Genomic DNA, 72089 nt, shown 5'->3' on the forward strand with positions numbered 1-72089 from the left:
TTCTTCTGTTATGGCAACCACAACATCTCAGATTAACAAAAAGGAAAGAAGGAAAGCAACTGCATTCGTTGGTCGATAATTTATCCGGATGTGCAGCTAATTAAAAACCTACACATAAACACAGATGACTGTATACTTAAAAATTCTGGCACCAGTTATTTCTTTTCTCCAAGCATCGAATTCACCCTGATTTAGGACTGAGATTGTCATGCAAATCTCCTCGAAAATATATTCAGTGTTTATCTATTAACCTTCTTCCCACTCCATTTACTCCAAATTACCTTGACAATACAGTTTAGATAAATAAATATCCAGTGCCTATTTCACAGCTGTTTCTCATAATAAATGCAGAATCCGCAGTTTCTAAATCAGGTCATGTACAACTGTGAAGTCACAGGGAAACCAATCCGCCCTCCTCCAGCCATTTTGATTGATTAATAAGAGGCACATACTGATTAGTGGCCAAATGAGTTTTTCAGCCACGTAAAGAAAAATAGACATCTGTGTGGTGTACAGTATCAAGAGTACCCCTGTGCAACCTGAAATGAAGCCAAGCAGAGGCAGAAAAAACGAAAGCTTCCTGCTCCTAATGTGTGATGACAATCATGTAACTGAAAGAAAATACACAGCCTTATACTCCTATTTACTTTACCACTCCAATTTTCTTTACAGGGCCGTTGCAGCAAAGACCAGAGTTGTAGGCAGTCCTGTAAAGCTATGGCTCAGCGGTAGCTGTGATTTCTAAACCTCACTCCAGGGACTTGAGCACATAACCCAAGCTGAACACTTCATTGCAGCACTGACGGAATGCTGCCCTGTCGGAGGTTTGTCTCTCAAATACAATGTTAACCTTTTGATTGGCACCAAATCCAGAAACATCCACTCCCTTCATCTCCGATGCTCAGTGTGGACCATCTACAAGATGCACTGCAGCAATTCACCAAAGATCCTGAGACAGCACCTTCCAAACCCATGAGCACTTTCATCTAGAAGGACAAGGGCAGCTGATACATGGGAACACCATCACCTGCAAGTTCCCCTCCAAGCCACTCACATAAGACCATAAGAAATAGGAGCAGGAGTCGGCCACCTAGCCCCTCGAGCCTGCCCCGCCATTCAATAAGATCATGGCTGATCTGAAGTGGATCAGTTCCACTTACCCGCCTGATCCCCATAACCCCTAATTCCTTTACTGATCAGGAATCCATCTATCCGTGATTTAAACATATTCAATGAGGTAGCCTCCACCACTTCAGTGGGCAGAGAATTCCAGAGATTCACCACCCTCTGAGAGAAGAAGTTCCTCCTCAACTCTGTCCTAAACTGACCCCCCTTTATTTTGAGGCTGTGCCCTCTAGTTCTAGCTTCCTTTCTAAGTGGAAAGAATCTCTCCACCTCTACCCTATCCAGCCCCTTCATTATCTTGTAGGTCTCTATAAGATCTCCCCTCACCATCCTGACTTGGAAATATATCGCTGTTCCTTCACAGCTGCTGGGTCAAAATCCTTGAATTCCTTCCTTAATGGCCATATGGGTCAACCCACAGCACATGGACTGCAGCGATTCAAGAAGGCAGCTCGCCACCACCTTCTCAAGGGCAACTAGGGATGGGCAATAAATACTGGCCAGTCAGCGGCACCCATGTCCCATGAATGAATAAAAAAAGTGAACATGAGGCCCTGACTCTACCATTAAGTAGGGATTAAAGATTCCACAATTTTGAAGGACAACAAAGGAGTTCTACCCAGTATGATGGCCAATACTTACCCATAACCAATAGGAAATGAAAATCTGATCATATATATGATTGTTGTTTATGTTATTTGTGGAAGTTGATTGCCACAATTCCTACTGTACAATGATGACTACACCTCAGATGTATTTCATTGGCTGCAACATGCTTTTGGACATTCGAAGCAATGTGTTCTCTTCAAATTTAGTTCTTACGTATGGCCTTCTTTTTAATGCGAGTCCTATAAATTAATTTTGTTTTGTTCAGCCGTATGCATGTCCATATGCATTATTTCTGACAGAACAAGGCTCCCAGGCTGTTGCACAGCTGTCCACCCATTTGGCTTGGGGGGAACATTCATTCTGAGGTTGCAGAAGTTGCTATTTAAATGTAAGTTTTATTTTAACTTAAAGCAGAATGGCGCAGTGCTAACTGAAGAGGCTCGATACATGGGACTTGCACCTGGTTGATTGCACTATTGTTGAACCTCATGATTTTTTGAGGCTAATTTAATTAGAACATTGAGGGTGAGCTACAGGCCTCTCCTAACTGGCAGTTTGTCCATTTGGGACCAGGAAGCAGCTTATTGCCGCAGGACTTAAACACCTGCAGAATGCACACTGAAAACCAGTGTGGGAACGGAGGTTGAAGAGTTGTTAATGAAAAATGTCTGTTAGTTCTCAGGATCTTGAAAACAGCAGTAGAAATGCTGTGGGACCAAGTGAGACACAGAAGAAATGTCTTGTGTGGAACAGCATGACAAAAGCCTTCAAAGAAAGCTGCGCATGTTGAGATCTCTAGGGCTGTAAATGCTAATCCCATGACAGACCCTTCCCTCTTCTGCATGATGATTCAGAGTAACAAAGTTTAATGACTTTACCAGGTCAGACAAAGTAAGAGGATCCAGAAACACCTTTCAAGAAAGTACCGTACTAAGCAATTTATTAATCTCCTTACATTGCAAAGTGCCAGGTCTGGTTTCTATAAACACCCATGAAGAAGCTTGTTTATAATCAATGTTTTCTGTAAGCTGCTTGCACTGGGGACTGCGCAGTGACCCTGAAGTTACAGTGTTGGCCATTAACAAATAGTCCCCTTTTAGATGCTGTGTGTGAGGCCACGCAAACAAATTTAAAGGGAACGAGCAGTCCACTGAACAGGCCATGCCCAATGAAAAAATTTAGATGGGGCATTAATAAGCCTTGCCTTTATCTGGAAGTGTTCTTTCAATCACATTTATGGAGTTTGTGAAAAACATCTCTTGGTTACAGTGAAGGTCAAATTGGTGCTCGCCAAATAGACTGGCATGCACATTAAAACGCCATCTCGCTGGGATTAAGCCTCCCCCAAAATTCATTTTCCAACAGCAAGAAATCAGAACATACACATTCAGTACTGCACATAAGTGGCATGCACTTGGCGAGGTTAACATTTTTCATGATTAACAGTGATTTGTTGCTGCATTGTCCTCTTTGGAGAGCGTCTGTAAATGCCAGCCTATGCATAAGACAATTTGCGTGGGGGATGAAAACACGCTAATGTAAATGCCCTTATTCAAAAGAAAAGAGGGCAAAAAGTAGGAAACTATTGGCCAGTTAGCTTGACCTGTGTAGTGGGGAAGTTGCTGGAATCAATCATTAAGGAGGAGATGAATGAGCATTTGGAAAGGCAAAGCTCAATCCACCATTGTTAGCATGGTTTTATGAAGGGTTAGTCATGCTTGATAAACTTGCTTGAGTTCTTTGAGGACATAACCAGCAAGGTGGATAGTGAAGAACTTGTGGATGTGGTTTATCTAGACTTCTAGAAGGTGTTTGACAAGGTACCACATAAGAGACTGATCCAGAAGGTGAGATCACAGAGGATTGGGGGTAGAGCACTAGATTGCATGGAGCATTGGCTGACTGACAGAAAGCAGAGGATCAGGATAAATGGGTCCTTTTCTGGCTGGCGAAATATAACTAGTAAGGTGCTGCAGGGATCAGTCCTTGGATCTCAACTGTTTACAATCTATATAAATGATTTGCAAACAGCAACAGAGTGTAACACAGCAAAATTTGTGGATGGTAGTAAAATAGATGGGAAAGCAGGCAGTGAAGAAGATATGAAGATTTTACAGATGGACATAGATAGGCGAGGAGAATGGGCCAAAATTTGACAGATGGAGTTTACTGTAGATAAGTGTGAGTTTGTCCATTTTGGCAGTAAAAAATTGAAAGACAAATTATTACCTGAATGGAAAGCAGATTCAAAACGTGTCTGTGCAGAGGGACCTGAGTGTCTATGTTAATAAATCACAGAAAATCGGTATGCAGGTGCAGCATGTAATGAAAAAGGCAAATGGGATGTTGGCATTTATTGCAAAGGGACTGGAGTATAAAAGTAGAGAAGTGTTGTTGCAATTGTATAGGGTGATGGTGAGACCAAATCTGGAGTATTGTATCGAGTTTAGGTCTCCTTATTTGAGGAAAGATGTGATGGCATTAGAGGCAGTTCAGAGGAGATTCACCAGATTGATTCTGGGATGAAAAGGTTGACATATGAGGAGAGATTAAATAGTTTGGGCTTATACTCACTGGAGTTTAGAAGGATGAGAAGGGATCTGATCAAAGTATATAAAAGTTTTAAAGGGATTGATAAAGTAAATGTAGATCAAATGTTTCCTCTTATGGGGCAATCTAGAACAGGAGGTCACAGGTATAGGTTGAGAAGTGATAGATTTAAAACTGAGATGAGGAGGCACTACCTCAAGGAACAAAGAACAGTACAGCACAGGTAACAGGTCCTTCGGCCCTCCAAGCCTGTGCCGCTCCTTGGTCCAACTAGACCAATCGTTTGTATCCCTCCATTCCCAGGCTGCTCATGTGACTATCCAGGTAAGTCTTAAACGATGTCAGCGTGCCTGCCTCCACCACCCTACTTGGCAGCGCATTCCAGGCCCCCACCACCCTCTGTGTAAAAAACATCCCTTTGATATCTGAGTTTTACTTCGCCCCTCTCACCTTGAGCCCGTGACCCCTTGTGAACGTCACTTCTGATCTGGGAAAAAGCTTCCCACCGTTCACCCTATCTATCCCCTTCATAATCTTGTACACCTCTATTAGATCTCCCCTCATTCTCCGTCTTTCCAGGGAGAACAACCCCAGTTTACCCAATCTCTCCTCATAGCTAAGACCCTCCATACCAGGCAACATCCTGGTAAACCTTCTCTGCACTCTCTCTAACGCCTCCACGTCCTTCTGGTAGTGCGGCGACCAGAACTGGACGCAGTACTCCAAATGTGGCCTAACCAGCGTTCTATACAGCTGCATCATCAGACTCCAGCTTTTATACTCTATACCCCGTCCTATAAAGGCAAGCATACCATATGCCTTCTTCACCACCTTCCCCACCTGTGTTGCCACCTTCAAGGATTTGTGGACTTGCACACCTAGGTCCCTCTGTGTTTCTATACTCCTGATGACTCTGCCATTTATTGTATAACTCCTCCCTACATTATCTCTTCCAAAATGCATCACTTTGCATTTATCCAGATTAAACTCCATCTGCCACCTCTCCGCCCAATTTTCCAGCCTATCTATATCCTGCTGTATTGCCCGACAATGCTCTTCGCTATCCGCAAGTCCAGCCATCTTCGTGTCATCCGCAAACTTGCTGATTACACCAGTTACACCTTCTTCCAAATCATTTATATATATCACAAATAGCAGAGGTCCCAGTACAGAGCCCTGCGGAACACCACTGGTCACAGACCTCCAGCCGGAAAAAGACCCTTCGACCACTACCCGCTGTCTCCTATGGCCAAGCCAGTTCTCCACCCATCTAGCCACTTCTCCTTGTATCCCATGAGCCTTAACCTTCTTAACCAACCTGCCATGTGGGACTTTGTCAAATGCCTTACTGAAATCCATATAGACGACATCCACGGCCCTTCTTTCATCAACCGTTTTTGTCACTTCCTCAAAAAACTCCACCAAATTTGTAAGGCACGACCTCCCTCTTACAAAACCATGCTGTCTGTCACTAATGAGATTGTTCCTTTCTAAATGCACATACATCCTGTCTCTAAGAATTCTCTCCAACAACTTCCCTACCATGGACGTCAAGCTCACCGGCCTATAATTTCCTGAGTTATCCCTGCTACCCTTCTTAAACAACGGGACCACATTCGCTATCCTCCAATCCTCAGGGACCTCACCCGTGTCCAAAGAAGCGACAAAGATTTCCGTCAGAGGCCCAGCAATTTCATCTCTCGTCTCCCTGAGCAGTCGAGGATAGATGCCATCAGGCCCTGGGGCTTTGTCAGTTTTAATGTTCCCTAAAAAACCTAACACTTCCTCTCTTGTAATGGAGATTTTCTCTAACAGGTCAACACCTCCCTCCGAGACACTCCCGGTTAACACGCCCCTCTCCTTCGTGAATACCGATGCAAAGTATTCATTTAGGATCTCCCCTATTCCCTTGCGTTCTAAGCATAATTCCCCTCCTTTGTCCCTGAGAGGTCCGATTTTCTCCCTGACAACTCTTTTGTTCCTAACTGAGGGTGGTGAATTTGTGGAACTCGCTGCCCCATAGTGCGGTGGAGTCTGAATTGTTGAATGGTTTCAAGAGGGAGATAGACATATTTCTAATAGAAAAAGGGGTAAGGGCATATGGGGAACAGATGGGGAGGTGGATTTGAGACCAGGAGGAGATCAGCCACGATCTGATTAAATGGTGGAGCAGGCTGATAGGGCTGAATTTGCCTACTTCTGCTCCTAATTCCTATGTTCCTATGACCAAAGAAGGGAAGAATGTTAACCGGGAATGATGGAGCAGTAACTGGGCAGAAGTGGAAAGGATAGTACAGGCTATCTGTAGGCCTTTTAAATATGATGCCCGGACCTCCGACCCCATGACCCACAATGGTAGGGCAGCGACTTCCTGCCTGCCCCCACTGTGAGATTTGGCAAGCTGCTCATGGATGCATACACAATGAGCTCAACCGTTTTAGATTGCGCGTGGTCTGTCATCCCACTCCTTCCCTCCCCCCATGGAAATCACTCCCACTTCTGCACCCACCACTGATATTAGACAGTAGGACCGAAGGTTCCAGCCATAGTAAAAAGGCAGCTTGTTTTGCATTGCACTCAATTTTCTTTTCATTGGAAAACAATGCAAAATGCACTGCTGATTCATTATGGGCCCGTTTCACACTACTGACGTAGGCCGCTTTCACCCTCAATACTTTTTAATGCAGTGTTAAGGGAGTGTTAAATGCTGCAAAAAGAACTGTTGATCCAGATGGGCTTTATTTAACTTTTCAGAAGAGGGAATGGGCAAGTCATCTGAAACTTTGTACGTTTAAATCATCACTCGGATCTCTGGTTGCAAAGCACTGTAGTGCCACTCCCTGCAGTGGCCCACTCAGCGCTCTGCTGCTGGCCTCTCGAGCAGGAATAGGCCTTGCCCCCGATGTTCAGAGGGAATCCTGCTGGGGCACACGGCAGTGCTCAGAGTGTCAGAGATTCAATCTTAAAATACCGCTAAAAAGAAATCGGTGGTAGTTACTTCCGTTTTCATGCGAATTGGGGACGTAGAATTTTTTTGGGAGATTCCTGGCCCATGTCTTTGTGTCAGAGTTTGCAGAGATCAGCAATAGCCTGACTGGTGAAATGCAGCCTCTTCATATATTGATCTTCCAAGGTATCTAGAAAGGAAACCTATTGACCTCTCATCGTCTATATACACTACTCTTTGAGGAGGCCCCTTTATCTGGTCTCTTCTAACAAACCCAACCACAACCGCTCCTGATGCTCAGCTTACTGCTGGTGATGTTGCTATTGTTGCCCCTCTTTCTCCATCTACAAATCTCAAGAAAGTCAAATAAAAACAAAGAATATTGGAAATACTCTGCAGGACAGATCATTTTAAGCAAGAAACAAAGTTAACTTTTCAGGTCCATTTTAATTTCTAGCATTTTCTGTTTCTAATGGCACAGTGGTTAGCCCTGCTGCTTCACAGCACCAGGGATGCAGATTCGATTCCCAGCTTGGGTCACTGTCTGTGTGAAGTTTGCACGTTCTCTCCGTGTCTGCGTGTGTTTCCTCCAGGTGCTCCGGTTTCCTCCCACAGTCCAAAGATGTGTGGGTTAGGTGGATTGGCCATGCTAAATTGCCCCTTAGTGTCAGGGGAACGAGCTAGGGTAAATGCATCGGGTTATGGGGATAGGGCCTGGGTGGGATTGTGGTTGGTGCAGACTCGATGGGCCGAATGGCCTCCTTCTGCACTGTAAGATTCTATGATTCTATGATTTCCAATTTCCAGCACAGGCCATAATTTTGCAACCTTTCTGAGACTCAGGCTGCCGTTTCCTGGTTCATTCCTCATGCTAATGACTTGACCAATCAGAGTCGACTTGCCTGGTTTGAATTCAAAGGGAAGCTTGGTAGTTAACTGTTCCCTGGTGCATTATCCATGGCAATGCTTCAACCAGTTAGAGTCCACTTGCCAGTCAATCAGCACTCTCTTCTCAAGTGGTATAAGTTGTTGTTTCCTTTAAGATGTGGTATTCTTGTGATTCTGCCCTGATCAGCGCAAGACCTAAAGCTTTTTGTTGTACTTTATTTCTAATCACAAAAGCCAATTAGGTCCAATCAGAGTCCCCACATGAAGGACAAACCAGATCCAAGCTGACAAGACCAGATATACATCCCATCTTGGGCTTGATGAAATGGGATTCAAGCTGACAGGATGAGGCTTTACATCCTCTCCCAGGCTTGAACTGAGCTTCATCTTAGCCAAAAGGCCAAGATGGCTTTGAAAAATTGCATCAGGTAAAGCCTCAATTTAACCTCATTGACTACCCTGATTGCTTGCTCTACCCTCGCACAGACAAACCATGGTCGCAGGCATCAGCGCACCCCAAGTGCAATGGGCTAGCCGTGTCCCCTGCCTGAGCATGGTTTCACCCCTGCCAGGTAAGTTAAATATGACAGCATGGGTGGGATTCTTCAGCCATTCATACTATACTTGCAATTATACCCCTGGGGAAACCCCCACGGCAGGTCCATGTCTAGGTGAATCTGCTGTAAATTCTGCTGACTTGACATCACATCGGCATGGTCTGGGGCGGTGGGGGGACAATATTTGGCGAGGGAGGTGGTTAATTATATTTAAATTTATTGAAATGCATGTAATTATGGTCGTGAACTCGATGACATCACCGGCGATGGGCGGGGAAGATCCAAAATCGTGATCTCACCAAAATTGTGATCTGCGACTTCTGGATCTCGAGTCCCTGTCGGCATTTGCACAGACGGCAAGCGTGGGCCTAAGGTTGCCCCGTACGTTGTAGACAAAATGAACTGAGACAACAAGTAATCCCTGAATTCCTGACCTCCTGATTGTTAGTCTCACTAAAGCTGATAAACCGCTCCCTGTTTAGCGTAATCATGAAACTACTGGATATACGACAAGGTTTCGAATTATTCCTTCCAAAGTCATTTCAGACTGGTAACTAATGTCACAGAGAACTTGTAATAACGTGACCTTTGGGCTTAGAACATAGAACATAGAACATTACAGTGCAGTCCAGGCCCTTCAGCCCTCGATGTTGCGCCGACCTTTGAAACCAATCTAAAGCCCATCTTACCTACACTATTCCAATATCATCCATATGTTTATCCAATGACCATTTAAATGCCCTTAACGTTGGCGAGTCCACTACTGTTGCAGGCAGGGCATTCCACGCCCTTACTACTCTCTGAGTAAAGAACCTACCTCTGACATCTGTCTTATATCTATCACCCCTCAATTTAAAGCTATGTCCCCTCGTGCTAGCCATCACCATCCGAGGAAAAAGGCTCTCACTGTCCACCCTATCTAATCCTCTGATCATCTTATATGCCTCTATTAAGTCATCTCCTAACCTTCTTCTCTCTAACGAAAACAACCTCAAGTCCCTCAGCCTTTCCTCATAAGACCTTCCCACCATACCAGGCAACGTCCTGGTAAATCTCCTCTGCACCCTTTCCAATGCTTCCACATCCTTCCTATAATGCAGCGACCAGAACTGTACGCAATACTCCAAATGCGGCCGCACCAGAATTTTGTACAGCTGCAACATGACCTCATGGCTCCGAAACTCAATCCCTCTACCAATAAACGCTAACACACCGTACGCCTTCTTAACAACCCTATCAACCTGGGTGCCAACCGAGATCTCTCTGCTCATCCACACTACCAAGTATCTTACCATTAGCCCAGTACTCTGTATTCCTGTTACTCCTTCCAAAGTGAATCACCTCACACTTTTCCGTATTAAACTCCATTTGCCACCTCTCAGCCCAGCTCTGCAGCTTATCTATGTCCCTCTGTAACCTGCAACACCCTTCATATGACAATCAAACTTGGAGCTCCAAAAAGCAACCAGTATAGCTGTGTGGTCTTACTCCATGGTCTTACTCCAACAGGTAATGAATTGTCAGAGAATCATAGAATCCCGATAGTGCAGAAGGAGGCCATTCGGCCCATTAATTCTGCACTGACTCTCCAAAACAGCATTTTACCCAGGTCCTATCTCCATAACCCCACTAATCCCCCTAATTTACAGATCTTTGGACACCAAGGCACAATTTAGCATGGCCAGTCCACCCGACCAGCACATCTTTGGACTGTGGGAGGAAACTGGAGCACCCAGAGGAAATTCACACAGACATGGGGAGAATGTGTAAACAAGGCTGAAATCAAAGCTGGGTCCATGGTGTTGTGAGACAGCAATGCTAACCACTGTACCACCATGCCGCCCTCAATTGTCTCGCAATGTTTTTCTCAAAATCCCTTTTAGTATTAGCAATGAATTTACTACCTGTGCCGTGATTTAAATCATTAATAAACATAGGCCCTGAATTGCCATTGAGTTTGTTCTGAATTGCTTACCGAACCTCAGCAGCAACTCAGTGAAACTCCTGGAAAAACAGCTTAAAGGGACTGTTTTGAGCCACTTGCTTCATTTCCCAGGGGTTTTGCTAAGATTCAGCTGAAGTAGTGACAGATCATGAGAAAGCCTGTGAAAACTCGAATATCTCCTTAAAATTAAATTTCTCTCTCTGCTCTTTCACAACAGATTGGTTAATGTCTGATCTAAAGCAGCAGTTTAATAGGCATCCATTAACCTTACACTAATCTTCACTTAGTATAATATCAAAAGCTTGGGGTCAAGGAGGGTGCAACTCAGCTTTCTATCTGCATTGCACCCTAAAAACACTTTATCAGCAAGAGTTTGTATAAAACAGAAATGTCTTGCTCATTTTTTTGACCAGAACCATTGCCACACAAGTTGAAAACGAATGAAGCACACCAGCTGCTTGTTCTGGGCTGCCATGTTTTAAATCCGATAGAGTTCTCCTTGCTAACAGTGGCCCCACCAAGTATTCACAATAATAACCCATAAAAATCAAATCAGCTTCACTGATTGTCTAGAGGTATGAATAAGGGCTTCAATTAAGTCTTCAGGTGTCAGCTGCAGCACAGTGGTAGCACTCGCGCCCAGGAGTTAGAAAGTTGTGAGTTCAGGCCCTGATACATTAATACAAAGTTCAGGCTGACACATTAATACAGTACTGAGCGAGTGTTGCATTGTCAGAGGTGATGTTGTTCACATTGGATTAAACTGTGTTTGCCTTCTGAGGTCCTATGGGATTATTAGAAGAGTGGTCCACATTTATGTCTCAACCAACTCCTAAAACCAGATGGAACGGTCAGTAATTTCATTGCTGAGGCTTCTCAGAAATAGGCAGCTGCATTTCTGACATCACAACAGCTTTTCATATTCATTCTTGGGATTTGAGTGTCTCAAGCAAGGCCAGCATTTATTGCCCATCCCTAATCGCCTTCGAGTAGCTGGTGGGATGATGGATTACAAGCATTTCATTTTGAGATATCTTGAGACTGTGAAAAGTGCTATGTAAATGCAAGTTCTTTCTTTCTTGTTTACTGCGGATTCTGCTCCAACTACGTTCACAAGAGACAGAAACATGGGAGCTTCCAGCAGACACCGGATGAAACTACGTAGGATAACGTTTCTGTCTATCCAGTTGGAAATTATGCCACCATAGCTCATTCCCTCACCATCCACCACCCCCCTACACACACACACAAACACACAGACACACCCTCCTTCACAACCCTCACTTCACTGGATCCAAAGCCAGTTGTTGAAGATTTCTTAGTGGTACCACAGAAAAATAGATAGCTTGCAGCACGGAAAGAGGCCAGTCAGCCCATTGTGTCTGCATTGGAATTGCCACAGTCTGAAGCCAACCCCTGGTTGAGCGCAACTGAGAACTCAAAAGCCTCAAACTGAGGCTGCTAGTCATCTCTCATGCTTCAGATACAGGGCTTCCATTGGGAAGAGGCACAAGGATATCTAGGCAGCCACATCATCCACCATTTGGTAAGTGGGGAAAGCACCTGTGTGTCAGAAAGTAGGGTCAGAGACTCTTGGAAAATATTCACAATAAATGAGGGTGGGAACACAACACTGGTGGTGTGCCATCACCTGCCTGTTGTACATTTCATTGTAGTCAGTGGTGTGGAGAGGTGGCTGATTCATTATCATCCAGTTTCTACTCCCACTGTAAGGGAATAACAAAAGAACATAGAATCCCTACAGAGCAGAAGAGACCATTCAGCCCATCGAGTCTGCACTGACTCTCTGATAGAGAATCTTACCCAGGTCCTCGCCCCCTAAACCCACAAATTTCCCATGGCTAATCCAACTAACCTACACACCTTGGGACACTTAAGGGACAAGTTTTTATTGGCCAATCGAACTAACCTGCAGATCTTTGGACTGTAACACTCCTGATAACTTTCAGTACCGCTGTGGATGAGTGTGGGTTGAGGCATGTGTAGTCCATTCAGGAGAAGGGTTCTGTGATGAGATTCTCACAAATCACACTTCCACCTGTAGATCTGGAAATATCATTCCTCCTCCTCCTTCACTGGATCCTGGATATCTAATCTGGGAGAGTGTCTGAGTGCGTGTGTTTGTGTCTGAGTGCGTGTGTTTGTGTCTGAGTGCGTGTGTTTGGGTTGAGTACATGTGTTTGTGTCTGAGTGCCTGTGTTTGTGTCTGAGTGCGTGTGTTTGTATCTGAGTGCGTGTGTTTGTGTCTGAGTGCGTGTGTTTGGGCTGAGTGCGTGTGTTTGTGTCTGAGTGCGTGTGTTTGTGTCTGAGTGCGTGTGCTTGGGTCTGAGTGCGTGTGTTTGGGCTGAGTGCATGTGTTTGTGTCTGAGTGCGTGTGTTTGTGTCTGAGTGCGTGTGTTTGTATCTGAGTGCGTGTGTTTGTGTCTGAGTGCGTGTGTTTGGGCTGAGTGCATGTGTTTGTGTCTGAGTGCGTGTGTTTGGGCTGAGTGCATGTGTTTGAGTCTGAGTGCGTGTGTTTGGGCTGAGTGCGTGTGTTTGTGTCTGAGTGCGTGTGTTTGTGTCTGAGTGCGTGTGCTTGGGTCTGAGTGCGTGTGTTTGGGCTGAGTGCATGTGTTTGTGTCTGAGTGCGTGTGTTTGTGTCTGAGTGCGTGTGTTTGTATCTGAGTGCGTGTGTTTGTGTCTGAGTGCGTGTGTTTGGGCTGAGTGCATGTGTTTGTGTCTGAGTGCGTGTGTTTGGGCTGAGTGCATGTGTTTGAGTCTGAGTGTGTGTGTTTGTGTCTGAGTGTGTGTGTTTGTGTCTGAGTGCGTGTGTTTGTATCTGAGTGCGTGTGTTTGGGTCTGAGTGCGTGTGTTTGTGTCTGAGAGCGTGTGTTTGTGTCTGAGTGCGTGCTTTTGGGTCTGAGTGCGTGTTTTTGGGTCTGAGTGCGTGTTGTTGTGTCTGAGTGCGTGTTCTTGGGTCTGAGTGCGTGTTTTTGGGTCTGAGTGCATGTTGTTGTGTCTGAGTGCGTGTTCTTGGGTCTGAGTGCGTGTTTTTGGGTCTGAGTGCGTGTGTTTGTATCTGAATGTGTGTGTTTGTATCTGAGTGTGTGTGTTTGCATCTGTGTGCATGTGTTTGTGTCTGAGTGCGTGTTTCTGGGACTGAGTGCGTGTGTTTGTGTCTGAGTGCATGTGTTTGTGTCTGAGTGCGTGTGTTTGTGTCTGAGTGCGTGTGTTTGTGTCTGAGTGCGTGTGTTTGTATCTGAGTGCGTGTGTTTGGGTCTGAGTGCGTGTGTTTGTATCTGAGTGCGTGTGTTTGTGTCTGAGTGCGTGTGTTTGGGTCTGAGTGCGTGTGTTTGTGTCTGAGTGCGTGCTTTTGGGTCTGAGTGCGTGTTTTTGGGTCTGAGTGCGTGTTGTTGTGTCTGAGTGCGTGTTCTTGGGTCTGAGTGCGTGTTTTTGGGTCTGAGTGCGTGTTGTTGTGTCTGAGTGCGTGTTCTTGGGTCTGAGTGCGTGTTTTTGGGTCTGAGTGCGTGTGTTTGTATCTGAATGTGTGTGTTTGTATCTGAGTGCGTGTGTTTGCATCTGTGTGCATGTGTTTGTGTCTGAGTGCGTGTTTCTGGGACTGAGTGCGTGTTTTTGGGTCTGAGTGCATGTTTTTGGGTCTGAGTCTGTGTGCTGGGGTCTGAGTGTGTGTCTTTGGGTCTGAGTGCGTGTGCTTGGGTCTGAGTGCGTGTGCTTGGGTCTGAGTGCGTGTGTTTGGGACTGAGTGCGTGTGTTTGGGTCTGTGTGTGTGTGTTTGGGTCTGAGTGTTTTTGTTTGGGTCTGAGTGCGTGTGCTTGTGTCTGAGTGCGTGTTTTTGGGACTGAGTGCGTGTGTTTGGGTCTGAGTGCGTGTGTTTGGGTCTGAGTGCGTGTGCTTGGGTCTGAGTGCGTGTGTTTGGGACTGAGTGCGTGTGTTTGTATCTGAGTGCGTGTGTTTGGGTCAGAGTGCGTGTGTTTGGGTCAGAGTGCGTGTGTTTGGGTCTGAGTGCATGTGTTTGGCTCTCAGTGCGTGTGTTTGGGTTGGAGTGCGTGTGTTTGGGTCTGAGTGCGTGTGTCTGGAACTGAGTGTGCATGTTTGGGTCAGAGTGCGTGTGTTTGTATCTGAGTGTGTGTGTTTGGGTCTGAGTGTGTGTGTTTGTATCTGAGTGTGTGTGTTTGTATCTCTGTGTGTGTATGTTTCTGTCTGAGTGTGTGTGTTTGTATCTGATTGCGTGTGTTTGGGTTTGACTGTATGTGTTTGTATCTTAGTGTTTGTGTATGCGTCTGAGTCCGTGTGCTTGGGTCTGAGTGCGTGTGTTTGGGTCTGAGTGCGTGTGTTTGGGTCTGTGTGTGTGTGTTTGGGTCTGAGTGTTTTTGTTTGGGTCTGAGTGCGTGTGCTTGTGTCTGAGTGCGTGTTTTTGGGACTGAGTGCGTGCGTTTGGGTCTGAGTGCGTGTCTTTGGGTCTGAGTGCATGTCTTTGTGTCTGAGTGCGTGTGTTTGGGACTGAGTGTGTGTTTTTGGGACTGAGTGTGTGTGTTTGTATCTGAATGTGTGTGTTTGTATCTGAGTTCCTGTGTTTGGGTCTGAGTGCATGTGTTTGGTCGGAGTGTGTGTTTTTGGGACTGAGTGCGTGTGTTTGGGTCTGAGTGCATGTGTTTGTGTCAGAGTGCGTGTGTTTGGGTCTGAGTGTGTGTGCTTGGGTCTGAGTGCGTGTTTTAGGGACTGAGTGCGTGTGTTTGTATCTGAGTGCGTGTTTCTGGGACTGAGTGTGTGTGTTTGTATCTGAATGTGTGTGTTTGTATCTGAGTGCGTGTGTTTGGGTCTGAGTGCGTATGTTTGTATCTGAATGTGTGTGTTTGTATCTGAGTGCGTGTGTTTGCATCTGTGTGCATGTGTTTGTGTCTGAGTGCGTGTTTCTGGGACTGAGTGCGTGTTTTTGGGTCTGAGTGCATGTTTTTGGGTCTGAGTCTGTGTGCTGGGGTCTGAGTGTGTGTCTTTGGGTCTGAGTGCGTGTGCTTGGGTCTGAGTGCCTGTGTTTGGGACTGAGTGCGTGTGTTTGTATCTGAGTGTGTGTGTTTGTGTCAGAGTGCGTGTGCTTGGGTCAGAGTGCTTGTGTTTGGGTCTGAGTGCATGTGTTTGGGTCTGAGTGCGTATGTTTGGGTCGGAGTGCGTGTGTTTGGGTCTGAGTGCGTGTGTTTGGGTCAGAGTGCATGTGTTTGGGTCTGAGTGCGTGTGTTTGGGTCTGAGTGCGTGTGTTTGGGTCTGTGTGTGTGTGTTTGGGTCAGAGTGCGTGTGTTTGGGTCAGAGTGCATGTGTTTGGGTCAGAGTGCGTGTGTTTGGGTCTGAGTGTGTGTGTTTGGGTCTGAGTGCGTGTGTTTGTGTCAGAGTGCGTGTGTTTGTATCTGAGTGTTTGTGTTTGGGTCTGAGTGTGTGTGTTTGTATCTGAGTGTGTGTGTTTGTATCTTTGTGTGTGTCTGTTTCTGTCTGAGTGTGTGCGTTTGTATCTGAGTGTGCGTGTTTGGGTCTGCGTGTGTGCGTTTGTGTCTGAGTGTGTGTGTTTTGGTCTGAGTGTGTGTGTGTGTGTGTGTGTGTGTCTGATTGCATGTGTTTGGGTTTGACTGTATGTGTTTGTATCTGAGTGCTTGTGTATGTGTCTGAGTGCGTGTGCTTGGGTCTGAGTGCGTGTGTTTGGATCTGAGTGTGTGTGTTTGGGTCTGAGTGCGTGTGTTTGGATCTGAGTGCGTGTGTTTGGGTCAGAGTGCGTGTGTTTGGGTCTGAGTGCGTGTGTTTGGGTCTCAGTGCGTGTGTTTGGGTCTCAGTGCGTGTGTTTGGGTTGGAGTGCGTGTGTTTGGGTCTGAGTGCGTGTGTTTGGGTCTCAGTGCATGTGTTTGGGTTGGAGTGCGTGTGTTTGGGTCTGAGTGCGTGTGTCTGGAACTGAGTGTGCATGTTTGGGTCAGAGTGCGTGTGTTTGTATCTGAGTGTGTGTGTTTGGGTCTGAGTGTGTGTGTTTGTATCTGAGTGTGTGTGTTTGTATCTCTGTGTGTGTATGTTTCTGTCTGAGTGTGTGTGTTTGTATCTGATTGCGTGTGTTTGGGTTTGACTGTATGTGTTTGTATCTGAGTGTTTGTGTATGCGTCTGAGTCCGTGTGCTTGGGTCTGAGTGCGTGTGTTTGGGTCTGAGTGCGTGTGTTTGGGTCTGTGTGTGTGTGTTTGGGTCTGAGTGTTTTTGTTTGGGTCTGAGTGCGTGTGCTTGTGTCTGAGTGCGTGTTTTTGGGACTGAGTGCGTGCGTTTGGGTCTGAGTGCGTGTCTTTGGGTCTGAGTGCGTGTCTTTGTGTCTGAGTGCGTGTGTTTGGGACTGAGTGTGTGTTTTTGGGACTGAGTGTGTGTGTTTGTATCTGAATGTGTGTGTTTGTATCTGAGTTCCTGTGTTTGGGTCTGAGTGCATGTGTTTGGTCGGAGTGCGTGTTTTTGGGACTGAGTGCGTGTGTTTGGGTCTGAGTGCATGTGTTTGTGTCAGAGTGCGTGTGTTTGGGTCTGAGTGTGTGTGCTTGGGTCTGAGTGCGTGTTTTAGGGACTGAGTGCGTGCGTTTCGGTCTGAGTGCGTGTCTTTGGGTCTGAGTGCGTGTGTTTGTATCTGAGTGCGTGTTTCTGGGACTGAGTGTGTGTGTTTGTATCTGAATGTGTGTGTTTGTACCTGAGTGCGTGTGTTTGGGTCTGAGTGCGTGTGTTTGTGTCTGAGTGCGTGTGTTTGTGTCTGAGTGCGTGTGTTTGTGTCTGAGTGCGTGTGTCTGGGACTGAGTGTGTGTGTTTGTATCTGAATGTGTGTGTTTGTATCTGAGTGCGTGTGTTTGGGTCTGAGTGCGTGTGTTTGTGTCTGAGTGCGTGTGTTTGTGTCTGAGTGCGTGTGTTTGTGTCTGAGTGCGTGTGTTTGGGTCTGAGTGCGTGTGCTTGGGTCAGAGTTCGTTTGTTTGGGTCTGACTGCGTAGGCGTGGGTCTGAGTACGTGTGTTTAGGAGTGAGTGCGTGTGTTAGAGTCTGAGTGTTTGTGTTTGGGTCTGAGTGCGTGTGTTTGGGTCAGAGTGCGTGTGTTCGGGACTGAGTGTTTTTGGGTCTGAGTGCGTGTGTTTGGGTCTGAGTGCGTGTTGTTGTGTCTGAGTGCGTGTTCTTGGGTCTGAGTGCGTGTTTTTGGGTCTGAGTGCGTGTGTTTGTATCTGAATGTGTGTGTTTGTATCTGAGTGCGTGTGTTTGCATCTGTGTGCATGTGTTTGTGTCTGAGTGCGTGTTTCTGGGACTGAGTGCGTGTGTTTGTGTCTGAGTGCGTGTGTTTGTGTCTGAGTGCGTGTTGTTGTGTCTGAGTGCGTGTTGTTGTGTCTGAGTGCGTGTTCTTGGGTCTGAGTGCGTGTTTTTGGGTCTGAGTGCATGTTTTTGGGTCTGAGTGTGTGTGCTTGGGTCTGAGTGCGTGTCTTTGGGTCTGAGTGCATGTGCTTGGGTCTGAGTGCGTGTTTTTGGTTCTGAGTGCATGTGCTTGGGTCTGAGTGCATGTGTTTGTGTCTGAGTGTGTGTGTCTATATCTGAGTGTGTGTGTTTGGGTCTGAGTCTGTGTGTTAGTGGCTGAATCCTTGTATTTGAATCTGAGTGCGTGTGTTTGTATCTGTGTGTGTGTGTGTTTGGGTCTGAGACCGTATGCTTGTATCTGAGTGCGTGTGTTTTTATCTGAGTGTGTGTTTGGGTCTGAGTCCTTCTGTTTGTGTCTGAGTGTATGTTTTTGGTCTGAGTGTGTGTGTTTGGGTCAGGGTGCGTGTGTTTGGGTCAGAGTGCGTGTGTTTTGTTCTGAGTGTGTGTGTTTGAGTTTGTGTGTTTGGGTCTGAGTGTGTGTGTTTGGGTCTGAGTGTGTGTTTAGGTCTGAGTGTGTGTGTTTGTGTCTGAGTGTGTGTGTTTGTATCTGAGTGCATATGTTTTTATCTGAGTGTGTGTGTTTGGGTCTGAGTCCTTCTGTTTGTGTCTGAGTGTATGTTTTTGGTCTGAGTGCATGTGTTCTGTTCTGAGTGTGTGCGTCTATATCTGAGTGTGTGTGTTTGGGTCGGAGTGCGTGTGTTTGGGTCTGAATGTGTGTGTCTATATCTGAGTGTGTGTGTTTGGGTCTGAGTGTGTGTGTTTGGGTCTGAGTGTGTGTGTTTGGGTCTGAGTGTGTGTGTTTGTGTCTGAGTCTGTGTGTTGGTATCTGAGTCCATGTATTTGAATCTGAGTGCGTGTGTTTGTACCTGTGTGTGTGTGTTTGGGTCTGAGAGCGTGTGTGTTTTTATCTGAGTGTGTATGTTTGGGTCTGAGTCCTTCTGTTTATGTCTGAGTGTATGTTTTTGGTCTGAGTGCGTGTGTTTGGGTCTGAGTGCGTGTGTTTGGGTCTGAGTGCGTGTGTTTGGGTCTGAGTGTGTGTGTTTGAGTCTGAGTGTGTGTTTAGGTCTGAGTGTGTGTGTTTGAGTCTGAGTGTGTGTGTTTGTATCTGAGTGTGTGTGTTTGGGTCTGAGTGTGTGTGTTTGTGTCTGAGTGTGTGTGTTTGGGTCTGAGTGAGTGTATTTGGATCTGAATGCATGTGTTTGTATCTGAGTGTGTGTGTTTGGGTCTAAGTGCGTCTGTGTGTGTCTGAGTGTGTGTGTTTGTATCTGAATGCGTGTGTTTTTGGCTGAGTGCGTGTGTTTGTGTCTGAGTGCGTGTGTTTGGGTCTGAGTGTGTGTTTTGGTCTGAGTGTGTGTGTTTGTGTCTGAGTGCGTGTGTTTTTGGCTGAGTGCGTGTGTTTGTGTCTGAATGCGTGTGTTTCAATCTCAGTGCATGTGTTTGAGTCTGTCCATTTGTTTGGGTCTGTGTGTGTGTGATTGGGCCTGAGTGCGTGCCTTTGGGTCTGAGTGCATGCGTTTATGTCTGAGTGCGTGCGTTTGTGTCTGAGTCTGTGCATTTGTGTCTGAGTGCGTGCGTTTGGGTCTGAGTGCATGTGTTTGGGTCTGAGTGCGTGCGTTTCTATCTGAGTGCATGTGTTTGATTCTGAGAGTGTGTGTTTGAGTCTCTGCTTGTGTGTTTTGGTCTGATTGCGTGTCTTTGGGTCTGAGTGCGTGTGTTTGGGTCTGAGTGCATGTGTTTGTGTCTGAGTGCTTGTTTTTGGGACTGAGTGCGTGTGTTTGTGTCTGAGTGTGTGTGTGTTTGTGTGGTGTTGCGGTGAGGAAAGGCCTGGTAAGCTATTCTGTTCTTCACCCCCAACAAAGCACTGGGCAAAGCTCCAGAATTTAAATTGGCCTTTATTTCAAGCTTTAGCGGGGGGAAACCTGTTAGCATGCGTGTGAAATACAGGCACCCTGAACAAAACAATACAACGGCAATTATACCTCTTGTCCATTCGACATCCATGTCAATGAAAAGGAGACTGAGGAAATTTGGTCCGTCGTGTTTTAATACCCTTTGCTGTGCGGTAAAAAATGAATCAAAGAATCAGTGGTACAGGATTCAGTGATAAAAGATAACTAATTCAACAATGTTTCATGGGTTAACTTTGTGGTAATTCTGGTAATTCTAAGTTCTATATTCTGTCCAGTCTGAAAGTAAAGCCAAAAATACATTGCAGTGGATAATTAAACAATCACTGCAGGGGGAGGTTCCATAAATATCCCCAATCTCGGTGGTGGGGGAGCCAAGCACACCATTGCAAAAGATAAGGCACTTGCAACAATTTTCAGCGAGAATTGCCGAGTGGAAGATCCACCTCAGCCTCCTCTGGAGGTCCCCAGCATCACAGATGCCAATCTTCAGTCAATTTGATGCACTGCTTGTGACATCAAGGAACATCTGAAGGCATTGGATTCTGCAAAGGCTATGGACCGTGACAATTTTCCTGCCACAATGCTAAAGCTCTGGAACTTGCCATGCCTCTAGCCAAGCTGTTCCGGTTTGTCTCCCATACTGGCATCTACCCAGCAATGTGGAAAATTGCCCAGGTGTGTCCTGCACATGATAAAGAGGACAAATCCAAGCTGGCCAATTACTGCCCCAGCTTCATCTCAATAAACATAGAAACATAGAAAAACTACAGCACAAAACAGGCCAAAGTGATAAATAAAGTGATGGAAGGATTCATCAACAGTGCTATCAAGCGGCACTTGCTTCACAATAACCTGCCCACTGGGGCACGGTAGCACAAGGGGCGGCATGGTAGCACAGTGGTTAGCACTGCTGCTTCACAGCTCCAGGGTCCCGGGTTTGATTCCCGGCTTGGGTCACTGTCTGTGTGGAGTTTGCACATTCTCCTCGTGTCTGCGTGGGTTTCCTCCGGGTGCTCCGGTTTCCTCCCACAGTCCAAAGATGTGCGGGTTAGGTTGATTGGCCAGGTTAAAAATTGCCCCTTAGAGTCCTGGGATGTGTAGGTTAGAGGGATTAGCGGGTAAAAATGTGTGGGGGTAGGGCCTGGGTGGGATTGTGGTCGGTGCGGACTCGATGGGCCGAATGGCCTCCTTCTGCACTGTAGGGTTTCTATGATTTCTATGATGCTCAGTTTGTGTTAGAATCACAGAATCCCTGCCGTGCAAAAGGAGGCCATTCAGCCCATCGAGCCTGCACCGACAACAATCCCATCCAGGCCTAATCCCCGTAACCTCACATATTTACAAAGACATGCAATCAGACCAAAACACACAAGGGCAATTTAGCATGGCAAACCAACGTAACCTGCACATCTTTGGACTGCGAGGGTCAGTCAGATCCTGACCTCATTACTGCCTTGGTTCAAATATGAACAAACGGGCTGAATTCCCCAGGTGAGGTGAGTGTCACTTGAAATTTGACCAAGTGTGGCATCAAGGAGACCTAATAAAACTGGAGTCAATGGGAATCAGAGGGAAACCTCCACTGGTGGAGTCATACCTAGCACAAAGAAAGATGGTTGTGGTTGTGGGAGCACAACCATCTCAGTTTCAGGACATTACTGAAGGGGTTGCTCAGAGTTGTGCCTGAGGGCCAACTATCTTCAGTTGCTTCATCAATGACATTCTTTCCAACATAATGTCAAAAGTGGAGATTTTCGCTGATGATTGCACAATGTGCAGCACTATTTGCTACTCCTCAGATCATGAAGCAGTCTATGTCCAAATGCAGCAAGACCTGGACAATATCCAGGCTTGGGCTGACATGCGATAAGTGACATTTTCACCACCCAAATGCCAGACCATGACCGGCACGGTGGCACAGTGGTTCACACTGCTGCCTCGCAGCATCAGGGACCCGGGTTCGATTCCCGGCTTAGGTCACTGTCTGTGTGGAGTTTGCACATTCTCCCCGTGTCTGCGTGGGTTTCCTCCGGGTGCTCCGGTTTCCTCCCACAGTCTGAAAGACATGCTGGTTAGGTGAATTGGCCATGCTAAATTCTCCCTCAGTGTACCCGAACAGGCGCCTGAGTGTGGCGACTAGGGGATTTTCACAGTAACTTCATTGAAGTGTTAATGTAAGCCTACTTGTGATACTAATGAATTAACTTCAAACTTCTTTCCAACCAGAGAAAATCTAACCATTGTTCATTGACATTTAATAGCATTGCTATCACTGAACCTCCCACTATCAATGCCCTGGGGAGTTACCATTGACCAGAAACTGAACAGGACTAGCTATATAAATACTGCGGCTACAAGAATGGGTCAGAGGCTAGGAATCCTGTGGCGAGTATGCTTAGCCATGTTAATAATGAATGGTGGAGCAGGCTCGAAGAGACGAATGGCCTACACCTGCTTCTAGTTTCTATGTTTCTATGAGCAACTCACCTCCTGACTTCCCAAACTCTTTCCACCATCTACAAGGCACAAGTCAGGAGTATGATGGAATACTTTCCACTTGCCCGGATGGGTACAGCTCCAATAACACTCAAGACACTTGACATCTTCCATGAGAAAGCAGCCCACATGATTGGCACCCCATCCACAAATATTCACTCCCTCCATCACCGTTGAACAGTGGCAGCAGTGTGTATTATCGATAAGATGCACTACAGGAACTCACCAAAGTTCCTGAGGCAGCACCCTCCAAACGCCCAAGAGCAGATGCTTGGGAACACCGCCAACTGGAAATGCCCCCCTAAGTCACTCGCCATCCTAACTTGGAAATATACCACTGTTCCTTCACTGTTGCTGGGCCAAGATCCTGGAACTCACTCTCTAACAGCACTGTGGGTGTACCTACACTCAATGGACTGCAGCGGTTCAAGAAGGTAACTTCCCACCAAGTCACTTGAAATATAGTTGACATAAACATTGGTGGACTTACACTTTTGAGGGCCCCGCAAAGAGGGAGAGTGTGCCCCCCCCCCCCTCAAGGTGTCATGCCCCACCCTCTAGTGGCGTGTGTGGTGAACCATTGTTGGTTCCCACCAGGTATTGCTGAGCCATGGTCTGGCCAGTACTATGAGTCTGTAGATATGTTACTGTTGGGGTTAAGGTTGGGCTGTTCTACCTGTTAATATAGTCCTATGGTACACCCCAGTTGGCTCCGCCTCCTGGGAGAGGTATAAAGGTCACTGCTCTGCCTGGTGACCCTTTAGTCTGGGATCGTATACTGTATATAGTAGCTCTGTTATTGTTGGCAATAAAAGCCTTTATTTCCCGAGTACATCCAGCCTCTCGTGTGTTATATCGTGCATCAATTTTATTGCCAACAAGTAAATTCTTTTTTTTTGAAAAAAAAACGACAAAAGAAAACATGGAGCAAATGCTTAAACCCGAACGGCTTACGTTGGACCCACGTGCGGCGGGAGCATCGAACACTTTCGACCACTGGTTGAAGTGTTTCCAAGATTACCTCGACGCCTCCACAGCGGTCACTGACGACGCCAACAGACTCCGGGTCCTCCACGCACGGGTAAGCGACGCTGTATACCTAGCGATCCGTGGGGCCACCGACTACAAAGGGGCCCTCGAGCTTCTCAAGAAGTGATACAACAAACCGCCGAATGAGATGCATGCTCGATACCTTCTAGCCACTCGACGGCGGCAGCCCGGTGAAACGATGGAACAGTACGCGTGCGAGCTTCAACAGCTAGCCAGAGCCTGCAACTGCAAGGCAGTGTCGGCAGACCAGTACATGAACGACCTAGCTCGAGATGCGTTCGTGGTGGGAATCGGCTCGTCGTACATCCGCCTTCGGCTGTTGGAGCAAGGTAACCTCGATCTCACTAAATCCATAGAGTTAGCTGACGCTCTAGAAACGGCCTCCAAAAGTCTGGCGATGTACCCCGACGACCACGTGGAGACAGCGTGGCAGGGGCAGTCACAGACCCCACTTCATTCAGCGGGACTGAAAAACTGCGCGATTGCGTTCCCAGCCTCGGACCTGACGACGGCAGCAGCTCCAGGTGGCCCGCGGTGTTACTTCTGTGGGGTGGTGAAACACCCTCGGCAGCGATGTCCAGCTAAAGCGGTGTTGTGCTCAGCCTGCGGCAAGAAGGGGCACTATTCCAAGGTATGCCGGTCCAAACTTCCATCCAAGAACAGCAGTGCGGCGTGTGACTCCCCGGAGCCGGCCTCCTTGTCTTCTGCATCTTCAAGGTCTTCTGCCACGTGCGATTCCAGGACGTCGCCATTCCGAACGACGGAGTCGCAAGACACGTGCGACCTGCAGGGGCCACAGGTTTTGGCGCCATGGTCCACGTGCAACCTATGGGGGCAGCCATTTTGGTTGGCACCGACCGCGAATGACCAGCAGGGGTCGGCATCAACCATCTCAGCTGCCTGCAGTTGCGCCCATGAACCAACGGTGGCGTCGATCATCCTGGACCAGGCAAAGCCTCACAGACTCGACAAGTCCATGATGGGCATACAGGTAAACAAACGCCAGATTTATTGTTTGTTTGACAGCGGGAGCACGGAGAGCTTCATTCACCCAGACACCGTGAAGCGGTGTGGTCTACAGATTCGGACTGTCAAGCAGACAATTTCGATGGCGTCAAGGTCCCGGTCTGTCACCGTGCTAGGGAGTTGCGTGGTCAATCTGACGGTGCAGGGCACGGTTTACGAGAACTTCAAGCTCCTTGTGTTACCGCACCTTTGCTCGCCGATACTCCTAGGACTCGATTTTATGGTCCACTTGAAGAGTGTAACCCTGCAGTATGATGGGCCACTCCCTCCGCTTTCAGTGGGAGACCCACAGCCTCTAAATTGCCCAACGCGCTCCACATGTAGTCTCTCAACACTTAGGATTACCACACCCTCCCTATTCCAGAATCTCGTGCCAGGCTGCAAGCCCATCACAACAAAGAGCAGGCGTTACAGCGCTGAGGATCGGATCTTCATTCGATCTGAAGTTCAGCGGCTCCTCAAGGAAGGGATCATCCAACCTAGCGCTAGTCCTTGGAGAGCGCAAGTCGTGGTGGTTAAGAATGGGAACAAACCCCGGATGGTCATAGACTATAGTCAGACGATTAACAGAGACACGCAGCTGGATGCGTATCCCCTCCCGTGCATATCTGACATGGTCAATCAGATTGCGCAGTACCGGGTGTTCTCCACCATCGACTTAAAATCTGCTTACCACCAGCTCCCCATTCGCCCAGAGGACCGACAATACACGGCCTTTGAGGCGGATGGTCGCCTGTACCATTTTTTAAGGGTTCCTTTTGGTGTCACGAATGGGGTCTCGGTCTTCCAGCGTGCTATGGACCGAATGGTGGACCAGAACGGACTGCGGGTTACCTTCCCGTACCTGGATAACGTCACCATCTGCGGCCATGACCAGCAGGACCACGATGCCAACCTTCTTAGATTCTTACGCACTGCAACGCGCCTGAATCTGACCTACAACAGGGAGAAGTGTGTATTTCGCACGCGCCGCCTACCTATCCTCGGATACGTGGTGGAAAACGGGGTCCTTGGCCCTGATCCAGACCGTATGCGTCCTCTCCTCAAACTTCCCCTGCCCACTAGCGTCAAAGCACTGAGAAGATGCTTAGGCTTCTTCTCATACTACGCACAGTGGGTTCCCAATTACACGGACAAAGCCCGTCCGCTCATCAAGTCTACCTCTTTTCCCCTAGCAACAGAGGCTCGCTTAGCCTTTGCAAGAATAAAAGCCGACATCGCGAAAGCCACGATGCACGCTATCAATGAGTCCATCCCCTTCCAGGTGGAGAGTGATGCATCTGATTTCGCCCTGGCCACCAAACTTAACCAGGCGGGCAGGCCCGTTGCCTTTTTTTCTCGCACCCTCCAAGCCCCTGAAATTCGACATTCCGTGGTGGAAAAGGAGGCCCAGGCCATTGTGGAGGCCGTCCGGCGTTGGCGCCATTACTTGGCGGGAAAACGGTTCACTCTGCTCACGGACCAGCGGTCCGTGGCGTTCATGTTCAACAACACGTTACGGGGTAAGATCAAGAATGATAAGATCTTGAGGTGGAGAATCGAACTCTCCACCTACAATTATGATATCATGTATCGTCCAGGGAAGCTCAACGAGCCCTCGGATGCCCTGTTGTGTGGAACATGCGCTAGTATGCAGGAGAATCGATTGCAGGCTCTCCACAATGACCTCTGCCATCCGGGGGTCACTCGGCTCTTCCACTTCATAAAAGCCCGGAATCTACCCTACTCGGTGGAGGATGTCAGGTCCATAACCAGAAGCTGCCGGGTATGCGCGGAATGCAAACCGCACTTCTACCGACCTGACAGGGCACAACTCGTTAAGGCCACTCGTCCATTCGAAAGACTGAGTGTGGACTTTAAGGGCCCCCTTCCCTCGACAGATCGGAACGTGTACTTCCTCAATGTGGTTGATGAGTACTCGCGATTCCCCTTTGTCATTCCCTGTTCTGATATGACCGCTGCCACGGTTATTAAAGCATTTCGTGATCTTTTCACCCTGTTTGGTTACCCCTGTTATATCCACAGCGATAGGGGCTCGTCGTTCATGAGCGATGACTTGAGGCAATACCTGCTCTCATATGGGATTGCCTCTAGTAGAACCACGAGCTACAACCCAAGGGGTAACGGACAGGTCGAACGAGAGAATGCTACAGTCTGGAAGGCTGTCTTACTGGCGTTGAGGTCTAAAGGTCTTCCAGTCTCCCGTTGGCAAGAGGTACTCCCTGATGCGCTCCACTCCATACGCTCACTCCTGTGTACGGCAACCAACGCTACTCCTCATGAGAGAATGTTTTCATTCCCTAGGAAGTCTTCCCCTGGGACCTCATTACCGTCTTGGTTGACGTACTCAGGACCTGTCCTCCTGCGGCGGCATGTTAGGACCCGCAAGTCCGACCCTTTGGTTGAACAGGTCCATCTCCTCCACGCCAACCCTCAGTATGCCTACGTGGCATATCCTGACGGGCGAGAGGACACGGTCTCGATTCGAGATCTGGTGCCAGCAAGGGGCTTGGAAACCCCTGTCGCTCCCACACCTCCTGTTAGAGACCCCCCAACCATTATCTCCCCTCCTGACACGGCGCGGGCAGTATCGGGACCACCACTTAACCCTCTTACTCCCGTGTACAGCTTGCCTGAGTCCAGGAGATGGTCGCCACTTCAAGGCGTGCCCGAGTTCAGCGGATTGTCACCACCTCGGGGTCTACCGGCCCGTGAGGATCTGGAGGAGTCGCTGGACACAGCCTTGGAGAGAACGTCACCGCGATTGCCTGAACCGGTGTCATCGCCGGTGTTGGGGAGGTCAGAACGACGGTGCGGTCCCCCAGGCCGTTTGAACTTATAGACAGATGAACAATTGTTCTGTGTTTTGTACCCCGCCGGCCTTTGTTTTCAAAGGAGGGGTGAATGTGGTGAACCATTGTTGGTTCCCACCAGGTAGTGCTGAGCCATGGTCTGGCCGGTACTATGAGCCTGTAGATATGTTACTGTTGGGGTTAGGGTTGGGCTGTTCTACCTGTTAATATAGTCCTTATGGTACACCCTAGTTGGCTCCGCCTCCTGGGAGAGGTATAAAGGTCACTGCTCTGCCTGGTGACCCTTTAGTCTGGGATCGTATACTGTATATGGTAGCTCTGTTATTGTTGGCAATAAAAGCCTTTATTTCCCGAGTACATCCAGCCTCTCATGTGTTATATCGCGCATCAGTACCTACACTCAATGGACTGCAGCGGTTCAAGAAGGTAACTTCCCACCAAGTCACTTGAAATATAGTTGACATAAACATTGGTGGACTTACACTTTTGAGGGCCCCGCAAAGAGGAAGAGTGCGCCCCCTCCCCCCCCCAAGGTGTCACGCCCCACCCCCTAGTGGCGTGGTAGCCTGCCCACCTGCCCAGCCCTCTTCAGCCCGAGCCTGGGGGTCAAGTCGCCTTGCAGCTGCTCCCCTCAATTACCTAAGCTTATTGGCGTACTAGTGGCTCACTGGCTGCTGCTGCTGCTGCTGGCTATCTGACCTGGCCTCTTCTACTGTCTGCACTGGTTCCATTGCCGTCCAGCCCTCCTGACCCTCAGCCCTGGGCCAGTATTTATTGCTCATCTCTGAAGACATTGAAGAGTCAACCATATTGCTGTGGATCTGCGTTCACATGTACGTCAGACCAGGTAAGGATGGCAGATTTTTAAAGTTTATTTATTAGTCACAAGTAGGCTTCCATTAACACTGTAATGAAGTTACTGTGAAAATCCCTTAGTTGTCACACTCCGGCGCCTGTTTGGGTACACTGAGAGAGAATTTAGCATGGCCAATGCACCTAACCTGCACATCTTTGGACTGTGGGAAGAAACCGGAGCACCCGGAGGAAACCCACGCAGACATAGGGAGAATGTGCAAACTCCACAAAGACAGTGACCCAAGCCGGGAATCAAACCCGGGTCCCTGGCGCTGTGAGGCAGCAGTGCTAACCACTGTGCCATCGTGCCGCCCCCTGTGCCACCAAAAAGAACATTAGAGAACTGGGTGGGTTTTTGCCACAATCATTAGACTTTTAATTAAATTCAAATTTCACCATCTGTCATGGTGGAGCTTGAACCTAGGTCTTCAGAGCATTATCCTGGGTCTCTAGATTACTCGTCCCTCAATACCGCTGTGCCACTGCCTCCCCGAAAACTGCTTGAGCTGTTATGCCGTCATCCTATCATTGACTTATAGTGCGACAAGTTACTGTTGTCAATAATAAATACGATGGCATGATGTTCCTCTGATCAAGCCTTTTAGCAGATGCAATAACCCAATTGTGTTAAATGGGTTAACACCTCTGTGGAAGCAGTGGATGAAGGAATGCCATAAGGATGCTTTCAGTAATTATCTACTATTACTGCTGCAGTGATTTCTGGCTTCTGACTTTCTAATGACTCTGATACGTGAGAGAGAAGAGCAGGCTGAGAATGCAATGGGATATCTCGCTGACTAGCTGTGAATTATAGGATCCGCAATAATGAGAGCCTGTGAGAGCTCACACACACAGTGGAATTTGGAATCGCTTCTGCAGCTGTTTAGAATGAAGAATAATTTCTTTGGCGGCAGATTCCAGTCAGTTGTTAATATATTCATAGCAAAATAAAAGATCCAGATGACAAATCATAGATTGATGTAAAAGCTTATTATACAACAACATTAATTACAATGTTTTACTGATATTAAAATGACAAATTGCAAGGTTACAAATACAGTAGATATAAGATTTATATATATGTATAATTGAGAATCTTTCTTTGTGTTTTGTGCTGTAAAGCAACATCTTTGAGGCCTGCAATTTGTAAGACAAATTCTCATTAAAAAGCAGACTCGGTGGGTTATTAAAGGATTGGTGTACAAGCCAAACAAAACTGCTTATCTAAGGTTTTCCCTCATGACCTACAAATGAAATACATTGATTAAAAATAATAGAAATTTGAGCCAATAAATTATTGAACTGAACTTGTATTTCACATGAACAGAAGGGGGTTGAAGACTCACACCATTGCTCACTTGTGAAGGGTTGTTTAAATCATAGATGGGGCCTCTGAAATACTGACACATGCAGCGAAGTAAGGCTGGACTGCCATCCGTGCAGCCTGAGGAGCCACTCCCCAGAGAAAGGTTGTCTGAAACATTTGGCAGAAGCCTACAAACAGGATAATTGCTCTGTGCAGTACTCAGTGGATTATGCTGCAAATGTGGGGAGAGATGGAAGAATCGAGATAAGAAGATAGGCAATATGCAAACCAAGTAATCCATATAGCTATTCTTGTAGTAAGTATCTGTCCCATGTATGCACATTACAAAGTGTGTCCTGAGAAGCTGTTACTCCTGTTTTGCTGTTCCTTCCAAAGCTTTAATATTAGACTTTACATCCTTCACACGCCAAGCCAGGCATTACTCCAGCATATATATAAGTTGCAACTCACATTTGAAACTTTTGTGACATGGAAATCTTAATTGGGACTTCCGATAACAAACCTTCACAACATATCCTAGTTTCATAACATATATTCAACTAATGACATTCACGATGCAGGTTGGTTACATGTCTGTCCCACTGTAACTCCTTAAACTTACATCATCAGACTAGTTCTTAGCTTGCAAGCTAAGATAGCGCACAATATAAAGAAACAGACTTTTGGGATTAAGACTCAGAAGAAAATTATTGTCAGGGAATGACCTTATTGGCAAAAAGGACAATCACTAATTTAGAATGCAAATTAATAATGTTTATTGGATGATTAAGATTAATACTTAACGTTCCACTAGTTGTGGCATGGCACAATATTGTCTCTCCTGTGGATCCTAGAATCTTCTCTGTTTCTTAGTTTCTAAAGTTTTTTAAAGTTTATTTAAGAGTCACAAGTAGGCTTACATTAACACTGCAATGAAGTTACTATGAAAATCACCACACTCCGGCGCCTGTTCGGGTACACCAAGGGGGAATTTAGCATGGCCAATGCACTTAACCTGCACATCTTTGGACTGTGGGAGGAAACCAGAACATCCGGAGGAAACCCATGCAGGCACAGGGAGAACGTGCAAACTCCACACAGACAGTGGCCCAAGCCGGGAATCGAGCCCGAGTGCCTGGCACTGTGAGGCAGCAGTGTTAACCACTGTGCCACCGTGCCGCCCTGAAACCGGGCCAGGATTTTCTGCTCCTGGCCTAAGTCTGGTGGTGGGAGCAGCAAACTGAAGGGACTCCCGCTGGAGAGTGGGGCGGGTGTGCACCCAAATTGTACACTTCTCACCTCATTAATTATGCAACCGGGCTTTGATGCCAAATCACCTGGTGGGGCAGTCAGGAGGTTGTGGGCCCCTCTGTGATGCCCGGGTGCCATAATTCATTCAAGCATTGCGACAGGACTCTGTAACACCGAGGTATCCTCTAGGAAGCAGCATGAACCCCAAGGTTCAGCGACACCTCACTGCAGACTTGGCCCCAGATCATAGAGAACAGGAAGGACAGCCTTTTTACTGCTAATGCTAGACTCACTGGTGTCCAAATGTACAAACATGCTCCACATGTTCCTTCATAAAATTACACTATAGTACTCTGGCAATGAAAGAGATGCCAACTTAAAGCCTTATTAACAACATTGCAATAATATCTCCAATCTAAGGCTTTTGATCGCTCAGCTTATGTACAGTGCCATTTGATAATTTAAGCTTTATTAATTATACAACTGTGTCAATGGGGTGAAGTCTAACAAGACCCAAGCTGCAGGAGGACTCAGGAATTACCATCTTCTTGATTTTGGAATCTGTGAATGGAATAGTGTTCTCTGAAATTAAGAATGACACTTTATTCATGGAATAACATACACTGCTGAATGCCTACTATATTCTCTGTCTCCTCAAATGTTGAGCTTAGTTGGCTGGACAATTGGTTCGTGATACGGAGGAGCAACAGCACGGGTTTAATTTCCTGTACTGGCTGAGGTTATCCATGAAGACCCCACCTCCTCAATCTTGCCCCTTGCCTGAGGTGTGTTGATCTTCAGGTTAAACCATCACCAGGCAGCTTTCTGTCAAAGGGGAGAGCAGCCTATGATCCTCTGGGACTATGGCAACATTTCATTTCACATATACCAGTCATACGTGTAAGGTTAAAATTATCAGTTACACAAATGTCTAACTCTCAAAAGCATAAGTCAGGTGTGTGACGGAATACTTTCCACTTGCTTCGACGTGTGCAGCTCCAACAGCACTCAAGAACCTTGACACCATCCATGATGAAATAGCCCATTTGATTGACACTCCATATTCACTCCTGCACCATTAATGCACGGTGGCAGCAGTGTGTACATATACAAGATGCACTAAAGCAACTCACAAAGGCTCCTTTGACACCATCTTCCAAACCCATAATTTCTAGAAGGATAAAGACAGCAGATGCATGGGGACGCAAGTTCCCTGCAAGTTCTGCTCCAAGCCACACAATCCTGACTTAGAACTATATTGCCTACACCACATGGACTGCCTGATTGAAGATGGTGGCTCACCACCACCTGCTTTGGGGCAATTAGGGATGGACGACAAATGCTTGCCTCAATAGTGATTCCTAAATTCTCGAAAAGAAAAAGAAAGTTACATTTATTTGCAAAAATAATGCAGAATAATGTAGAAATAGAAAGGCACCACAAGAAATTAGCATCACATTGCTGAACCTGATATCCTGAGCAACATTGGATTGGGCTGAAGTTTTTCAAACTGAGTTAATTCAATAATGATATCACACTGTTGGTGGTCTTAACAACCTCAGGGCCAGACTTCCATCTGTCAGTGGAAAGAAGTTCCAACCTTGAGAACTGCCAGTCAATCTAATTGGCTGGAAGAACCAGGAGAGAGTGGTGGGCACTGCTGGAACTGCAAGGAGCCCCGGAAAGAAGACAACATGAATCTCAGAGACAGCTAACTTGGGAATTTTTGGGTGGGGAGGGATTGGGCGCAGTGGGAGGGAGGTGGTAAGTGATGTTTGGGGGTTGGATTTCGGAGTCCAGGTTGGGAAGCACAAAATCGGGGGTAACATCTTGAGGGGGTTATCCCTGAGATGCACAGGGCACTCCTGAAGGAGGTACGCTTTTCCTTTTCACTCTTTCATCAACTTTAATGAAAAAATGCCTTCCCAGTTTTGCCTGCCTTCCACTATCCAGTGTATCATGGAAGTGGATGTGGCATTATGCCCTTACCTGCCCCCTTAACAGGGCAATTAAGGGGCTCAATATGCTCAAGGACTGGTGCCTGTTGGACACCTTATCCACCTATCGTATTTTGGGGAATGGGTCAGGGGGTGGGGTACTTTATGTGCCCCCCACCCCGCCGACTGACTACATGCTCGGCATGGGGGCCATAAAATCCCACACACTGGCTCTCAGTCCAGCAATGCCACGATTTAACAATTCTCATCCTTCCATGGCCTCACCTTTCCCCATCCCTGTAACATCCTCCAGTCCTACAGCTTTCCAAGATCTAGGTGCTCCTCCAATTCAACCCTCTTGCATAGCATTATCAGTGATTCTGCCTTCAGTTGCTGAGGCCCTAGAGTCTGCTTCTATCTCTCTCTTTTCTTAAGATGATCCATAAAACCTAGCTCAAATCCTAAAACTTTGACCAAGTTTTTGTCCCCTGTTCTAATATCTTCATATGCGATTGGGGTTATTTTTTTTGATAATGCTGCTGTGAAACATCTTGGAACATTTTGCAACGTGAAGGATGCTACACAAGTTGTTTCTGTTCGTGCAGAATAATTGTTTGAAAAAGAAGCAGTTGAAACTCCTTATTGGAAGATTTCAATACAGTTTTCTCAGTCTCTCAACAATCTCACATGGTACATGCAATTCAGAGCACAGACCAGAAACTGTCCAGTTGTTCTTCAATTATATGGCTATTTTTATTTGATGTTCAAGCAGGCCAGCACATTTGAAGATCAAACAAATTCTCCTTAATGCTCAGCCTGTGAGGCATTGCTAATCATTACAGGGAATTAGTAGATACGGGGGAGGTGCCAGTAGATAGGAAGCAGGCTATCAGGCTGCTTCATTTTAAAAAGAGCCACAAAATGGACACAAGGAACTCAAACCCATTAGATCATTCTTCAATTCCTTGCGAAATATAAAATTAATTTTGGGTAACCTGGAGGATTACCATTACAATCACAACCCAATAAACAGCAACCAACATGTATTTAGAGTGAAGTCTCTTTCATGTTTGACTTCCCATGAAGTGTTTTGATTGGACCGGGCAAAGCCCCATGGCATATTCTATCCTGAACCAGCTGAGGGTTGGACATTTGCCCCTCAGTGGGATTAAGCAGCAACTCAAGCAGTCCCAGCAACTCAGAACTCAGTAGTAGGTGCTGCTGGAACTGCTGGCAATCTCACAGACATTTGGCGCAATTCCAGGGTCAAGCTCAGATCTGTGGGGAATTCATGGAAAATTTTGCCAATGGATATAAAATTGTCTGGAGGTTGCAAACCAATTGATATTTATCAGAGGAGTTAAATCAGAGTTGAGGGGTTGGATTTAATACGTCCTCCACCCTGGCTTTTTTGGTGGGGGGCATGTAGAAGAAGTTGGGGGGCTAACCCACTGTCTTCATTGGACCCATCGACCTGATCCCCATAATATTGGGAATGGCTAAGGTGCCCAAGAATCTTCCTGCCCCCTTAGATCTATTGCGGGTTATGCTTGGCTAATTAAGACCACCCAAGACCTCAATCAGCCTCCATTGCCCTAATCCCCATGGCAGTGGCAAGGGGGTGAGAGTGGAAGAGGGGCGAATCATTTGGAAACTGCCCTGTGCATATTGGAAGCATACCCCCTGATATGTTATTCCCCCTTTCTAGCTCCCCACCTGGCCTCCAAAGCCTGCAGCCCCACCATCCTGGCCTCCCTTCCTATTGGGTGCCCGATCCCTCCCCTTCCTAAAAGCCCAGGACTTACCTGGGTCTGGTGTCCATCCTTGATATCTGTGAGATTGTCAGCTGTCCCAGCGGCACCTACTACTGAGTTCTGAGTTTCTGGGACTGCTTGAGCTGCTGGCTAATCCCACTGAGAGGCGGAAGTCCAACCCTCAGCTTGTTTAGGCTCATGCAGTGTGGTACCGCTGTACAAATCAGTCGGTTTGGAACTGTACACCCCAATCCCCTGTAAAATCCAACCTGAGGGAATACTAAGTGGGATAGCCCAGGATGTGGTGAAAACACTTGATAAATGGCTTGGGTTTGAAAACTTGAAGCAGATTGGTCACATATGCCAATGATACCACACTAAGAGGCACAGAGTCCAAGGAGGCAGTTCAGAAATTTAATTGACAGAGTCTGTGTGGACAGAAATTCGGAAGATGATTTTTAACGTGAATAAGTAACAGACAGCACATAGAGAAAAACTAGGAAAGATACCTGGGAAATAACTCCCTTCTTTGAACTTGCCTCAAATTTGGTCTGAATGTGATTGTGGCAAAAGTGATGGAAAATGTAGGCGGTGAGGCATATTGCCTCATCACTCGACTGAAATTGCCCTTCCCCCTACTCCATGCTAGGTGCACCTCCTCCCTGCTCACTGCAAAGTAGTTGGGAGTGGGATTCCATTTCTGCCTGTGTTACCAGCCCTTACTTGGGCCTCCAAGGGTAAGTTGGCAGCAGGCCCCATGAACGGGCCTGTTGAAGGCCCCACAACCCCATCTGAGGCCTTCAGTGTAACATCTGTTGGGATCTTCAGGGTGCTTCTGCTTGTTTGAAGATGCTCCTTCTTCACCTGGTGCTGCTATATGGAGATATTCCATCCTCACATCGGTGAGTTTCCTTTTGGTGATCCCACTTGGAGCCATGTATAATCAATGAATGGGGAGGTGATGGCCTTGTGGTATTATCACTAGACTGTTAATCCAGAAACTCAGCTAATGCTCTGGGGACCTGGGTTCAAATCCTGCCACGGCAGATGGTGGAATTTGAATTCAATAAAAAAGTACCTGGAATTAAGAATCTACTGATGACCATGAAACTATTGTCGGAAAAACTCATCTGGTTCATTAGTGTCTTTAGGAAAGGAAATCTGCTGTCCTTGCTGATCTGGCCTACTTGGGACTCCAGAGCCACAGCAATGTGGTTGACTCTCAACTGCCTGCGGGCAACTAAGGATGGGCAATAAATGCTGACCAAACAGCAAGGCCCGTGTCCCATGAATGAATAAATAAAAAGAATCCCTATTCTGCAAAGTGGGTAGAGCGGTTGAATTCCACCCTGTTGGTTCTCTGGCTGAAGAAAATAAATTCTTTGTTCACTAACAAAACACAAAATATGTATTGGTGGTCTTCAAAATAATACATCAAATATCCCAAGTCAAGCAAAATCTGATGCCATGATACATTTTGTAGCAATCATTGAGTCCAGCTGTTTTCCAGCAGGTTTTCTTCCTTTTGTTTCAAAGCCTTTTCCTAATCCCCTCAACTTCCTGCTATATTATTCAGTCACTTAGTCTGCTGTTTGATAGTTTCCATTAAACAATTCATGTTGATGTACAGGAAATATTTTGTTAATGCTTTGATGTGCTAAAACCAGCAGTAATTATAAGGAAGGTTTTGTGTTGCGTCAGTCAGAATAACCAACTAATTGCCAGATTATCCACATGTCATGCTTTCCATTTTCTTTTACATTTACACACTCCATTTTTCTCATTTGTCAAGGTCCATTAAGTATAGCAGTTGTTAAGCGATTCTTTGGGTGTTATTCCCATGTGTTCCCGATGGAAATATTTTCACAATGAGATGCTCCTAAAGCTTTGATGTAGTCTAGGCAGATCACCCTCAATGAAAAGGGTGGAATTTCCTGTGCGTTTGCACTCAGAGAGAGACACACATAATTTGGGATATGAAGCAAGTAACTGGATGCACGACTTCTGGGTTTTATCATTCTATCTTGCTATTTACATGACACTAATTGCAGGAGGTCCTGCATTTCTTGAACTATTGCTGCTGTTACAGTGTAGATACAGTACCACTGGCAACAGTACCTGCCATTCATATAGCATTGAGCTATACTGGTTCACTCACACTGCTTTCTGCTCAGTCAAATTAGAACTCTGTGAAACACGCTTAAATGCACAAAGCAAGCTATTAAAACTGGGATCTGAATGCAAATATTAAAGGGCAGCCCGTCCTCTCGGCTTCAACTACCATCATTAAAAATGTAAAAGCTCAGATTTTACCCCAAATCTGATTTTCATCTTTTCAAAATGCATTCTGTAAGAATAGTCTTGAGATTATTAAAGGAGAATGTCACACTCATTAAGCTATGGGCATGTCTCCCCTGGCATTCCCATTAGTTACCAGATGATTGCTTTTGTTCATTGCTACTCCCAGCTGGTTCCTGAACCTTTGCCAGCAAAAGAGCCAAACAGTTGCAGTGTATTTCCTGTGTGACTGAATAATTTATAAAGAAGTTTATTAGAATTGTTGAAGCAAGAGCTCGTTGCCAAGAAATTGGAAGGGGTACGAAGTTGGGCAGAGTGACAGCTTCCCTGCCGTTTCAAGCAGCATCCCCCACCCCCGCACCGAGGCCTGAACCAAATGGGAAAGATGAGAACAGGGTTGGCTGACAGGTCAGGTTGATGGGGGAGGGAAAAGAAATTCCTGGGAACACGGGACGGATAGCCTCAAATGGATGGGATTTTTTATTGTGGGCTGCTTCTTTGCTTAGAGAAAAAAAGCTGAAAATTTCCTGGGCTTTTATTTTGAGTGGTCTCCCTTCATGGATCAGTGCTGAGGCCATTCACGACCTGGTCCAACTCGGTGGAGCAGGTACAGCACAAGCACAGCCCATCTGAAATTGAATGTTGCATTAGGGGTTCTACAACTGGTGTTGGACTTCGATCACCAGGGGGCGTGATTCTCCCCGCCCGCTGCGCTGTTCTAGCATCAGTGGAGGGCGTTTAGTGGGCGACCTCCGTGCATCTCCCACATGAAGATTTTTTGCCTAATTAGCTCTGCACCGCATATCAGCGCGGAGATGATTTCCATATTAAAATTTGAATTTGAATGTCATTAATGGGCCCGGGATTGAAGTCTCCGAGCCCGCTAGTGACTCCCTGCTGCACCAGAAGTGGTTCCCTCCAGTGGGATTTACAACAGCTCCCCACTAAAGGGAAACTGGTGGCCTGACTCCGCTGGAGGGAACAGAGGCCATGGAGGCCCCCTCAAGGAGGTCGGGGGTAAGGGCGGGTGCCCCCTGGGCACTGCCAGCCTATTACTCCAGTTTTCACCGGGGTGAGGACAGGGATCACTCCTGTGGTGATGCTGAGCCTGGCGTCCTGCAACGAATCTCAACCCCATCACTTCACCAAATCCTGCAATTCACATTGAGTGCTATGTACTCATAGTGTCCTTCTGTCTTTTTAAGGTATCAGCAGCCCACAGCCCAGCAACTCTCAGAGCCCCTGGAGCACAAATGAGGATGAGGGCGTCAGGAAAAACCATCACTGTGCCTATCCGCATCCTCCACTAGTGCAGAGACACACACTTCAGTGTGGGCATAGTTCATGGTTACAGTTAAGGTCACTTTCTGGAGAACACTTCAGAGACTCGTCCCTGTAGCAATTAGAGGCAGGCACAGCCCCGTTCTCTGGCACTTGGAGGGTTGCTGAAGACCAGCCAACTGCTCAGTCCGAGTCAGAGGATGAGTCTCTGGAAGCGGCTGTCATCTCACTGGTGGAATTACGAAAAGAGGCAGCAGAATATTGGGACATCAACCTTGTGCAACATGTTATCAGACCATGGTGTGTCATCAGGGAGATGTGTGTAATTCTTTATTAGGAGAGGATGATGGGTGAGTTCTCAACACTTAGTCATCAAATGAAACCAATGGGAGGGCTCATCAGATATGTGACTCTCCGCACATCTGGGTTTCCTAACTGATAATGTCCCAATCCAAGACATGCATTTTAGGATGATAATCCCATGCCGGTCTGCACATTAGTGGGAATACAGCGCATTTGGAGCAGTGCAACACTATGACGGGTAGGCTTTGTTGCACTCACCCTGAAGTCTCTGGCGAACTGACGGCTGCCCTGTGCTGGAGGGATCGAGAGAAGTGATATTGAGGTAGAGTTGGGTGCTGCGGACAGATGTAACTTCCTGCTCGCGTGTCACAAGATTGGAAGGCCTGGCGAGATGCAGGCAGGTGGCTGTTTTAATGAGATGCAAACAAATGAACGTCACCAGGACCGACCTGTCATTAATCCGCCAATGGGAGAATTGCAACAAAATTTTATGACGGTGGATTTCTGACTTTTTGGCTAGATTCTCCGCTCTCACCTGTCACCAAACCCACCATGGGTGGGGTGAGAGAATTGCACCCTAACATCTGCCTGAGCCAATATAGCATCTAATACACTTCCAGCACAGTTTGAGGGCGGGGAATTATGAGATGAAATTCTGCGTTGCAATATCCATTTTACACCAGTTGGATTACTCCCCCGTGCTCTCAATAGAACTATCAGTTTCACTGTAATGTTGGGCTACAATTACATTAACAATCTATCCTTTAAGTGCTGATCGATATTTGATATAGCATTGGCAACTGACCAAGCACTCTTGATCATTGAGCTGAACATTTGAGTGTCAAATCTTAGTTGTAAGAAATCTGTGTCAGAAGGTATTGGTGAGGTTTTCGAGGTGGCCAGGTACCGTCAGAAATGGCAGACAATACAAGACTCACGAAGCCAGCATCTCAGTTTAAAGACATGATTTTGACCAGTGGCCGCTCGGAGAAATCATCAGGGGGTTGGGGCAGCTCCTGAGATGGAACAGCTAGTCCTCTCCAATGAAATCTGTTATCGACTTTCTTATCAATTATTCCCACCTTTCATTAACTTTAAATCAATCATCTTAAATCTACATAAATCTACAATAATGCCTATCATATACTTTAGCCAATCACATCTTACCCTCTGGCATAATGGCATTTCATTCGTCCTTAGAATCCGGATGTACCTTCCCATTTTGGCTAACTCAACATCCTGTATCCTTTAGTAAATTGATGCCAAACACAAAGTTCAAAGTGAATTTTCCCATAAGTTCCCCTGCAGGTCACTACCAAACCAGATTAACACATGATCCCACATCTGGCCATGCATCCATCTTATCTGGACAGTGAACAAACCCTACTCATGAAGTTTGATTAAGTGTTCTGAATGTTCTTACCATTAGAAACTCTGCTGATAAAACCTTGTATATTTCCAAGGTTTCAGTATTCCCTTGGAAAATGACTTTGTCCTAAAGCCCTTTATCATGATGCTTTGCACCAATCTGCCTTTGGCTAAAGTGAACATTGATTCTTAAAAATACATTAATATATTCAAAATATCAGCATATGTGTTTTTAAATCATAATCACTTGTTTAAATCTCTTACTGCATTTTATATGTGTTTAAACTGCTTTCTTGTTAGCTTATAAGTCCATTTTAAAGTCATTTCACTCAATGCTGGTAGTTCTGTCAGTGTCTTAATGTCTAATGGTTTAAAAATCTTTACTAACCTATTAGGATTTCTTCCTCTTACAGAGATCATCTTCAAGTTTGGTTGGTGCCACTTCTTTAATACACTCGGAATACATTCTGACCCAACCGGAAAACAGGCTATTTTAGAGAGGATTAATTCATGCTGTCATAATAAAGGATCCTCTAGGGAAGACTGATCATAACATGAAAAAAATAACATTCCATTTCAGAGTGAGAAACTTCGGTATGATAGGTAGAAAACATGTTGTGAGGAGGACACAAAGATTCTGTAAATGGATGTAGATAGGTTAGGTGAGTAGGCAAAAATCTGACTTTTGAATGGACCCACCTTGCATTAAGTTGATCTTTCTCTATGCCCTAGCTATAACTGTAACACTACATTCTGCACTCTTTTGTTTCCTTCTCTATGAACGGTATGCTTTGTCTGTATAGTGCACAAGAAACAATACTTTTCACTATATTAATACATGTGACAATAATATGTCAAATCAAATCAAATCAAAAGATGAGGATAATAAGGGAAAATCTAGATGTACAACATGAATAACACAAAGTTATAATGTAGGTACACTGAATAATTGGAGAGGCAAATGCAATATGGGCATTTATTGGAAGGGGGATGGATAAAGGAGTTGTCTTTTTCATGAGGAATGGTTGAACAGGTTGGGTGTTTATTCATTGGAGTTGAGAAGGATGAAAAGTGGTCTTATTCATACATATAAGATTCTGAGGGACTTGGACAGGGTAGATGTTGAGAGGTATTTTCTACTCAGGGTGGGGATCTAGAACCAGGGGGCACAGTTCCAGAGTTTTATAAAATGAAGATGCGGAGGAATTTCATCTCTCTCTGGACTTCTCCTCCCCAAAGAGCTGTGGAGGTGGAATCATTGATTATATTCAAGATATAGTGAGTTACATTTTTGATCTACAAGGAATCAAAAGGTTTTTGGAGCAGGCAAGAGATGAGGCATGATCAAAGGAATGGGGTATACCCCAGAATACTGAAAGAAGCAAGAGAGGAAATTGCTGGGGACTTGAGAGAATTTTTTGTATCCTCACTGGCTACAGGGGAGGCCCCAGAGGATTGGAGAATAGCCAATGTTGTTCCTTTCTTTAAGAGGGGTAGCAAGGATAATCCAGGTAATTACAGGCTGGTGAGCCTGACATCAGTGGTAGGGAAATTATTGGAGAGGATTATTCAAGACAGGATTTACTCCCACTTGGAAATCAGTGGATGTATTAGTGAGAGGCAACATAGTTTTGTGAAGGGGAGATCGTGTCTCACTAACTTGATCGAGTTTTTCGAGGAAGTGACGAAGATGATTGATGAGGGTAGGGCAGTGGATGTTGTTTACGTGGACTTCAGTAAGGACTTTGACAAGGTCCCTCATGGCAGACTGGTGCAGAAGGTGAAGTTGCTTGGGATCAGAGGTGAGCTAGCAAGGTGGATACAGAACTGGCTCGACCATAGATCGATCATAGATCACAAACTGCAGGGGATGGGCACAATTGAAATGTGGAGCTTGTTCAAGGAACAGCTACTGCGTGTCCTTAATAAGTATGTACCTGTCTGGCAGGGAGGAAATGGTCGAGTGAGGGAACCGTGGTTTACTAAAGAAGTTGAATCCCTTGTGAAGAGGAAGAAGGAGACTGATGTAAAGATGAGACGTGAAGGCTCAGTTAGGGCACTTGAGAATTACAAGTTAGCCAGGAAGGACCTAAAGAGAGAGCTAAGGAGAGCCAGGAGGGAACATGAGAAGTCTTCGGCAGGTAGGATCAAGGAAAACCCTAAAGCTTTTGATAGGTATGTCAGGAATAAAAGAATGACGAGGGTAAGATTAGGGCCAGTCAAGGACAGTAGTGGGAAGTTGTGCGTGGATTCCGAAAAGATAGGAGAGGCACTAAATGAATATTTTTCGTCAGTATTCACACAGGAAAAAGACAATGTTGTTGAGGAGAATACTGAGATACAGGCTATTGGACTAGACGGGATTGAGGTTCATAAGGACGAGGTGTTAGCAATTCTGGAAAGTGTGAAAATGGATAAGTCCCCTGGGCCAGATGGGATTTATCCTAGGATTCTCTGGGAGGCTAGGGAGGAGATTGCAGAGCCTTTGGCTTTGATCTTTATGTCGTCATTGTCTACAGGAACAGTGCCAGAAGACTGGAGGATAGCAAACGTTGTCCCCTTGTTCAAGAAGGGGAGTAGAGACAACCCTGGTAATTATAGACCAGTGAGCCTTACTTCTGTTGTGGGCAAAGTTTTGGAAAGGACTATAAGAGATAAGATTTATAATCATCTGGAAAGAAATAATTTGATTAGGGATAGTCAACACGGTTTTGTGAAGGGTAGGTCATGCCTCACAAACCTTATTGAGTTCTTTGAGAAGGTGACCAAAGAGGGGGATGAGGGTAAAGCAGTTGATGTGGTGTATATGGATTTCAGTAAAGCGTTTGATAAGGTTCCCCACGATAAGCTATTGCAGAAAATATGGACGCATGGGATTGAGGGTGATTTAGCGATTTGGATCAGAAATTGGCCAGCTGTAAGAAGACAGAGGGTGGTGGTTGATGGGAAATGTTCATCCTGGAGTTCAGTTACTAGTGGTGTACCGCAAGGATCTGTTTTGGGGCCACTACTGTTTGTCATTTTTATAAATGACCCGGATGAGGGCGTAGAAGGATGGGTTCGTAAATTTGCTGATGACACTAAAGTCGGTGGAGTTGTGGACAGTGCAGAAGGATGTTGCAGGTTACAGAGGAACATAGATAAGCTGCAGAGCTGGGCTGCGAGGTGGCAAATGGAGCTTTGGAAGGAGTAACAGGAATACAGAGTACTGGGCTAATGGTAAGATACTTGGTAGTGTGGATGAGCAGAGAGATCTCGGTGTCCATGTGCATAGATCCCTGAAAGTTGGCACCCAGGTTGATAGGGTTGTTAAGAAGGCGTACGGTGTGTTAGCTTTTATTGGTAGAGGGATTGAGTTTCGGAGCCATGAAGTCATGTTGCAGCTGTCCAAAACTATGGTGCGGCTGCACTTGGAGTATTGCGTACTGTTCTGGTCACTGCATTATAGGAAGGATGTGGAAGCATTGGAAAGGGTGCAGAGGAGATTTACCAGGATGTTGCCTGGTATGGTGGGAAGGTCTTTTGAGGAGAGGCTGAGGGACTTGAGGCTGTTTTCGCTAGAGAGAAGAAGGTTAAGAGTTGACTTAATAGAGGCATACAAGATGATCAGAGGATTAGATAGGGTGGACAGTGAGAGCCTTTTTCCTCGGATGGTGATGGCTAGCACGAGGGGACATAGCTTTAAATTGAGGGGTGATAGATATAGGACAGATGTCAGAGGTAGGTTCTTCACTCAGAGAGTAGTAAGGGCGTGGAATGACCTGCCTGCAACAGTAGTGGACTCGCCAACATTGAGGGCATTTAAATGGCCATTGGATAAACATATGGATGATATTGGAATAGTGTAGGTTAGATGGGCTTTAGATTGGTTTCACAGGTCGGCGCAACATCGAGGGCCAAAGGGCCTGTACTGCGCTGTAATGTTCTATGTTCTATGTTCTATAGAAGACAGAGGGTAGTAGTGGAAGGGTGCATTTCTGAATGGAGAGCTGTGACAAGTGGCATTCCTCAGGGATCAGTGCTGGGACCTTTGCTGTTTGTAATATATATAAATGATTTGGAGGAAAATGTAACTGGTTTGATTAGTAAGTTTGAGGACAACACAAAGGTTGGTGGATTTGCAGATAGCAATGAGGACCATCAGAGGATACAGCAGGATATAAATCGGTTGGAGACTTGGGCGGAGAGATGGCAGATGGAGTTTAATCTGGGCTAAATGTGAGGTAATGCATTTTGGAAGGTCTAATACAGATAGGAAATATACAGTAAAAGGCAGAACCCTTAAGAGTATTGATAGGCAGAGGGACCTGGGTGTACAGGTACACAGGTCACTGAAAGTGGCAATGGAGGTGGAGAAGGTAGTCAAGAAGGCATACGGCATGCTTGCCTTCATCAGCTGGGGCATTGAGTTTAAAAATTGGCAAGTCATGTTGCAGCTTTATAGAACTTTAGTTCGGCCGCACCTGGAATATAGTATTCAACTCTGATTGCCACACTACCAGAAGGATGTGGAGGCTTTAGAGAGGGTACATAAAAGATTTACCAGGATATTGCCTGAATTGGAGGGCATTAGCTATGAGGAGAGGTTGGAGAAACTTGGCTTGTTCTCATTGGAACGATGGAGGTTGAGGGGCGACCTGATGGAAGTGTACAAGATTATGAGGGGCATGGACAGAGTGGATAGTCAGAAGCTTTTCCCCAGGGTGGAAGAGTCAATTACTAGGGGGCACAGGTTTAAGGTGCGAGGGGCAAGGTTTAAAGGAGATGTATGAGGGAAGTTTTTTACACAGAGGGTGGTGGGTGCCTGGAACTCGCTGTCGGAGGAGGTAGTGGAAGCAGATACGATAGTGACATTTAAGGGGCATCTTGACAAATACATGAATAGGATGGGAATAGAGGGATACAGTCCCTGGAAGGGTAGAGGGTTTTAATTCAGTTGGGCAGCATGGTCAGTGCAGGCTTGGAGGGCGCCAGGGTCTGTTCCTGTGCTGTAATTTTCTTTGTTCTTTGTTCTTTGTAGAACAGCCATGATCTTATTGAATGGAGGAACAGACTCAATGGTCCATATGGCCTACTCCTGTCCCTATTTGTGTATATTCTTGTATTGTAACTAATAATTAGTAAGGGGGATAAGGGGCAACCTGCGTATGTAAAGTATTAGGATTTTCAGAAAGCATTTGATAAAGTCCAACCCCTGGGTGGGGTGGCACTTGCTCAGTTCCATTTTTATCTAACTGTAGTCAAGGGGTCAACTGCAATTACTCCCCTTTCCTGCTCTTGCACTATTACCTCTGGTGTCCCCAAAGATCTATCCTGGGCACCCTCCTATTTCCACATGCCATCCCGCAGTGTCATCTTCCAAAACTACGTTACACTGGCAACACCCAACTCTACCTTAATAACACCTCTCTCGATCCCTCCAGCATCTCTAACTTGTCATAGGCTGCTTGCCCGACAAGCAATACTGGATGAACAGAAATTTCTTCCAACTGTATAGTGAGAAGGTTAAAGCCTTTGTGGGGAATTTATCCATTCCAGTGCAGGTAGGTTTGGAGGCTGGGTTTGGGCTGGGAGAATATGTGGGAGCCATGTCAGGACAGCTGCCTGAAATCTTCCTGCCGCAGGGGCTGGGAACAAAGTTGACAGCCTATTCACCGATGTGGGGAACCAATTAAAGGCCAGTTTCCACTCTTTTTTGAGTTTGACCAATTAAACTAAATTAAAGAAACTGAGGGACAAAGCGTGAAAGGCAGCCTCTTAAAAGGGAATGGCCAGAAACAAAAACAAAGCACTAATGAAATTTAAAACATCAAACCAAAAGGTGATTAATGGGGTCGATAATGCACTCCAGTCCCAGCGGTGCCCAATGGGCACGGAAGGCCTTGATGGTGCCCATGGACACCGCATGCTCTCTCTACAGGGTCACCTGGCCACAAATGTAGCCGCAGAAGAGGGGCAGATGATCCTTTCAGTCACCCGCTTCCTGGACCTGTTGATGGCAAATTTGGCCAGTCCCAGAAGCAGGCTCATGAGGAGGTCCTCCTCCTTAGCCGGCCCCTTCCGCACCGGCTGCCTGTAGATCAGGAACACGGAGCTGGAGTGTAAACAAAACTGTAACAGAGAATTTCTTAAATAACTGAAAAGGAAGCCTAAAACACCCTATATAAACATGGTCCACTGCACTGGCTCCACAAAACTGCAAGTTTCTTGGGAGTCCGTGAACCGGCGCAACCTATGATTGTATGGTACTGCTGCGTGCAACACCCTCCACCCATGTACCTGATGTTAAGGAAGAGGGCTCCTCTGTAGAGGGATCTCCACTGGGGGCACCTGCCGCCGGAAGGAAACGAAGCACATGTCCAGGTGACAGCAAGGAAATGGAAAGTGTGCAGCAGCAGCCCATACAGGAAACTCCTCCATGCTGTGGTAAAGGGCACGGAGGGCATTTCCTTGAGGTGGCTCAGACTGTGGGGCTCCAGCCCCATTGGGGTGGGGGGTCGGGGAGTCAAGACTTAGGGCCGATGTGAAATTCCGTCCAAACAGGGGTACGCTCAGATGGGATTTTACCGCACAGCTGCACCTCCTCGAGACCACGTGTCGGGTCTGAGCATGACTGCTTTGAGGTTGTGGATGGCATTGGTTGTGAGCCGGATGCTCATCGCCACACGTTAAACCAACACATGGGGCGTCATCCAGCCTACTTTTCCACCACCCAGTATGTCCCCAACCCTGGTTATCCCAGCAACACAATAAGAGTTTTAACAACACCAGGTTAAAGTCCAACAGGTTTATTTGGTAGCAAATACCATTAGCTTTCGGAGCGCTGTTCCTTCGTCAGATGGAGTGGAAATCTTTGATGAAGGAGCAGCACTCCGAAAGCTAATGGTATTTGCTACCAAATAAACCTATTGGACTTTAACCTGGTGTTGTTAAAACTCTTACTGTGTTCACCCCAGTCCAACACCGGCATCTCCACATCATGATTATCCCAGCAACCACAGCCCGCCTCTCTGCCAGCCACCTGAACTGGTAATCATGGAGGAGCGGATTCTTGAGCAGCGGCACCTGAATGACAACCGCTGCTTCAGTCGGGGGAGAACTGCGGCACAAGGATTTGAGAAGGTCCCAGAATTCGAGAAGGCCCTGATAAAAGATGGGCAATGCGTGCAAGAAGTCACAAAGGTTTACAAACAGGAGCTGCACACTGTAATTCAGGCCATGCACCTGGTGGAAGAAATGTGTTACCAGGGCACGCCATCGAGGAGGGGGCTCAACATAAAGATACTGCTGAAGGGTCTGAAGTCGGAAGGTTGCCACCTTGGTGCGAAGGCACACTAATGCCTGGCCACCCTCCCTAACAACCAGTTTCCAATGCTGGTCCTTGTGGTATTATTGGTATTCCCTGCCACATAGAGCCATGGATATTTAGTTGTTGAGTACATTCAAATCAGAGATCAACAGATTTTTGGATATTAAGGAAATCAAGGGATATGAGAATGGTGCAGGAAGGTGCAGCTGAAGTAAAAGATTAGCTGTGATCTTATTAAATGTTGGAGCAGGTTTGAAAGGCTGAACAGCCTATTCCAGCCCTATTTCTTACAATCTTATGATTCTTAAATATGCTGTATGCTATTTGACCATAGACAACTACTGATTAGGATGAGGCACATTATCAGCTGGCAGGAAGTTAGTTTACAGGAGGACCAGCTGTAATTTTATTCGGACCATATTAGAAGTTTGGTTTTGTGAAACGTAAGTTACCTGTACATGTTTTTATTTTGGCAGTGGAGTCATCCTCTGACCTTTCCAGCTAAAATATAACCCCTGCAATCAAAATTCTGGATTATGGGGATTCACTGTTGGTGTTCTTTTTCTCTGCAGGGTGGAAGGGGAATGATTAGAGGGATGCTCGGTTGGCTTAACTGCATCAGAGACTGCCGACCCTTGCTCTTATCCATGCAGCTGTGTCTGTAGGTACAGTTAACTTGTAGTATAAAGATCTGACACATTCAGGGTTAATGTGGGACTGAGTACAGTATCGCCCAGACAGTGATGATTGAAGACACAAGACGCAGATCCAGGAGTCAGTGCATTGTTGAGCAGACTGATAAAGATCTAAACATGGAGACAGCTCCTAGCCTGCCCCTTACTGTACATGTGTAAATACTTCTATTTGTTAATAAAGGCTAGAATTTTCCATTACCCCACTGTGAATTTCCCTGTGGAGGGGCCTGCGAGTCACTGAAATCTTCCTTCACATCGACAGGACCAGAAGGTCCCACCGGCTTTAAAGGGCTAGAAAATTCTGGCCAAAGGTTCACAGTTAAACTATTAAAAAGACACCTTTAAGAGAGTTCTGTAACCAACACCCTCCTTCCAGAATATATGAGAATTTCTGTCTTTGCAGGCTTCACTTCACGAAGGAAGCTGTGAAAAAGTGTCCTATTTTGATTTGACCCACAAACAATCCCTGACTGATCCTGCGTCACTGGAGAAAGGCAGAGGAAAGGCATGTGCCGTTTTTCTGAGTTAATTTTCTCAATCAGTAACAATTTTCCAGCCACCCCACCCTCTCTCTGCTTGTCTCTTGTTGGCTATATGGGCCACAAAACTTTCTGCAAACGATCTCAATATTTGATTCCTCCAGCAAGCTGAAACTAACTAAATGAACTAGTTGTGAATTAGAGCGTAAACCCTCTAAAGCTTCAATCTGAATAATCAGGATAGATGCGTCATTTGGGCTTATGACTTCTGTGAAACATAGAATGCAAATATCTCTGGAGTTGCCGGAATTGCATGCTTCTTCGAAGTGTTTTATAAAATTAATTTACAGGAGGCAGGCGTCACTGGCTATGCCAACCAACAATGGTTTCATGGTGATCATTAGATTTTTAATTTCAGATGTATTGAGTTTAAATTCCACTACTTGCCATGGTGGGATTCGAACCCAGATCCCCAGAACATTACCCTGGGTCTTTATATTACCAGTCAAGGGATAATACCACTGTGCCACTACTTCCCCCTATGCACAATGCGTTATGCGCAATGGCACATGTATGGATAGTAAACTTTGCCGCAGCCTTATTTTAGGCTGACCTGAATGCTCTATACTAACAGAAAAAAAACTTTTGGTGTTTTTCATGGCCTCTTTCTTTTTATATAAGCCCTTTGAGGTTACAATCCTATATTCTACAGCTGAAGATGTATGTGAGCTGGCTCTCCAACTAAAAGGTTCCTGCTTTTCTTCTGCCACTACATGCATCATTCATACACTGGGCCTGATTTTACCATTTTGAGTCTAAGTGCCGAATCTGGGCGTCAAATAGATCCGCGCCTGGAATCCTCTTTCCAGCGCGCCCATACGCGTTTTGCCGGCTCCGGTCCGATTCGTGCTGTGGGCGGGGCTTAGCGCTGGTGGACCGATCGGAGCTCTGAACTGCGCATGTGCAGTTTGAAAAAAATCTGACAGAGCGTGCCTGGGCGCGAAAGAAAAAAAAAGCAGAAAGCGGAGAGAGTGGCTCTCTGACGATCATCCTCTGGTCGGGGGAGGGGGGGTGGGAGGAGGAGGGGGGGGCGGGACCCAGATCATCCTCTGGTCGGGGGAGGGTCCGCTGCAAGTCTGCGGCCGATCCCTCCTCCCGGAGTGGATGTGCGGCCATGCCATCCCACAAAACCTTCAGGATGAAGCGATTCCTCGCTGAGAAGATGAAGCAGAACCGGCCAATTCCACAGTGGATCCGCATGAGAACCGGCAACAAGATCAGTACACGTCCAAGAGGAGACACTGGAGAAGGACCAAGCTGGGCCTGTAAAGGGATACACCATCACTGGTACACTACCAGCCACAGATTACTCTTCCCTGCAGGGGCAAGAGAGCGGGAGAGATGGCTGTGGCTGGTAGTGTACCAGTGATGGTGTATCCCTTTACAGGCCCAGCTTGGTCCTTCTCCAGTATCTCTTCTTGGACTTGAACTGATCTTGTTGCCGGGTTTCATGCGGATCCACTGTGAAATCGGCCGGTTCTGCTTCATCTTCTCAGCGAGGAATCGCTTCATCCTGAAGGTTTTGTGGGGTGGCATGGCCGCACGTCCACTCCGGGAGGAGGGATCGGCCGCAGACTGGCAGCGGCCCCCCCCTCCCCCCAACCAGAGGATGACCTGGGTCAGAGAGCCGTTGCAGACTCTGACCCCGCTCTTCGGAAGCTGCAGCGACGACTTCAGACTTTTATTTTCCAGGTCGCTGACAGCACGGATGCGGAACGGACCAGAAGACGGTAAAGTGGGATTTGGCGGTAGAGTTGGGCGCGCGGTTCATTAAGTCGATTTAAATGCATGCAAATGTATTTAAATCGTCGGGCCGCCCGATTCGGGCGCGGGCTGGACCCGCACCCGAATCGGGTGTCGGTAAAGGCACGATCTGCTCGGAATTGGGTGCAGATCGCGGTATAGGCCCGACGCCCAACTTTACCGCGATTTCGCGCCCGAAAATGGGCGCCAGGTTTTGGTAAAATCGGGCCCACTGTATATCGCAAGGGGCAGTTTGCTTAATTTAATAACCGAAACTCCATAAGATGTTATGGAGTTCTGATGATGCTTGTTACAGAGGAGTGAAAGGCCTTATGGTAGGTGCGGAGGGGTTGAATAGTTCTTCTCTTTTCCCTCTCCTTGTTGGATCGCAACAGACTTTTTTTTGTTAAAAATGGATATACTTGCTATTCTATGAGTGTTTAATTGTTTATGTGCTATGACCATAAAGATATGATCTGGCAGATTTCTTTGAGTTTTTAAAAAGAAAAGAGGATTGTACAATAACGCGCTCTTAGTAAAATAATAAAAAATCTCCTCGAGTCATATAGAAATTCGGTCCACCATATCTATGCCGACCATCAAATACCAATCTGTACCAATCCTATTGACCAGCACTTTGTCCATAGCGTACTATGCCTTGGCAATGTAAGTTCTCCGACTTTCGTACACACAACTGAAGTCCACACACGTGCACAAAATGATTAAAGAGTGGGGAGGATATCGAGCAAGTTAGAGTCCAGTAAAATTCGAGTGTTGGTGATTTGGCTGGTTTCAGGGTAAATTTTATGGTCTTGCTCCTTTTACCCTATGATATTGCTGTTATGACATTGAGATGGTTTACAATTGTGGATGGATGACTCATCTGTTCTTCTGGAGACAGTACAGCTGAATTGAGACCTTTTTAAAATCTCTGTGGTATACGGGTTGTCAAAATCAGTAGACAAGTCTCCAAATTTGCCAGTAGGATGGAATGTGACAGAGAGGAGGGGGCTGAACCCACTCAGGGTCTTGTTCCTTCAGCATCTCAGTTCCATGTCCAGTTCTGCAGAGAAAACTGGTGCTTACATACACAAAAGGTTAGCCTGTCACATGACTTCCAACTGCCCAGTGACCCAAATATGGCCATGGCTAATATATTCCAGTTATCTTAGTTAGATCATTGCTGGGAACTCTCTTTCAGTCAGAGTCCCATTGTCCAAGTGATCGTGTCTAATGGCTTGTCTCCACCCAATACCCAGCTGATTGTCTGGATATTTTGCGAATGGGAAATGAGATTGCTCCAACACATTCTCTTTCAAAGTCATTCTTCCTGTTGTGGCTTTGGAGACATGCTGGGTGGGATTTTATGGTCTCGCTCATCCTGAAACCTTAAAATCTCGCCCGAGGTCAACTAACCTTCCCATTGTCCACCTGCTCTGGTTCCCATGATGGGCGGGATGGAAAGTTCTGGCTGTTGTCTCTATTTTAATGATGTTGGAATGCAGAAGATGCAGTAACACAAATGTGCAGCCAACTTTGACTGTGATCCCAAGTCACTGGAATGCAGCTTTAGTTAAAAAAAAACTGATTAGTGATTTCCATCCAGCCAATTCAAAAGTCATTTGTGAATATAGAGCTTGGTTTCAGAACAATGCATTTGCTTCTTGGAAGCCAGTGGACCTATGGTTGCTTTGATAGCAATGGAAGAGGAACACTAGTTTGAATTCTGATTGAAAGACATCCTTTCAAAAAGAAATCACATAGTTAATAGATTTTTCTGGAATATACATTTAAGAGTAAGTGAGTGAGTGCTTCAGTGGTGGAAAAATAACAGGAGACAAATAACTTTACACTTGGCTTCTGGGAGCCTTCCAGCTTTATGATACCACAGCCCTTCTATGTTCTCAGGCCTCGTGACCACAAAGAATTATTGACCCTAATTGGCCGATGCACTTCTGACATTGCCTGACATTGCCCTGGCAGCAACGATGTTCCAGCGGTGTAGGACGTTTGGAACCCAGAACTGCAACCCCAGTTTCCAGGATAAGGATTTTATCTTGTATTTTTAGCAGATTCCCTGTGGAGTTCCTGGTGCCAAGATGTTGGTTTTTTCCCAAAACAGTTCATGTATCCACACAGTTAGCACATTTGTTCAATTTTCCACTACCAGAACATATCAGCTGTGGAGCCAGGCAATTTTATTATCTCATGCTTTTTCATATTTCTTTTCATTTTAATCCATGGAGTCAACTTCATTTATTCTACAAAACAATTAGAAAAGCCAATCAATGTGGAGGAATATCTTCTGGTGAGGATATCTTATCCACAACTATACTCTTTAGGTTAAGCATTTCAACAATCACACAAAGGGCAGGATTTTCCAGTTGCATTCGCCCCAAGACAAGAAAATCCTGCCCAAGGTCAACGGACCTTTACATGGTTCTGTCCTGCCCGCTACAAATCCCATGGCAGGCAGGATAGGAAAATTCCGCCCAAAACGTTTCAATTGACAAAACAACCAGATCGTCACTTCTTTCAGATTTTAAAAAAAGTCTTCTTTATTTTACACAACCTTATGTGTGAAACAGTTGACAAACGTAATCCTGAAACAAGGAAATTATTTAACTGTTTACCCGGCACAAGGGAGCAGGGATGAAAACTTTCTGGGTTTTTATACCACATCTGGCTTCTCCAGGGCTTTCAGAGATTCAAGAATATTAAAATGTGTGCATCACATTATAATGGCAATCCAACTTCCGTAAATGTGTTAGTAGTTAATATTGCGTATAATGTTACTCATTGCTTGACTAATTCCTTTAAACATGTTTTTGTACAGCAGGGATTTCATTGTTAATGTGGTAACATGCTCATTCTGCAAACTAAGTTACTACCTCACACTTTGAAACTTGTAGCTCTGACCGTTAAATAAGAAACAAAAGCTACGTTCAGTTTGAGGCATGCATCCACAGCTCTGTTTACTTTTAATATTAATGACACATCTTATATGAAACTGAATTTGTTGCCTTGTGGGGAGTTGCCAGCTAATTTTCCTTTCTTCAAACTGCTCCAGTGAAATCAAGATGGGTAAGGACAGGACGTCCCATAGACCACAGTATCAGCCGATACAGATGAATTGGGAGCCAATATGGAGCCACCCAAGCCTGGCAATAACTATGAGTTGAATACTGTTGCATGGAATTTGGTGAAATAGATTGTTGAAATAATGAAACCACACGCGTTTTAACCTGAATTATCAAATAAGTGAGATAAGAGTGATTAAAAGCTGATCTTTCTTCTGTTTTGCAACCAAATTAGTACAAACTTATATCTTGAAAAAAATAAATGCCTATAACTATCATAAAGATCAATGCTCAGAGATGATGCCAGCTTCATGAAATTTTATCTGTGCACAGCTGCTTTTGGACATTAAATAGGGGAAAATTGCTTTCTCATGTGAGAAAGTATTTGCATTTTCCTTGGCTCCCTGGCAGAGATGTAGATCTGGAGAAAAGTGAACTTTAGCACCTGAGTCAGAGCAAAAGTATATTTTCCCACAAGCAAATAGGATTTATCTCCAGTGAGATCGGAACCAATTGTGTGATGCAGACAATGTGTCATGCTGGCTGTCTGCTTCACAGGGAGTTGCAAGCAACCAGAAATTGTGAATTATCAAAGAACACTTTAAGACTGCTATTAAATGAAAGAAAAGTCAAAAAATGTAATATTGCGACTCCCTGATGTTCAAAGAGCACCCCACTAGTACTACTGAGAACACTTTCAAATCTCTGATTTAAATGATTTCAATAACTATATAAACCGTTACACTGAAACCCTCAGCACGTACAGTGCTTTGAAGTAAGATGTAGATGGTTCAAATGGAGGATTGTGTGTTAACCCTTCAATCTTCCTTTCTAATCTATGTAGTTCATCGTACCAACAAAGCTATTTATTCTGTTTTATAGTATATGGCCATATACATGAATAATAGAAATTCTCTCCTGACATTTTAATAGAAATCCATGATTTTTCTCAGCAGTATGCAAGACTAGACAGAAAACATTCACATTTGGTAACATATATTTTAGGAACAAGTGCTCATAACTATAATCCCATTACACTGACAAATGGAGTGTTAACTGAATAGTTTTCCAAATAAGCTTATAATTTGCTCCATGGGTTCACTTTCTTATCAATGTTAGGTCATGATTGACCCATTGGCTACAATGGGCTATTTTGCATATACAGTAAATGGAAATGATTCGAAGACGCCATGAAAAGTACAGCTATTACTTGTAGTACAATACAGGGCAAAAAAAAAATCCTTCCATGATTTTGTTAAATTGTCAAGATTTTAGGCACAGTAGATCATTTGTTCACCATCATTTTACCGCTCAACCAATCAGAGTGAAACTCTGATGCGTAAATCGACCTGTACATTGTACTTTATTAAATTAACAAATTCTTATCATCCAGTCAACCAGTTCGACCCATGAAGATTGCTGGAGCTCTACAATTGCAAATATAGTTTTGCAAATGTGTGATGTATCACATTGGGCCCGATTTTACCATTTTCATTCTAAGTGCCGAATCTGGGCGTAGTACAGATTCGACTTAGAAATCCGCTTTCAGGCGCCCCCAAAGGCTCTCAGCCATCTCCAGTCCGATTTGCGCTCTGGGCGGGGCTTGGCGCTGCCGGAGCTCTGAACTGCGCATGCGCGATTAGAAAAAATTTCGAAAAAGCACGCCCGTGTCGGATGGTTCCCGAGCCGCAGAAAGCGGGGCGGGGGGGTGGTGATGCGCAGATGGATCTCTGGTGGGGGGGTGGGGGACGTGGGGGGTCTGCTACCACTCTGCGGGCGATCGGTGGGGGGAGGGGGGGCAGGGGTGGCAATCGGTCTAGGTAGCGGGAGGTGGTGGATAAGGGGGACAGTGATGTGTGTGTGTGTCCCTTATTCACCCCCCCACTACACAGACCGATCGCCACCCCTGCCCCCCTCCCCCCCACCGATTGCCCGCAGAGTGGCAGCGGACCCCCTGCCCCCCCCACCAGAGATCCATCTCCTCCCCCACCAGAGATCCATCTGCCCCCCCACCAGAGATCCATCTGCCCCCCCTCCCCGAGATACATCTTACCCGCCTCCCTCCTCCCCTCCACAAGACAATGAACTGGCCTCACTCCTCCTCTCCCATAGAGAATGGTCTGGCCTCACTCCCCCCCCCCCCCCACAATGATCTGGCTCACTCCACCCTCCCCAGACGATGATCTGGCCTCACTCTCCCCCCCGCCCCCCCCCCCCCCAGACGATGATCTGACCTCACTTCCCCTCCCACGACAACGAACATGCCTCACTCCCCCTACCCAGAGAATGGTCTGGCCTCACTCCCCCTCCCCTCCAGAGGAACATCTGACCCACCTCCCCCCCACCACCAGACAACGATCAGGCCCCCCCCACCGCACCAGACAACGATTGGCCTCCCTCCCGCCAAAGGTACATCTGACCCGCCTCCTCCTCCTCCCCCCTCCCCCCAACCAGACAACAATCTGACCTCACTCCCCTCCTCCCCCCTCCAACCAGAGAATGATCTGACCTGCCTCCCTCCTCCCCCCCACCACTGATCTGTGTCAGAGAGCCGTTGGAAGCTCTGAACGCACCCTTCAGAGGCTGGCGCACCCGACTCAGACTTTTATGTCGCAGGTCCCTAAAAGCGCGGTTCCGGATCGGCAAACATGGTGGTAAAAGGGGAAATGCTGATAGAGTCGGGCGGGCAGTTTATTAATTCAATTTAAATGCATGCAAATGCATTTAAATCGCCGCTGCGCCCGATTTGGGCGTGGAACGGATCCCCGCCATTTGCGGGTCTCGGTAAAGTGGCGATCTGCGCGGACGCGGGTGCAGATCGCGATAAAGGCCTCACAGCTGACTTATCCGCGATTTCGTGCCCGAAAACAGGTGCAAATTGTTGGTAAAATCGGGCCCATTGTGTAACATAATGCTGATCCCTGTATTAACACCAGGGATTAACCAATTGGACCATTTAATAAATATTTCCACTATCACTGCCTTATGTCAAATATATCAAGCTGGGTCAAACAGCGTTTCTTTTTTCTAAAAGATAGATGACTTGGTTAAAACAAACTCACTCCTATTTAGGTTAATAGTCAGGAATTGATGCCCATGCTGCTCTATGCTAATATTAGCTTGAACCATTCAACAACTCATTCGGTATTCCAGTAGCGTCAGTTCAAGCCTAATCCTGGAATAGGGCTTGAACCAAAACGTTCTGACTCAGAGGAGAGATGCTACAAATGAATGAAGCTGATGTGTCAACCAGTTCACTATCTGCTTTGTGACTTAAATTGTTTCTGGAACATCTCAGACTAAATTACAAGCTGATTCCTCCTTGAAGATTTTGGATTTCAGATCTTTATGGCAACAGAGTTTTGATTTATACACTACTGATGTTTCTCAAACCCATATTACAGTCTGCCTTCATCAAAAGGATACATTCATCTTGGTTTAATAATGTCAGGCCTTCTTATTTTATACATCTATTCTTTGAATCAGTAGGTTTTTCTGCAGTTTAGTACAATCTGCAGCTTTTCCCAATATCACAAGGCTTGTCCAATTAATGTATGTACAGGTATTTTAGCAACATTTTGGACAATTAAACCAAATTATGTAAATTTATATTCAGGGAAAATAAATAATTCTGAAATGAAAGCAAAAGATTTCCTGTCTCTGGTAAGATCCAGGGAGTCTGTCGGCACCTGTAAACAGATAAGGTGGATCACAGGGCTGAATATTTCTCCTGTTGGGCATGCGCAGTTGTCCCTGCAGCACAATTTCATGCTGGCTGACCAACTGACGGGCTCAGTGAAAGGCTGAGCATTACTGGGGAGGGTGGGAGGAGGCTGGGCACTGAGAAAAGGAAGGGTGTAGGCTGGTGCTTCCAATGTGTTCCCTCAGTGGGACAGCCACTGGAGACTGTCTCAGAACTGTCTCAGACCCATGAAAAACAAATAGCGATGGGTAAACTGTGCAAAGAGTCTCTAGGAAGTACATTCAAACACTGTCCCCAGACACATTTTTAAATTTTATTTCATCCCGCCGCCCTGGATCAAGGTTGAAACTAAAACATAAAAGTCTGCCTGGCCAATCGGCCCACCTGCCAACCACAAAAGCAGACGAGCCACGTTAAATCCTGTTCAATTGGCCGTTTAATGGACTACATTGCTTGCTTGAATGGCGGTGGATGTGCTTCCTACTTGCGCGCCTGCTCACTGACCGATATATTGTGCAAGTACATGGGAACACCAGCACCTGCAAGTTCCCCTCCAAGCCACTCAGCACCCTGACTTGGAAATATATCGCCGTTCCTTCGCAGTCGCTGGGTCAAAATCCTGGAATTCCCTCCCTAGTGGCATTGTGGGTCAACCCACAGCACACGGACTGCAGCAATTCAAGAAGGCAGCTCACCACCACCTTCTCAAGGGCAACGAGGGATGGGCAAGTCCCACAAATGAATGTCTGACACTGCCTGATGTCTTTTTGCCTGATTTCACCAGCTTCTGGGTTGGGTCTGTGCCTAAGCAACGTAAATTCTGGGCATGATATTTCAGTTGTACATTTGTCCAAAAGCACCGAATTTTCATCTCTAATGAAGGACACACACTGAGAGTATCATAAACTGCCTTTTTACAGATAGTAAGAAGTCTCACAACACCAGGTTAAAGTCCAACAGGTTTATTTGGTAGCAAATACCATAAGCTTTCGGTTTATTTGGTAGCAAATACCATAAGCTTTCAGAGCACAGTGCTCCGAAAGCTTATGGTATTTGCTACCAAATAAACCTGTTGAACTTTAACCTGGTGTTGTGAGACTTCTTACTGTGTTCACCCCAGTCCAACGCCGGCATCTCCACATCATTTTTACAGATAGCACAGTGGTTAGCACTGCTGCATCATAGCACCAATGACTTAGGTTCAATTCTAGCCTTGGGTCACTGTCTTTGTGGAGTTTGCACGTTACATAGAAACATAGAAGATAGCAGCAGGAGGAGGCCATTTGGCCCTTCGAGCCTGCTCCGCCATTCATTATCATCATGGCTGATCATCCTACTCAATAGCCTAATCTAGCTTTCTCCCCATAACTTTTGATCCCATTTCTCCCAAGTGCTATATCTAGCCGCCTCTTGAATACATTCAATGTTTTGGCACGTTCTACCCTGTCTGCATAGGTTTCCTCTGGGGGCTCTGATTTTCTCCCACAGTCCAAAGATGTGCGGGTTAGATGGATTGGCCATGCAAATTTGCCCCTTAGTATCAGGGGGCTTAGCAAGGTAAATACGTGGCATTATGGGGATAGGGTGGGATTGGTATCAGTGCAGGCTCAATATGCTGAATGGCCTCCTTCTGCACTGGAGGGATTCTATGATTCTATAAAAGAACATAATTATGGACATACCATGAAAAAAATTAAGACTTTTATTTTAGAGAATATTTGGAAATAATTATTTTAGTTTCTTTCATTAAGGAATTGATTTAAGGAAAACTGAAAATGAGGAAATGATTCAGAGGATCATAAGGCGATGCAGGGTAAAGGTATAATGAAAATGAAGGCTGAGAGTGACATGAACATCAAGACTGCATCAGATTTCAGGCCACAGGAAAGGCAAATAAAAACTAGAACCCCTGAGCTGCTTTTGCTCCACATCTGTCTCTTCGATAGCCATGCTGATGTACATGTAAATGGACTGCCTTGGAGGAACAAGCTAGGCAATCTAATGACCATCTGGGTAGATCCATAACTCCTGCCACTTCTTCATTCAACACTACCATAACACTCAGCAACTTCACCATCAGCCCTGAAACACCTACCTGGGGGGAAGTAGTGAGTCAGAAGCATTTTTGCTAAGTAAATGTAGTTACTAGCAATTAGTTTGACCCATAAATACCCTCTGAAATGGCCCAACAAGCCACTCAGTTCAAAAGCAATTAGGGATACAATGCAGGCTTTACCAGTGACACCCTCTCCCACATCCCATGAAAGAATTTTAGAAAAAACACTGATCACAGATCAGAATGAAGACCTGGGTATGAAAGAAGGTGAGAAATTGCCGAAGTTACTTCTGAGGTGCCGAGGGATCCGTATTCAGGAGCAATGATGAGGAAGCATGGGCTTCATATGCAAGTGGGGAAAACAGTTTCAATTCAGTGGTTGAGCTGAGAGAAAAGTGTGGGCACAGGGCATCCAGAACTTAACCGAGCCAATTTGATTGGCAATGAAATAAACCAAGAGTATCTCTGAAGCTTTTCTCAATACCCAGTGGGTGGCAAGGGAGTATCACAGTTGTCAGCTGCCCTCAGGAAGGTCATGTTGTCTCCCTGATCCGCACTCGGCCTCACAGTAGCTGTTGGCCAGGTGCCTGCAGGCAGGAGGTGGTGGAGAATGCCGGGTTGGGAAATCTTTTGGTGCCTGGAAGGTCAGGGTCATACTTACAGACTGACCAAAGGCATTCCACAAAATGGTCACCCAGCCTGCATTTAGTCTCCTCAATGTCGAGAAGACTGCATTGTGAACAGCGAATACAATAGATCAAAGTGAAGGAGATGAAAGTGATTCCTAATTAATTGGTTGAGAATTGTTACTGCTTATGACTAGGTGGAGATCCACCATTTTTACACTTACAGCAAAGTTTAAATGATTTTTGGCAGAAAATGTGAACTATAGGTGATGCAAAAATATCAAGTTAACCAATAGTATTTTCTATAATTCAAACGTAACAGTGTGGGAAATTAATTTAACTGATCTGTGTGTGAAAAAAATAGATTTGCTCTGCATAATTGGTCAACCTTCTGTACTCCTTAGTCCCACAAGTGGACAATTCAATGCACAGCTGGATTGATAAGAAACAGGTTGTCATTTCTATGAATAAAATTAACTAAAAACGGTAAAATATGTCATTAGACTGTCAAATGCTCAACAATGTGATGGTGTTATGAGAGGTCTGAATTGGAAACAGGAAACAAGAAATAATGCAGAAATCTAATCTCGTTGTAAGCACTGGGACATTAGTAAGTTTACATGAATCTTTTGTCTTTTCTTGTGCAATAATTATAAGGGATCATAAGAACTGTTAACTGAGGCAGGAAGCTGGGAATCAATAATTGGTAGTCTGATTCAACTGTGGATCTGCTTAGACATTCAAACAAATTAAACATGTTAAATAAGTAACAAATGATTCAGTGGTCAGTGTAAATTGGGCCTCTGTGTTTGTGCTGTTCCCACTCTCTCTAGGGTGCTTCCTGGAGTGAAACATTTTAACAAGCAATATAAAAAGTCCACTTTCGTGAGAGTGCATGCTTTTGCCTATCATACAGAAGCCTGTTTTCAATTGTATCTAACTTTTTCTAACATCATCATTATTGAAGCCCAGGATCTGCTGTTCTTGAGTGCACTGTTCAACATTGTCCTTTAGAACGGAGAATAACATGGTCTACATTATCCTGAGATTCAGTTCAAAGCATTCAGGATAAGACCTAGTGAATACCAACAGGATTAATTCTGGGATGCTTGACTCGGGTTGTGAAACTTTGACAAATGGCAGTGAATTGGCCCGATGCTGTTAGATTTGAAAAGTAAAGTAAAATCATATTTATTAGTCACAAAGAAGGCTCACATTCACACTGCAATGAAGTTACTGTGAAATTCCCCTAGCCGCCACGCTCCGGAGCCTGTTCGGTTCAATGTACCTAACCAGCACGTCTTTCCAGACTGTGGGAGGAAACCAGAGCACCTGGAGGAAACCCATGCAGGCACAGGGAGAATGTGCAAACTCCACACAAACAGTGACCAAAGCCGGAATCGAACCCGGGTCCCTGGCGCTGTGAGGCAGCACTGCTAACAACTGCGCCACCGTGCCACCCCTATTTGCATCACCCACTGTACTTACCTCCATCCAGTGAGGCTGTATACTGGAATCGGAGTCTGCAAAATGTCCCCTGATAATGCAATAGACAAAGAGGCAGCATTTTACTTTCTGAGGCTTAGCAGTGGGAGTGAGACTCACACTCACCTCTCTAATGCTGCCATGACCCATACCCAAACCCAACTCCTCCCCCTCTCCCCCCTCCCCCCACCCTCCCCCTGGAGTTGGTGTCTCTGGGTCAGACGTCCCAAAAGACTTCCATGGCAGGATCTGAAAATAAGGGTCACCATTTGTCCTGCTGCCCTCCTAGTGTTTGGCCACTCATCACTGGAAACGTCACCTTTCCTTTAAGAAGGACAGGCTGGTTTTCAGAAGTGGACAGGTTGCTGGATTTCTTTTCATCCCAAATGGTGAACTGATTACCAGCAGTGATGTTAGTGCTGGCCCCTTGCCTCCTGTATTTAATTGGGGCCTGACTGTTATGGCTGATTGGGCTTGCTGCTGAGCCTGCCATTGGCACCCTGTCCATCGTCCACTTCATTCGCACCACAAAGGTACATTTCACTCGATACTTTTATTTCTGTCCATCCATTGCGCAAAAGTTGAAGCCAAAATTGGAATAACTGCTATCCAAGAAAATGATGCACTGTGTTACCCCAGCAAGTACTAAATACTTTTACAAGGCACTGAATGTACTGAGTTTTAAAACCCACATTAACTACCAGTACAATCCTATCCATGGTTCAAGTTTAAGAATACTTTAACTGGCCACAATCCGACTGTAGGACAGAAAATATTTTTCGCTATAGCCTATAATATTCTTCCAGAACCCAAAGCACCTGCCGTCAAACAGCAACACAATTAAAGTTCATTTCATTGCTGACTGACAAACCGTACCATGTGGCTGCGCCTCATCCAACAAGCTGCGACATGGCCTGAAACCCAACGCATAACCTCTGCTGCAGAGAAGCAATGAAAGTGAAATGGAGTGACAGCGGAACCCTGGCTCCAGAACTCCTCTTCCTCAGGACCATTCTTATCCTCTCTTCCCCAAGCACCTTGTCCTCGGGTGAGTTATTACTAAGACCATTCTTTCCACTTGCCCCTGCCCCTGCTCACTTGGTGGAGAGACTTGTGAAGTAGTGGAAGGAAAGATTACAAGTATTGGGGCTAAATTGACGCAGGGTAAAGCAGAGTGTTAGAAAGGTGTGCAGGGGAATCTTGCCTTGACAACTATGGCAAGGTCATTAATGTTCTTCTACAGAAAGAGCATGAGCTAACTCCAGATGTTGGAGAGACAGTGTTGTCAAAGGCTATGTCTGTCCCATGAGGCCATGACTGAATTCTGTACCAAGTTGGCGGAGTAGATGATCTCCGGTTGTATCGGTGACCATCCAATTTCAGCAGCAGTCAAATATGACCCTGAATTTCTATGCTTCAGGTACAGTTCAGAGGCCCACTAAAGAGATATGCAACATCTCCTAATCAGCCGCACATTGCTACATCAAGGTAGTGTTAGATACCCTCTTATATGGGCCAGTCAGTACATACTTTACCAAACTTATGCGGCCAGCCAGACTGGGACAATCAAATGACTTGGTGCTACTGATGGATCCAGGCCAGGTGGAAGGTCTCATAGGCTGCATGGCATGTAGCTAGCCAACATGCTTCATTAATGGATAGGGATTTCACTCCCTCAATATCCAATGTCTGTGACCCTCAATAACCGATCCTGGAGGTGTGTGTTTGTTATCCTGGAAGTAAGAAAAATGCTTACGTTCTCTGGCACTCCCAGGTGATGCAGTTTTTCACCTCACCTCCGTGCCTGCAAGCTTGGATTTCTGCTGTGAGGGATTACCCACTGGAGAGGTATTTGCTGAACATCAGTAAGGAGCTCACTGACTAAGGCAGAGGAATGCAAGGCATGCTGCAACTTGAGGTGACCATCCATCTCCTCAGAATGAGACTTGGGTGCTTTGATGGATCAGGTGGGGAAAGCTCAATATACTGTGCCGGAGGATGGCACCCCACTGACCTTTACACAACCTGGAGCCGCAGAAGAGAGAGCCCTAACTGCTGAGGATTTAGTCGGGTGCAAGACATCCTCCTCTGAGGAGGAAGATGAGGAAGCTGATGAGCAGCCGCAATAGCTTGATCATCATGAGGGGGGCTCCTTGGATGGTGCCAAGATATAGGCACAAGGCAGGTTCAAGAGGCTTAGAAACTCTCATTTTGGCTGAGTGTTCCCACCGCAGCCAGCCAGCCAAATAAAGATCTACATTCCACCACCACTAATGCCATTTATCCCTGATCTGACCCCAGAGCCTCTTGCCACTGGCACCTGCTGCTTCTGCAAAGTGCAAAAGATGAACACAGACGCCATGGCCAACCCCAACCAGGCTTTGGGTTGATCCATGGCACTCTTGCACTGTCACAGGGCCACCACCAACAGATGGAAACTTTGGCAAACCAAGACATTTATTACAGAAATCTTAAGACACAAGCATCGCTGCAGTCAGTTTCTCTGGATAACCCCATGTATGCTGACCCCCTCTGTGACCTCCATCCAGGCTTGTTTGGTTAGATAGGAGGGATGTCTCTGCCATCTGCCTCTGGGGAACTGGCCTGGAGGAGACCATGCAGGGTGTCGTCACTGAACCGTGGGTTCACCAGTGATCTTCGTCCTGCCATGCTGACAAGTGTACTTCTCCTGTGATTTTCTTCTGAGGATGTTGGAGAGTTCAGTGTTGAGTGGCTAATGCAGGATAACAGGGGAGGTCACTGGCTGTAGGATGTTCTGTGGGGGGGCGTCACAGGTTGGAGTATGCTCTTGGTGGGGGGGGGGGGGGGGGGCGGGGGAGGGCACTGGTTATAAGATGCTCTGAGGGGTGTCAGTGGTTAGAGGATGCTCTGCGGGGCAGGGTGTGGGGTCACTGGTTGGAGGGTGCTCAGGCGGGTGGGGTCACTGGTTGGAGGGTGCTCAGGCGGGTGAGGTCACTGGTTGGAGGGTGCTCAGGCGGGTGGGGTCACTGGTTGGAGGGTGCTCAGGCGGGTGGGGTCACTGGTTGGAGGGTGCTCAGGCGGGTGAGGTCACTGGTTGGAGGGTGCTCAGGCGGGTGAGGTCACTGGTTGGAGGGTGCTCAGGCGGGTGGGGTCACTGGTTGGAGGGTGCTCATTGGTTTTTAAATGATTTAGAATTTCACTTCAATAGTTATCTGGGGGTCCGTTCTGCACGCCAGTCCTTTGTGCACTAGAATGTTGGATTTAGCTTTTGCTGGTTAACTTAATCTGATAATTTAATTTAAAGTAATTTAATAATTATCTTTTTCATAATATTTAAAATGTATATTCCTCAATATAATCACCTCTAAGGCACATCTTATGGCAGAGAGCCCTAGATATCTAGTTTATCCCTCAGAATAGAGACCTCTGAAGACATTCAGCATTGATACAGAAGTGTTTTACATTTGTCAGGAGGTAACATTCTTCCCAAATCTTCTGTCAACATTAAATTAATAAAATTATTGGTAATATGGGCTGAGGTTAGGAATAGGAAAGGAGCAGTCACGTTGTTAGGAGTTTACTATAGGCCCCCAAATAGTAATAGAGATGTGGAGCAAGAAATTGCTAAGCGGATTATGGATAGGTGTGGAGGTCACAGGGTAGTTGTCATGGGGGACTTTAACCTTCCAAATATTGATTGGAACCTTTGTAGGTCGAATAGTTCGGATGGGGCAGTTTTTGTGCAGTGTGTGCAGGAGGGGTTCCTGACACAACATGTGGATAAGCCAACAAGAGGTGGGGCCACATTGGATTTGGTAATGGGAAATGAGCCGGGCCAAGTGTTGGATTTGGTTGTGGGAGAGCACTTTGGAGATAGTGACCACAATTCGGTGTCTTTTGTTATTGCAATGGAGAGGGAGAGGGCCATACGGCAGGGCAAGGTTTACAATTGGGGGAGAGGTAATTATGATGCAATCAGGCGGGAATTAGGAAGCATAGGATGGGAACAAAAATTGTCAGGCAAAGGCACTAATGATAAGTGGAACTTTTTCAAGGAACAAATACTGGATGTCCTTGATAGGTATGTCCCTGCCAGGCAGAGAGGAAATGGCCGAGTGAGGGAACCATGGTTCACAAAAGAGGTGGAATGTCTTGTCAAGAGGAAGAAGGAAGCGTATGTTAGGTTGAGAAAACAAGGTTCAGTTGGCTCGATGGAGGGTTACAAGTTAGCAAGAAATGAGCTGAAAAAGGGGCTTAGGAGAGCTAGGAGGGGGCATGAGAAGTCCTTGGCGGGTCAGATCAAGGAAAACCCCAAGGCTTTTTACTCTTATGTGAGGAATAAAAGAATGACCAGGGTGAGGCTGGGGCCGGTCAAGGACGGCAGTGGGAATTTGTGCATGGAGTCAGAAGAGATAGGAGAGGTGATGAATGAATACTTTTCTTCGGTGTTCACCAAGGAGAGGGGTCATGTTTTTGAGGAAGAGAAGGTGTCACAGGCTGATAGGCTGGAGGAAGTAGATGTTCGGAGGGAAGATGTACTAGCAATTTTGAATAAACTGAAAGTTGATAAGTCCCCTGGGCCTGATGAAATATATCCTAGGATTCTTTGGGAGGCAAGGGATGAGATAGCACAGCCTTTGGCATTGATCTTTGCGTCCTCACTGTCCACGGGGTGGTGCCAGAGGACTGGAGAGTGGCGAATGTGGTTCCTCTGTTTAAGAAAGGGAATAGAAATGACCCTGGTAATTATAGGCCGGTTAGTCTTACTTCGGTGGTCGGTAAGTTGATGGAAAAGGTCCTTAGGGATAGGATTTACGACCATTTAGAAAGATGCAGCTTAATCCAGGATAGTCAGCACGGATTTGTGAAGGGCAAGTCTTGCCTCACAAACTTGATAGAATTTTTTGAGGAGGTAACTAAGTGTGTTGATGAAGGTAGTGCAGTTGATGTCATATACATGGATTTTAGTAAGGTGTTTGATAAAGTCCCCCACGGTCGGCTTATGAAGAAAGTAAGGATGTGTGGGATAGAGGGAAGTTTGGCCGATTGGATAGGTAACTGGCTATCTAACAGAAGACAGAGGGTGGTGGTGGATGGAAAATTTTCAGACTGGAAACCGGTTACCAGTGGAGTGCCACAGGGATCAGTGCTTGGTCCTCTGCTATTTGTAATTTTTATAAATGACTTGGAGGAGGGGGCTGAAGGGTGGATCAGTAAATTTGCTGATGACACCAAGATTGGTGGAGTAGTGGATGAGGTGGAGGGCTGTTGTAGGCTGCAAAGAGATATAGATAGGATGCAGAGCTGGGCTGAAAAATGGCAAATGGAGTTTAACCCTGATAAATGCGAGGTGATTCATTTTGGTAGGACAAATTTAAATGTGGATTACAGGGTCAAAGGTAGGGTTCTGAAGAATGTGGAGGAACAGAGAGATCTTGGGGTTCATATCCATAGATCTCTGAAGGTTGCCACTCAAGTGGATAGAGCCGTGAAGAAGGCCTATAGTGTGTTGGCGTTCATTAACAGGGGGTTTGAGTTTAAGAGCCGTGGGGTTATGCTGCAACTGTACAGGACCTTGGTGAGACCACATTTGGAATATTGTGTGCAGTTCTGGTCACCTCACTACAAGAAGGATGTGGAGACACTGGAAAGAGTGCAAAGGAGATTTACCAGGATGATGCCTGGTTTGGAGGGTAGGTCTTATGAGGAAAGGTTGAGGGAACTTGGGCTTTTCTCTTTGGAGAGGAGGAGGTTGAGAGGAGACCTGATAGAGGTTTATAAGATGATGAGGGGGATAGATAGAGTGAACGTTCAAAGACTATTTCCTCGGGTGAATGGAGCGGTAACTAGGGGGCATAACTATAGGGTTCATGGTGGGAGATATAGAAAGGATGTCCGAGGTAGGTTCTTTATGCAGAGAGTGGTTGGGGTGTGGAATGGACTGCCTGCAGGGATAGTGGAGTCAGAAACTTTAGGAACATTTAAGAAGCTATTGGATAGGCACATGGAGCACTTCGGGCTGATAGGGAGGAAATAGCTTGATCTGGGTTTCAGACAAAGCTCGGCACAACATCGTGGGCCGAAGGGCCTGTTCTGTGCTGTACTGTTCTATGTTCTATATTCTATGTTCTATAAAATAATTGGACATTTCTATTAAAACATACCATTTTAATTTCATGTGGTATAATCAATATTGGAACATTAAAACCAATGCTAGATGACGCTTCATGTACATTCTTTAATGATACAAATATATGAATTATCAGTAGCAGAAAATACAATGTGTTTTCCCATCACATATTTAACACTTGAACTTATGAACATATTTGTGGAGCCACATTGGGAAGAGAAAGTATCTTGATGTAGAAATTCATATAAGTACTGTACTAAGTACAGTACTATAAATACTAAGTGAGATTCTAGTGGGCTCATGTTTCATGTTTAGGCCTTGAAACAGAATACTAAGTAATCCTGAAGTCAACAGTGCATTTTTCTTTAAAAGGTACATCAATCTTCGGCAGATTCTTTCTTAACATCACTTCTTTCGGCTGAATTCCACAATGTCGTCAGCAGCTTAGTTATTGTGTATAGTGTCGGCCTCAGTGATTCCGAACTGCAAGAAAATATTGTTAGGTAAATATTTCAATCGACATCCTTTATCTGTATTTTTGCATTGCTAGCATCATAATTGTACAGGAAAGAATGGCACAAGAGAGGGTAACTGGGGAGCCTCCTGCCTAATGAAGTGATAAAAAATGAAGAAGATCATTTCTTTGGGTTTTTTTGCTGAATGTTGTGCTGTTTGGTAAATGTATTTTATGGTAAAAAAAAAGTGAACACTTTCACATGTTATATTTTAAGAATGAGCATTGAAATCCCAGGTCAGATATAACAAAGTTGGATGTTGAAGAAACGCCTTTTTCTCTTCCTGACGTGCTCAGCACAATTCTCAACAGCATGCCTCCATGTTGTATCAGAGTGCCACTTCCTATTCCGACACTGGTCTTCCGTATGGTCTTAATGAATGAGACTGTCAACTTAATGTCAAATTAACAGCCATTCTATGCTGCAGACACATGCCCTCTACTACTGACAGAACTAGAACTTACAGATGCATTCATTCCTCTCTCTGCAGGCACCTCACCTGAACAGCCAATGCTCACATTCACCCCTGTCCTCTTGTCCTCTCGCACCCAAGCCTAACAGTCACCCTCCAAATGTCCTTTCCTCCTCTCCATACAAGCCATTACCAGTACTCTCAACTCTGTTGCTGTGTGATTGCAGGAATTGGGCAAGAGGCAGTGAGATGGTGAGGTGGGGGGTGGGGGGGGGGGGGGGAGGTGTTGGGAGGGAGTCACTCTATTGAACAAACACCTTGTTGTCTATTGTCAATGTGTGCCCATTGGCTCTGCTGGGAAGGAGGTCCTTATTTCAGGAGGCTGCAGATGTCAGCAACGACCTGCCATGCGGTCCTGAACCTCTTGGTGCTCAGACATGTCGAGACAGTTGATGCTCCGCCTATGTACCCTGTATTGGGGGTCTTGCCTCCTTCCAGCTGAATCTTGGTGTTCATCTTCCTGGCCCAGTGGAGGAGGTTGTGGTTGAGGAAAAGCCAGTTGGTGCTATGGCTACTGTTACTCCTGCTGCTGCTGCGGTTGATGTTGATGTTATTCGTCCACTTATCCCTTATTAGAGGTGCGAGATGCTGCTGCATAAACTGCTCTGATGCATGGTGAGGGCTGGCAGCAGATAAGTACAGTTGAAGGTAGGTGAAGTGCCTTCCAAGACTTTTGGTGATCACCTGTCAAACATTGAAAGCAAGCTGAAAGAATGCTTTGAACAGCAACCTCTCACCTGGCCATATCTGGAGCTCTTCAGTGTCACAACCTTTCCAGCTTAGCAATTCCACTGAAGAAACTTTTCCCACTTTGTATTTGCTTCGATAACTCTGACAAGTTGCTGATAGGTCGGGAGATGGTACCTAGACAGGAAATCCAGAATTGAGGTTTAAAACATTTTTTTAATGCGCCTCTTAATAACCTTAATGACTTATCTGACAGATCCTTATGTCATGATGTGGAGATGCCGGCGTTGGACTGGGGTAAACACAGTAAGAAGTTTAACAACACCAGGTTAAAGTCCAACAGGTTTATTTGGTAGCAAAAGCCACACAAGCTTTCGAGGCTCTGAGCCCCTTCTTCAGGTGAGTGGGAATTCTGTTCACAAACAGAACTTATAAGACACAGACTCAATTTACATGAATAATGGTTGGAATGCGAATACTTACAACTAATCCAGTCTTTAAGAAACAAAACAATGGGAGTGGAGAGAGCATCAAGACAGGCTAAAAAGATGTGTATTGTCTCCAGACAAGACAGCCAGTGAAACTCTGCAGGTCCACGCAACTGTGGGAGTTACAAATAGTGTGACATAAATTCTGATTCTAGGATCGCATGATAAAGACTCAGGAGGAAAAAAGCAGAAATATTTATGTGAAATAGTGTGACATAAACCCAATATCCCGGTTGAGGCCGTCCTTGTGTGTGCGGAACCTGGCTATCAGTTTCTGCTCCGCGACTCTGCGCTGTCGTGTGTCGCGAAGGCCGCCTTGGAGAACGCTTACCCGAATATCAGAGGCCGAATGCCCGTGACCGCTGAAGTGCTCCCCAACAGGAAGAGAACAGTCTTGCCTGGTGATTGTCGAGCGGTGTTCATTCATCCGTTGTCGCAGCGTCTGCATAGTTTCCCCAATGTACCATGCCTCGGGACATCCTTTCTTGCAGCGTATCAGGTAGACAACGTTGGCCGAGTTGCAAGAGTATGTACCGTGTACATTGGGGAAACTATGCAGACGCTGCGACAACGGATGAATGAACACCGCTCGACAATCACCAGGCAAGACTGTTCTCTTCCTGTTGGGGAGCACTTCAGCGGTCACGGGCATTCGGCCTCTGATATTCGGGTAAGCGTTCTCCAAGGCGGCCTTCGCGACACACGACAGCGCAGAGTCGCGGAGCAGAAACTGATAGCCAGGTTCCGCACACACAAGGACGGCCTCAACCGGGATATTGGGTTTATGTCACACTATTTCACATAAATATTTCTGCTTTTTTCCTCCTGAGTCTTTATCATGCGATCCTAGAATCAGAATTTATGTCACACTATTTGTAACTCCCACAGTTGCGTGGACCTGCAGAGTTTCACTGGCTGTCTTGTCTGGAGACAATACACATCTTTTTAGCCTGTCTTGATGCTCTCTCCACTCCCATTGTTTTGTTTCTTAAAGACTGGATTAGTTGTAAGTATTCGCATTCCAACCATTATTCATGTAAATTGAGTCTGTGTCTTATAAGTTCTGTTTGTGAACAGAATTCCCACTCACCTGAAGAAGGGGCTCAGAGCCTCGAAAGCTTGTGTGGCTTTTGCTACCAAATAAACCTGTTGGACTTTAACCTGGTGTTGTTAAACTTCTTACTAGATCCTTATGTGACAGAAGCTTTTCCCAGGGTGGAAAAGTCCATTTCTACGGGCTATAAGTTTAAGGTGTGAGGGGCAAGGTTTAAAGAAGATGTATGAGGCAAGTTTTTTACACAGAGGGTGGTGGGTGCCTGGAACGCGCTGCTGGGGGAGGTAGTGGAAGCAGATACGATAGTGACTTTTAAGGGGCATTTGGACAAATACATATACAGGATGGGAATAGAGGGATATGGTCCCCAGTAGGGTAGGGGATTTTAGTTCAGTCGGGCAGCATGGTGGGCGCAGGCTTGGAGGGCCGAAGAGCATGTTCCTGTGCTGTAATTTTCTTTATTCTTTATCCAAGGGGGGTTTGGAGAGGTGGGGGGGGGGGGGGGGGGGGGGGGGGTGTTCAGACCCACGTTCAATCCCATTTTAGTGAAAGTTGGACGAGGGAGGTGATATAAGGATCCCGACCTATGTTACTTCCAGGTGATTTAGCTTCCTGCAAACATACAAACACACTTCCTTTTCCCTAGGAAAATTCCCCACAAAGTCCCCAGATTGGAATGACCAGAATATATTCAACATAGGGCCTGTGAAATTCCTAAAGATAGTGTTGCAGCGTCCCATGCATTCTTAACATCACAAAGGGAAGCCTAATTGGATGAACACTGGTATCTGAAATATTAGGGAGTGTTTGAGAGGGTGAAGTAACAATATTTGACTGATACTTTTGAGATTTCCAAAGACTTCTGCATTCTTTAGTTGACCAATTTCTCTGTTTTTAAATGTGGGCTTGATTTGGAAGCAGAGGGATATAGCTGCATGCTTCAGGTTTTAAATGCACTGTTGTGGATCAAACTACCAAAAACAAATTTGGTACAAAATTGTACATTAAAGTTTCTATAACTGGCTGACACCTTCCCCTCTGTCAAATTATGATCTATACAGGAAAAGTTGGGCTTTTTTTCCGGCGACCCACTTTTACCAAATGGCCGTCCCTCGCGACCCTCGTCAGGTGGGATGTGTAACGAAATACAATCTTTCCATTTTGTACTAACATTATACAGTATATTAAACACCAGGGTGTTCCTTCAGATCCATTTTCCAATATATTCAGCCATATTCCCGCTCAAAGGAAATTATTTTGCAAAAGCGAACATAGAAAATAGAAGCAGGAGTAGGCCATTCAGTGAATATTATCTCTACCTGTTACCATCCCATCAATAAACCTCCCTGGTAGGTGGGATATGTCACATCAATATTACATTTTGCTGCATCCATTGAAATCAGTGGTTAATGTGTCGATTATCCTTTCTCACATACAACTGTAATTTAACAAAAATAAAGTGTCTCAATGGCTTCCCTGTTTTTCAGATGTCATCTCATTTTGAAATTGATTCAACAGTAAAATATTTTTATGCACATGGGAAAGTTGAGTTGTGAGATAATGACGATACTTGCCAAACTCTGAAGTTATAGCCGGCCTTCACGGTGGGAAATTCAACACTCTGGCAGGGTTCACTGACCAGGCAAGCTGCAGTACTGATGCTACAGTCGCAATCTAAACGGGATTTACTGAACATTTCAAAGTACACCACTTTCCTAATTCTTACCTTTTCCTTTCAGAAAGTGCACATAACTTAAATTGTTTCAGGCAATGCTAAGCTTTTCTTCCACATCAGAAGTCCTCATGCTGGTTATGTCATTGTAAGAGTTTTAACAACACCAGG

The sequence above is a fragment of the Mustelus asterias genome, chromosome 6 (assembly GCF_964213995.1).
Source record: "Mustelus asterias chromosome 6, sMusAst1.hap1.1, whole genome shotgun sequence".
Lineage (NCBI taxonomy): Eukaryota > Metazoa > Chordata > Chondrichthyes > Carcharhiniformes > Triakidae > Mustelus > Mustelus asterias.